Raw genomic sequence first — 72,089 nt, forward strand, 5'->3', positions numbered from 1 at the left:
GAGCAAAATACAGACTGTAAAAGTGCGCTGTGTGTGTGATGTACAAGTAATGAAAAGCAGAAATGTAAATCAAGGGGACAGAAAGTACCTCCCAGGCTCTCCAATGGCCGCCAAGCAAATCGCCCCGCCCGCGGGAGGTTGCGCTCATATAAAAGTAAAGGGTAGCCAGGCCGGCGCCACCCCAATCGTATCGATGGACCTGTGATAAGTCGACCAGAGCGCTCAGCAAATATAGCCCAACTGTGTTCCCTCTGTCGGCGAACAGGGTAGTCCCGAAGAGGAACATCAAGAAACCACGGGCATACTGCTCCGTCTCCTCGGGAGTCTCGGGCACCATCTCCGCCCGCCGAAAATGGGAAGAGAACCAAGTGTATCGGACTCTCCCAGAGACCCTGTCAACAGGTGGGTGAGCCCCCAATAGATATGTCCAGGCGGCCTCCCACTCGCCCATATCCTCATCGTAGGGGATGGACCAACCTCCAACGTCAAGGCCGATCAATACAGCGAAGTCAAAAGGGGTCATGGTCATATCCCCGGTAGCAGAGAAATGAAAGGAATTGGTGGTGTCCCACCATCTCTCTACCAAAGCTGCCATCAATGTCCTCCTGGCAGGACAACGTGACAACCCGACGTAGAAGGCCCCGAACCCTGCCAAGTCGACTAAGTCTCGAACACCCTCCGGGAGCTCGGCATACCAATCCCGCGCACTGGTGGAACCATACCCCCGCACACTGCGGGAGCAAACCTGCATTCAAAATGAATACATGTATCAACAATGAAATGGAATGGGCTGTGTGCCAATGAAATGGAATGGGCTGTGTGCCAATGAAATGAAATGGGCTGTGTGCCAATGAAATAAAATGGGCCGTGTGCCAATGAGATGAAATGGGCTGTGTGCCGATAAAGTGAAATAAACTACATGCAAATCTATTTGGGCTGCGTGTTCAGAAAATTTGAAGTTTGGGCTGCGTGTTCAACTTTCAGTTAAAATTGTGGGCTGCGTGTTCACTATCTATCTGGGCTGCGTGTTCAGAAAATTTGAAGTTTGGGCTGCGTGTTCAACTTTCAGTTAAAATTATGGGCTGCGTGTTCACTATCTATCTGGGCTGCGTGTTTAGAAAATTTGAAGTTTGGGCTGCGTGTTCAACTTTCAGTTAAAATTGTGGGCTGCGTGTTCACTATCTATCTGGGCTGCGTGTTCAGAAAATTTGAAGTTTGGGCTGCGTGTTCAACTTTCAGTTAAAATTGTGGGCTGCGTGTTCACTATCTATCTGGGCTGCGTGTTCAGAAAGTTTGAAGTTTGGGCTGCGTGTTCAACTTTCAGTTAAAATTGTGGGCTGCGTGTTCACTATCTATCTGGGCTGCGTGTTCAGAAAATTTGAAGTTTGGGCTGCGTGTTCAACTTTCAGTTAAAATTGTGGGCTGTGTGTTCACTATTTATCTGGGCTGCGTGTTCAGAAAATTTGAAGTTTGGGCTACGTGTTCAACTTTCAGTTAAAATTGTGGGCTGCGTGTTCACTATCTATCTGGGCTGCGTGTTCAGAAAATTTGAAGTTTGGGCTGCGTGTTCAACTTTCAGTTAAAATTGTGGGCTGCGTGTTCACTATCTATCTGGGCTGCGTGTTCAGAAAATTTGAAGTTTGGGCTGCGTGTTCAACTTTCAGTTAAAATTGTGGGCTGCGTGTTCACTATCTATCTGGGCTGCGTGTTCAGAAAATTTGAAGTTTGGGCTGCGTGTTCAACTTTCAGTTAAAATTGTGGGCTGCGTGTTCACTATCCATCTGGGCTGCGTGTTCAGAAAATTTGAAATTTGGGCTGCGTGTTCAACTTTCAGTTAACTTGTGGGCTGCGTGTTCACTATCTATCTGGGCTGCGTGTTCAGAAAATTTAAAGTGTGGGCTGTGTGTTCACTTTCGAATTCGGGCTGTGTGTTCGACAAATCAGTGTTTGAGCCGTGTGTTCTAATGTGGGCTGTGTGTTCGCAATTAATTAATGAGCCGAGTGTTCAGAAATTCAAGTGTTGAAACTACATGTTCAAGATGCAAGCAAAGTACTATGTCATAAGCTAAACTGCGTGTTCAAGCATGGCAAAGGTGCGAAATCTATGTAAAATACAGAAGATGAGATAAATACCTCTCGGGCCTCGTGAGAGAGATGCTGCTCCGGTTCTCTGAGAAGCAGATCCCCGGGTGCGTGCTCGCTCGTCAAAACTGGTAAAGTGACGGAAGACGGCGCGCGAAAGGACGTGTGCTGGCGGACGGTACCTCCCGGGAATGAAAGGTCGGGTCCTCGGGGGTAGAGTCATGGGATCGAAATCATCGCCGGCACCTGGAAAACCTCCGCCGTGGGAAGAATCACCCGCCATTGCCAAAGAATCTGCAAAAGGAAGCGAAAATGAGCAAAATGAGCCAAAATTGGAAAAAGTCAACAAAAGTCAACTCTCGGGAAACGAAAAGTCAACAAAAGTCAACTCCCGAGCTATCTGCTTTATTGGAAACCGGTTGGCCACCCCCCCTTGGGAAGATAAATGGCCGGCCATGTTCCCCACATGCCAACCTAGCTCTCTGCAAATTTTGAGGAAGATCGGAGTTCTCAAGACCTGAAAAAATTCAAGAAAAGTACACTTTCGGTCGCGAAATAGCTCCGTCGGGACTTCAGCTTCAAGTTCTGACATATGTCTCATCATCATTCATCAAAATCAAAGTGTATCCTTTTTGAATGAGTTGTAACCTTTCAGGGAAGTGAATCGAAGGCCGCGATTGAGTTACCTTCGCCGAAACACGTGTTTCCGTACTCGTTGTTTCATGACAAGTGAACACCCTGATTCATGCTCGTTTCGCGCTATCATGCACATAACTTGCATTCTCATGAGCATACTCACGTTGTCATGTACATTTCTTGATATTGGCATACCTCTGTGATTTGAGCATGCGCTGTCACGCATTTTCCATTCTTGCATTGCGATGCATTCACTCACCGACACTGCGTGTGTCGAACTTTCGGAATCACATTAAATATATGTTGTTAGCATATTGTGCTTGTTGCAATTTCTCTCTTTTGCAGGCACGATATTGTATGTACGGTTCAATTGAGACTGGTGCGACCAGACGAATCGCGCAGGTATTGTATCTTCTCCGTGTGAGACGTGGCGGGGATTGAATGATCCTCCGCATTCTTAACTGCATGAAATGTAGTTGTTGCTTTGCATTCTTGCTTAAAACTGTTGCATCTATTTGCGAATACTTGCTTCATTACAGCTCGCTGCATTCACATGATCATGAGTGATACCCGGCTTCGCGTAGCGTATAAGTCCAACTTTCAAAACCGGCTTCGCGTAGCGTATAAGTCCAACTTTCAAAACCGGCTTCGCGTAGCGTATAAGTCCAACTTTCAAAACCGGCTTCGAGTAGCGTATAAGTCCAACTTTCAAAACCGGCTTCGCGCAACGTATAAGTCCAATCTTCAAAGGCTTCTTGCATATCATTTGCATTTCGCCCCCTGCCTGCGGGCATGCCTACGGGCACATCTCTGTTTATCCTGTATGCTTGTCTAAGTCTTCGGCCTTGTCAAAAATGGGTCGTCTCTGGGCTTTGACATTCACTCCCGTCACTTGTGACTTCCGAGTTCTGTCAAAGAGGGGCAACTGTAGACACCCCATTTTTGACCGACCTTAAGACTCAGACGTCACCGATTGAGCGCTTGGTGATGTTGCATATCGTGCTCGTTCAGAAGTCTCAGAGTCGCGGCCGTGAGCCCTGCCTCCAGACTTCCGAACCCTCTTCTGTGCCTTGTCTCGATTTGCGAACCAGACTCGGTATTCTCTGTTTCTTTTCCTAAGGGAAGGGAGAGGTCCCGTAGACCGTCTCTCAATGTCCGTAGGCTACATTTGGTGGCCGTAGGCCATTTTGCCCATTTCGGAGTCCGGTTCCCGGTTTTCGGGACCGTTGGCCGTGTGCCTCGGTTCGGGACCGCTTAACCATCTCCTATTGCTCTGATTTTTGGCATACTTCCTATTTCCTCCCTGTTGAGGGACACTGGGGGCTGAGAAACCCACTTCGTGGTCGAACGCCATTTTCGGTGCTTAACAGCCCATTTTCGGGACCCCGAACTGCGTGTTTTGGTCCCCGAGCATTCGTTTTGCAACGGTTTTCGTTCATTTTTGGCAGGTACCTCTGTTTTATCACTGGAGAGGTCACTGAAGCGTGGGAGGCCAGCAATTGTTGCAGCAGCCAGTTATACATCCTCCGGAGCCTCCCGGCGCCCGTTTTTCCAACTTCCGGGCTAATGTTGAACACCCTAGGGTTAGTGTTGCCAACTTTGAACCACATATCTGTGATCTACACACCTGGGAGGCCCCTAAAAGTTGGTGGTCGGCCATTAAGGTTACCTGACCCTTTTGACCCCTTTCTTCCGGGCTAATGTTGAACCCCTTGGACCCTTTTTCTTGAACTTTGAACCACATATCTGTGATCTACACACCTGAGAGGCCCCTAAAAGTTCATGGCCGGCCAGTAATTCAAATTGACCCTTTTGAACCCCTCTTTCCGAGCTAATGTTGAACCCCTTAGACCCACTTTCTTGGAATTTTAACCACATGGTTGTGTTGTACACACATGGGAGTACCTCCCCAGTAGCTGGCCGGCCAGAAAATCTCATTGAACCTTTTGACCCCTAGCGGGTGTGGCCGGCCGGCCACCTCCAACAAAAGTGAGAGGCCGGCCGTGTTCCTTGCACTGTGCACTTTACAGCTGTGGGGCAATATCCCCCAGACAAGATATTTATCCGGGGGATATTTTGTGGGGGAATTTTGCTCTCCTTTTCCCCCACCTTTACACCCCCTTTTGAACCCTTATAACCAGCTGGTGGCCTCCTTTGTTGGGGTTGGAAAAACTCTTCTTCAAGCTCCCATATAGAACTCCATCTCCATAGCTCTCATTTCTTCAAAAAACCCTAAGTCCCTAACCATCATTCCTTCTACACCACCAAGCTCTACCACCACTACCTCATTTCCAGCAACAAGGAAGGTTTTTCAAAGGTCAAAGAAGCTGCAAATTCATCCAAGAAGCAACAAAAGTTTGAGTCTTCAAGGGTAAGTAACACTTTTACCCTTTTGACCCTTTTTCTTGATCTATTTCTAAGCCCCACTTGCTTTTTGTTTCAAGCTCCGGCCCTAACTGAAAAGGGCCCTCTTTTGAGCTCATCTTCACTTTTCATTAAGGGCTCAACCCTATTTGAGCCCTCCATAATACACTTGCTTCATTGATCCTCTTGTATGTCATATTTTTGCATGCTATTTTTGGCCCATGATCAATCTGTTTTTGAGCATGTTGTAAACTGATATAAGGCTTATTTTGAGCCCCTCTTCAACATTGGAGAAGGGCTCAACATTGTTTGGTACCTCCATGTGTCACTTGTAGTTATATCCCTTATTTGGCCCCATTTTTGCATAAATTGGCAGCCCCCTTTGCTTCTGTTTTTGGACCTTGGTCCGAACTGAAAGTGGCCTTATTTTGGCCTATACTTCATGTTTCATTAACATTTTTTTTTCTGTTTGGTGATTATTTTGTATACTTCATGTTATAGCACCTTTTGAGCCTTGTTTTGCATCACATTTTTAGCATATTTGTATACTGATTTTGAGGCTGCCATATACTGTAAATGTTCATATTTTGGTCCATCTTCAGTGTTGTAGAAGGGAGTTTTTCAGTTTGAGTTTTTCTTATATCACTTGCTTCATTACCCCTCTTTTGACCCCTATTCTTGCATGCTATTTTTGCCATACCTATACTTGCTTTTTGGCCATGTTTATAACTGTGAAAGTGCATCTTTTGGGACTGTCTAGCTTCTGTCTTTGCATTTCATGTCCATATTGTGCATGTTTAGCATAGCTATAGGCCATTTCGGGTGCCTAAATTCGCATTTCGGGACATTTCCTTGCATTTCATGTCATTTCGCTTCATTTCGGGATTGTTTTCCCCCATATTTTAGTGCTGAAATTCCATTGGCATACTTGCATATCTTTTTTTGCCATGTTACATCGCATTTTGCATTGCCTCGGTTTGCGTGCCCGTGTGCACGCATTTCGAGGCACTTCTTTTTTATCCGCCGGCATCCTATGTGAGTGTGGCTGAGGCTCACTCATGTTGGTATAAGCTCGTTTGTCATTTCCATGTCATTACATCGCATTTTGCATTGCCTCGGTTTGCGTGCCCGTGTGCACGCATTTCGAGGCACTTCTTTTTTATCCGCCGGCATCCTATGTGAGTGTGGCTGAGGCTCACTCATGTTGGTATAAGCCCATTTGTCATTTCCATGTCATTACATCGCATTTTACATTGCCTCGGTTTGCGTGCCCGTGTGCACGCATTTCGAGGCACTTCTTTTTTTATCCGCCGGCATCCTATGTGAGTGTGGCTGAGGCTTATTCATGTTGGTATAAGCCCATTTGTCATTTCCATGTTATTTCATCACATTCCGCCATCGCCTCGGTTTGCGTGCCCGTGTGCACGCACTTCGAGGCATCTCATTTTCATTACATTTACCATCGCCTCGGTTTGCGTGCCCGCGTGCACGCGTTTCGAGACACATATCATCGCCTCGGTTTGCGTGCCCGTGTGCACACATTTCGAGGCATTTCATTTCCATAGCATTGTACATGTTAGGATTGTATCTTAGTTGCATTTCACGCATATCATGCATATTGCATCATGTCCGGAATAGGAGTTAGCCCGGGCACGGGAAACGAGGTACATTTCGTACTCCGAGTGACGGAATGTGTCTCAATTCCCCAGTCGCCGACACTCCGGATTATCCATGATGGAGTTAGGTTTTAGCTGTAGTTTCATGTGCATTCATCCTATATTGAATTGTGCATTTCGACTCCTCGGCCATCATGCCTCGGTATGCGTGATTGGTGGCACGAGGATCGAGACATGCATACATTTGTGCAAATACATTGCTATGCCCCTTTCCTGCTCTCTGTTGCAGCAAAACGTAGAGTCAGCAACTTTTTGGGACTTGGCACGCATTTCAAGAACAGGTGAAAACAGAGGCTAATTGGGGCATTCCGGTGGATTTCCGCGCAAGACAATCCGGACATGCATCATCCATCAAAAGCAAGGCAGTCCCTGGCTTGCATGCCAGTTTATTTGCTTTCTTAGTTAATTTGTTAATTAATTAGGATTCTGTAATATTTTGGACTGTAACATTCTTTTATTCGAGACTGTAATATTGGGACTGTATTATTTATTCGGACCCTCTACGCGAGGGCACAACTGTAATAAGTGTGCGTGAGTGTGATGTATGTCTTCCAACCCCACGTCTTTCTCCCTTTTATTTATCCGCTTATGATGGTTAGATTAGGGCATATTTCAATTAGCATACAGTATGATAGCATGTTTGCATTCATTCATCTGTTTTGCATGCACCGGGCTCGGCGCATCATACTAACTGCATTGTACTTTCAATTCCAAATTGAATACATGTTAGTTGTAGCATTTCATATGACATGTTTAGAATAGCCGAGCCTGCTATAGTTTGCATTTTTGCATGTGTTGCATTAGGCATTTCTGTATACTTAGGATCATGCATGATTTCTAATGTAATCTCTGTTTTGGCTTGGAGTACTCGGTAAGTTCTATGCTTTAGCATCCTTGCATGCGTGTGAGCGCTGCCATGAATAGCATGCTTACCATGAGGCTATGTGCTTATCTGATATATCTGCCTGAATGCCTGTGGGTGAAGGTTGGGTTATCTGAATTGGAATAAATCATCAAATGTTTCAAGCCTACCTGCGGGTAGCAAACCATTTTCAAAAATAAACATGAAATGTTTCATTCCAATTCAGGTGACCCGGTCTATACTTGTTTGTTGTGAGCATCACATAGTAACCTAGGCTAATAACCGGAATAAGAACATACAATATTTTCAAAAATTGATATCATGGTTAGTAGAGGCCGGTCTATGACCGGGCGAGCGGGGGTGCTCACGAAGTGACCTTCCCCAATCGTACCCAAGTTCCCGAGCCGAGGCAACTTTGGTGATGACAGACACGTGGCCTTTTGGCACCAAGTCAGGGTTTCCTAAATTTCCCAAAATAAAATATTTAGGTGGCGACTCTATATCTGGCAAAGCAGTCCATGTTTGGCGCTACTTTTTCAAAAATCAGTTTCTCAAAATGATTTGCCGGATTTGGACTCTTTGGTTCAGATTAGGAACCGCGACATTTAAGAGTTCGAGCTGTAGTGACCCCAAATGAACAGAACGGGAGCTAACCCTCCCGGGGCGTTCGGGGGACGTCTACAGGCGGGTTTGGGTCGTGACACTTGGTAACGATTAATCATTTCAATAGGATGGTATTGGGTTACTAGCTCCATGGGAGGCGGAACAAAAGGTTGACTAAAAGGGACCAAGGCTTTGGAAGGAGGCCGTGGACGAGACATCTGTGAAATAGAGGAGATAAATTAGTATCCACTGAGGATATCTAATTGATCAGTATGTTCATGCATACAGTTAATATAATGAGAAAGTTTTTGTTTCTGAGCTTTAATCCGATAAAATTGTATGTAATAGGCTCTTTTAGTAGGTAAATGGGTTGATTGATTTGAGAAAGGCAAGGCGACGAGCAGTATGTTTGACTAAGGTTTTATAGTGTTTAATCTGGTGTTTATGGTAAGGAATAGAGGGAATGGGCATGATGTAACTCACTATCCATCCTGTAAAAGTTCTCGGATAAGAAAATCAGGAATAGAATTTTGACAGCCAGGTATATATTCAATTTCAAAATCAAAATCAAAAATACTTAAAACAGATTGCCAACGAGCAAAAATTTGTTTACTAGCAAGATTTTGAACATCTTTTTTCTAAAACATATTTAGCAGATTTGCAATCAATACGAAGTAAAATTTTTTGATTTAAAATATCATCTTGAAATTTACTAATACATAAAACAGTAGATAAAATTTCTTATTTAATAGTACTATAATTCTTTTGTACTTTATTCCAGACACCAGAATGATAACGAACAATTTGTTCAGATGACTGAGGAGTAATTTTCTGGAGAAGGATGCCACCATAACCAATATCAGAGGCATCAGTTTGAATAATTTAGAATGAATTTTCAATAGGAATACCAAGACAAGGAAGAAACTTGACATATTGTTTAACCTGTTTAACAATAGCAGTATGAGTAGAAGACCAAGGAGGAGGAATGTCTTTTAATCAATCAAACAGAGGTTGACAAGTTTTCGTAAGGTCTTTGTAAAATTCAGCAATATAATTCAGTGATCCTAAAAAACATTGTAGTTGAGTTTTATGTAAGATTTCATCAGAAAATTTAGATACAAATTTAATGGAACGACTAATAGGTAAAATAGTATTCTGGTGAATATCATAACCTAAAAATCTGACTTTAGTTTGAAACAATTTAATCTTAGGAGTAGAAATGACTAGACCATGACTCTTAATGGTATAAAAGAATGCAATAAGATGTTTCCAGTGTTCACTAATTGATTTTCAAAAAATAAGAATATCATCTGTATAAACTATGGAAAAATGACTAAATAGATTGAAAATATCATTCATTATATTTTGAAATTTACTATGAGCATTTTTTAACCCAAATGGCATGACATTCCATTCATAGTGACCAAAATGTGTAGTAAAAGCAGTTTTATATCTATCTTTAGGATGAATTTGTATTTGCCAAAAATCACTTTTTAAATCAAATTTACTAAAAATAACAGCCTGACTAAGTCTTTTAATCAAATCTTTTTTATTAGGAATAGGATATCGAATCCATTCTAAAACTTTATTTAATGGTTTATAATTGATGACTAAGCGAGGGACACGTCGTTCTAATTCAGCATTTTTATTCACATAAAAAGCAGGACATGACCAAGGTGATTTATTTTGACTAATTATTCGATTTTTTAATAGTTCATTGATTTCTTTTTTACAAATTTCAAATAATTCATGATTCATTTGAATAAGTCTAGATTTAGTAGGAATTTGGATTTTATGAAAATTCTTAATATATGGTAATGTGACTACATGTTTTTTCCTATGCCAAAATACAGTAGGTAAAGTAGAACAAACAGTAGTTTCTAATTTTAATTTACATTGATTAATTTGAGAAATAATAACTGGATTAGTTAATTGTTGATCAATTCTTTTGTAATTAATTTCTTCTTTAAGATATCTTAAATGACGAGTTAATCGATTAATCGTTTGAGAAATAGAACAATCTTTTAATTGATTTAATTCTAATGTTTCAGGAGGAGATAAGAATTTAAAAGTAACAGGTTGACCTAAAACATGAGTAGTTATTCCTTCACTAGAGGTGGTAAATGGGTATAGTAAAAATATAAATGGTGTTCCTAAAATAACTTTATCAGTCATATTTTTAATCAAAACAAAGGAAATTTTAAAGCAAACATTATTTTGACATATATGAACTTTAGATATTTTATATTTAATATGTATTTTACTACCATTAGCAGAAGTTAATTTTTCACGACATTTTTCATAATATTTGGGAGGAAGTAATCCTTATTGAATACAATTAAGATCGGTACCAGTATCAATTAAAGCGATAACATCTGATTCAAAATTATTAATAACTATTTTAATTTTAGAATACCATTTTTGAATATGAATTTTATTAAGGGGATTTAATCTATTATCTTCATGATTATGAGATTGAGATTGATGTGATCGATTATCAAATAAAAGATTATCAGGGTTAGCAGGTTCATCAAATTCATGTTCAGATTCATTAGGAGAAACATTATTGGTTTGGAAATTATCTAAATTTTTATTAAGTTTTAATGTAATAATTTCATCTTCTAAATGTTGATCTTTATTTTGTAAATCTTTAATGGTTTGTTTAATCTGATTAATTTCTTATTGTAAATCTTGTAAGGTAACTTCTTTGTGTTTATTTTTAAATCTTTCCAAAGTTTTAGATAGACTAATAATAGGCTTATCAAACTTAGGTTTATGATTAGTATTGATTAACAAAGATTTTAATTTATCAGTATATTTCTTTTTTAATTCAGAATCTTCAAATCTACTAATTAATTCAATAAGAGCAGTTTCTTCTTGATTTTGTTTAGTAAGAACAGTAATTTATTTAATAGGTTTACAACAAACATCATTACATCTTAATTCTATATTATTATCAGAATCTTCACTAGATGAATTATAATTAGATGAAGTATTAGGATTTTCAGAAGAGGAATTACTAACAGATTGATTTAAGTGAAAGATTTCAAATAATTGATTTTTTGATTCATCATTAATTTGAAGTTGATTAACTTTATCTTTTAATTTTTGTTTTTCTTTACATTTATTAGAATAATGACTTTTTTTACCACAGTTGTAACAAGTAATATCTTTATTATATTTAACTTTTGGATGTGATTTCTTGTAATATTTCTTTTTAGATTTAGTATAGAATTTATCATTTGATTTAGAAGGTGAATAATTCCTTTTATATTTGTTTGAATATTTGTAATGGGATTTACTATGTTTTTATGTGTTTTCCTACGGGAATGTGCGACAAGAGGTAAACCATATTGTTCACAAAAATTTACCTAATTTATATTTAACCTTATGTTTATCTTTAATAACTTTTTGACTGAGTTTAAGATCAATACACATTATTAATCCTTCTTTTTGAATAGTGCTAATGATATCACCATAAGTGAAATTGTCATATTCAATAATACCAGTAGGTTGATTAAGAACATCTCTAATTTTGTGAGCAAACAAACTAAGTAATCCGTCAATAAATTTTTCTTTCTAAAAAGATTTAGTACAATTTTCTCTTAACATAACTCTAGAGGTGAATACATCTTTATACCATCTAAAATCACTTAATTTTGGAAATATTAAGTGAAAATTGACTTAGATGTATTTCTTTCAAAATACATGTTTAAACAAAAGCAAATTGGCTAGTTGACTAGGTGTTGGTCAATACATCTTCTCTTAAGTGAAAATTGTATGTATACCAGTAATGTCCTAGTGTATTATGGGCATACATACATTATATGAAAATATGTGTAAACTATATTGAATAAAAAGAAGAAAATAAATAAATAAATAAATAAATAAATAAAAGAAAAGAGAAAGGAATGTGGGATTATGGGATCATGAGAGATAGAGAAGAAGGGAAATAGAAAATGTATATGTAGAACATTTTTTGAAAAATATATCTCAGTCATTATTTTATAATTTGAACAGATCTAAGCCATAAAAATGTCTCAATAGGACAAAAATATGTGGAAGATCCAAAAACCATCATGCTTTATTAAAATATGTTGAACATTCATATGAGGTCTAAATGTACGAAGTCTATCAGGTATTCAATATATTTAAAAATAATAATTAATTGTTTAAATTCATTTAATTCGTGGACCAAAAAATTCATTAATACAATCTATACTACACACAATAAAATCTAACTCCTAATTCTGGGATCGCAAAATTTTTCATATAATATGAATAAAAATATGTGAACAAAAAGGTGAAAAAAAAATCAAATAGAGAGAAAAATAAAAATGGGAGAAAATAAAAAAAATAAAAAGAAAAGAAAGAGGAAGGTGGGATCACGAGATTATAGAAAGATGGGTGAGAAAAGAAAAAAGTAAGAGAGAGAAGAGAGAAAATAGAAAATGTACATATAGGATATTTTTTGAAAAATATATCTCAGTCACTGTTTTATAATTTGAATAGATTTGAGCTATTCAAATGTCATAGTAGGACAAATGTATATAGAATAAATTTAAAAACAATCATGCTTTATTATATAGATGTTGAAGATTCATATGAGGTCTATATTTGTGAAATCTATCAGGTAATCAATATATTTAAAAATATTAATTAATTGTTCAAATTCATTTAATTTGTGGACTAAAAAATTCATTAATATAATCTCCACTACACAGTAAAATCTGGCTCCTTATTCTGAGATTGCAGGATTTTTCATATAATATGAATAAAAATATGCAAACAAAAAGGAAAAAATAAAAAAAATAAACAAAAAGAAAAAAATAAAAATGAGAGAAAATAAATAAAAATAAAAAAATAAAAAGAGATATGGGATCATAGATTATAAAAGAATAAGTGAGAAAAGAAAAAAAAAATAAGAGAAAGAAACGGAAAAATAAAAAAAATATATATAAAATATTTTTTAAAAAAGTATACCTTAATCATTATTTTATAATTTAAATAAATTTAAACCGTCCAAATTTCTTACTAAAAACAAATATGTGTAAGGAAAATTCAAAAACAACCCTGCTTCATTATATAGATTATTAATGGCTAGACTAGGATCATCAACGCGGGTCTCAAGTCAAAACTAGCAGATAATTGCCCTCCATAAATATCCCACTATCCTCTCTTCCTAAAGCCTTTCGTTCTCTATCTCTCAGCGAAACCTCTCGGGTTGCGAATTGCGAATCGTTAGGTAACATTGCGATATGCTGGTATTAATTTTTTTATTTTATCTTTCCCTTTTTCATCATTATATGTTTAGGGTTCGTAATCTATGTTGTGTCTTTTATTATAATCGATGAAAATCAAGAGTTGTACATGCGATTTCGGACTTGTTCTTCGTTATTTAGGGTTTTTGTCTTGGTACTTGTTATCTTTCGAGTTTCTGTGATGTGTTTTGGTTGTTAGGGTTTTCCTGAATTTGTTATTTGCTGTTCTGAGGTTGTAGGATTCGAGTTTCATGATCATTCTGCTTTTGTTAGGGTATATATTTAAATTAAAATCAGGATTTTAAGCATAGTGGAATTGCGTTTTGAGAAATCTATGTAGTATTTGGTAGCGAGGTCTTGAACCTTTTTGTTCATAAAAAAGTAAAGTTTACTTATCGAAAGGTGGATGATTGCTTTAAATTGTTGAAGTATGGTATGCCTCTTTAGTCCTTAAAAGAAAATTGGACCTACTGCGATGGCAAGTGCTCACCACCTCCACCCTTGTAGGCTTGTAGCGCGAGTTTAAGTCACGTGAATCAACCTTTGTACCCTACCCTGATAGCCTGATGTATTGGGTATTACTTATTTATTTATTTATTTTATTATTATTATTATTATTATAAGTGGGATAGTAACTTCTGATGTGTTTGATAACTTTAGAAAGTGATTTCGATGTTAAAATTAATTTGCAATAAGACTATCCAGAGTCATGTAGAGGTGAATGCCCGTTTTTAGGAGTTAGTAGTGCCTTATAAAAATGTATCTGGGTATCTAGCGGTACATATAAGCATATGTACGTGTTAATACTGTTTGAACTCTTAACGTGACTTGGGAAATTTTACTTGTAATTCATGTTTTCATAATAGCATGAGTTTCTGTTTTATGTTTATCCACTATAAATAAAATGTGAATGACTTTATTCCACAATCAGTAAGGAATATTTTGGTGGAAGTCTTTTTAACGTGAATGTGATGTAACTTCTATTCGATTTATGATTCAGCGTTGGATATTGTCACTTGTTAAATGTTCTTTAGAAATGATCTTTTAGAGTGAGAAGCTTGTACAGCGGGAAAGATGCAACTGCTTTTGAAGAGAGATACTTCCTACTGCTTTTAAACAGTGAACTACACAAACCGAAATAAACAACAGAAGTGACCTTGAAAAGGGAAGAAGTCCTCCATTTTTTAATGATATAATTTTCTTGGAATACAAAGAAGTGTGATAAAGATGAACATCAACTACAGATTGGTTGAAAACCATACTGTCGGTTGGTACCTAAAGCAATGACCGGATACCTACTACAAGCCAAGTAGCTAGGAAGAAATGTAAAGAATGAGAGTTGTTGAAACTAGCATATGGGAAGATGAATTGGCCAAAATAAACATGACTCTTGACTGAATCTGTAATCTTCATTAGCAAACTCATTTTTTATGCTTTCACCTCCTTGGATGAACAGCCAAAAGAATCAAATACTGTTTCTCACTATATATTGCTTCATTTATTTAATCATATGGATGGTGGGGTAGGATTTTAAACATTTCCATCATCTGCATAATTTATGATTTAACAGATGAACTGATGAGTTTTTGATCATACTGAAGGAAAAGAGTGAGTTGAAAGATGGGCAAAAGGAAATCAAGGGCTAAGCCACCCCCAAAGAAAAGAATGGATAAGCTTGACACTGTTTTCAGCTGCCCCTTTTGTAATCATGGAAGCAGCGTGGAATGCCGTATGTAAGTGTTTATTAAAGAATTTGCCTTGTGATCACTGTTGTGCATGGTTTGGAGTGTGTTATGTTTACTTGGCAATGAGTGAGGATTATTGTACCTCAAATTTTTATGATGTCTCAATCGTCTCTTATTTGCGTTTTGGGATTTAATATAGTAGTAAAATGAGTTGATGCAGCTTAAGATTATCAAAGTTCACTTCTTTTTTATATTTTTTATGTGCAATATTTATGCTATTGTTTTTTGTACTGAAACATGAGAATTTATGTGTTTACAGTGATATGAAGAACTTGATTGGTGAGGCTACATGCGGGATTTGCCAAGAGAGCTTTAGCATGACTGTGACAGGTATACATTACTTCAAGGACTGAGTTTTGAGTTGTTGGAAATGACTTGGACCATAAAAGAAAAAAGAATGCTTTGAAAGTGCTGTAGTATGTACTCTGGGATATGGTGGGGTCAGGATTTCCATCCAATTTTTAGTGGTGGAATTCTAACTTAGAGAATAAGATTTCAAATTTCAGACATGATTTAGGGAGAAGAAATGGTTGAAGTATTATTTTTTTTGGGGACAAAAATGATGGATTTGACTGTTTCCAATTTTAATAAGTCATCAATTTCGCACTAGTCTGCTAGTGGTTGTGGCTAGCTTTGACAACTTAGGAACTAAGGATTAAAATGGGAGGTCGTTAAATCACGAGTTTTGAGGTTGTGGAGTTCGGTATGGTTTGAGGGTGATGAATTTTTCCTTAGACAAAAGAGGTACATGAAATAAATTTATGTGACATTTATTGAAAAGTATAGGTTAACAATATGTGATTTGTATCTGATAAATCTATTCAAATGATGTCATGTTCTAGGAATTTCTGTTACCATCTTCATCAGGTCTCTCAGGAACAAAAACTACATATAGATATTTAAAAAAAAAAATCAAATCTTTTATGCTTTAAGCGGCTGCACTGGTTAATATTCAGGGGCACACTTATCAATCAGTCATACTAAGTAGACTTATTTATTTACCTACAGGTCCTATTGATAAATTAGTTGCATGTCCAAGTCCAGATGTTAGGGCAAATTAGTTTTTGCAGTCACCTTCAGCACATGGATTGAGTATCAAAAGTTATGATTTGATGGGTGCTGGCTAATATATGGCATGGGTATTTGATTAAACAACATATAACTTGCTTTTATAGAAAAAGAGGATCAAAAATAGAACTTTAGGAATTTAGAGAATCTATTGTCTGATCCAAATCTAGTTGTTTAATGCAGCTGATTATTGTCGAAGTTCTATTTTGTTGTTCCCTGGACTAATTTAAATTTTTTTGGTTTTTTTTTTTTTTTCTGTTTCCTGGGCATTTTTTATACCCCTGGGACACACTGATGCTGTATTTTGATCGCTCTCTACACACACACACACACACACACACACACACACACACACACACGTATGCGTATGTTTTTTCTGTGTGGTTTGAGATGTCAATATCATGCAACTTTTGCATGCTTTTGTTTGTATGATTCTGTCGTGCTTTTTGGTGTGAACTGACCTTACTTATTTTTTGTTTGCAGCTTTGACTGAACCTATAGACATGTAAGTTAATCTTTATTTGTTACATTTTTACCCTTTTTGGTAGTTGTTTATCTGACATAACTTGCAGTGTTACATTTCCCCCCTTTTTGGTAGTTGTTTAACCATCATTACTTGCATGGTTTACAGATATAGTGAATGGATCGATGAATGTGAACGGGTCAACGCTGTTGAAGAAGATGATGGCGCTTAGGAGGGTAGTGCAGATGTGCAGAAGTTCTGGTTTCACCCTTGGGTGAAAAAGAGCAGAAGTCAATGTTTTCCTTCGAGGCCAACATGGGAGTATATAAATGTTTCGAACTATTTGCCAGACGTGTATCTGTAACGATGTTGGCATTTTAAGGACATGGTATCTGGTGAAATCGACCTAATATTGCTTTTATGTGGTCGTGTGTTGTATTTTAAGTTGGCAATACATCAATCCGTGTTTGAGTACTAGTTGTATTGATCATATTTCTGAAACTCAGTTTTTATAAATTAATATGTTGTTTATGGGAACGGTTTGAGACGATTGAGTGCTGAACTTACTTCTTTTTCAGAGTTTTCATTTTACTTGTTTATTTTTAGATATTGTTTAGAGATGCTGGTGTTTCAAATCCATGGTGGGGAGTGGTCGGTAAACAAATACCAATGTTCCGAGCTGTGATTCGGCTTTCTACACTACTCAATACATTTAAAGAGATTCATGTATTTGTCATAAATTTTATGAGAGGTCTGTGTAATTAGAAATTTTATGGGAGGCCTGTGTAATTAGCACTTAAAAGCCAAAACTAAAGGGACGTAAGAAAACTGTGCTTCCAAACCGTTACTAAAATAATTTATGTAATTTTATATTAAAGAAATTGTGATATTTAATTTTTAAAAAATTGAGAATTTTAAAATTATGAGAGGACAAAGTCTTGCCATGAATTTGAATTTTTTCCCCACTTTATACATTTTCGATATTTTTCTAATAAAATTTATTTTATATTTCTTCTTAATTTTTTCTTTACATTATTTTATTTATAAATTTTAAGATTCAAAAATAACTTACATGTGTGAATATCATTGTTATTTTTAAATTACACTATAATATATTTTCTGATGAATACCTATTGTGTGCTAGTGATTTTCAGCTAGTCACCTGAAAAGATACAAACACTCCGGTCGGGGGTGTCGGAATTAGCATTCCGACGGACAAGTCAGTTCAGACACTTAGGATAGCTTGTTTACTAAGTTAAGTGAAGTGATTCTTACATACCTTTCTCAATCCATTGTTCTTGTATTTATACCTGTTCCTTTTGATCCTTGGGGTCAGGGTTTACTTTTTAATCATTGTCCTTTCTCTTATTCGGCTCTAAGGATTTACACCTATTCGGCACATATATTATGTTCGGCTTCCCATTCTCGTAGGATACAGCCGATTAATATCAGTCTTCTAAGGTACGCACCTTCTGATTTTGCCATTATTCGGCTCCCACACCTATAATGACAAATTATTATTGTCTTCTGATACCTTTGTGATAAATTTATTATGTATAATAATTTTAAGAATCATGCCTTGTGAGGTTGAATTCTAAACGCATAGATCATCCATATAAAAAATAAATTTCATCATATATTTATAAACATAAGAAAAAAAAAATCACATTTTATTTATAAAACGAATGACAAATGTAATTATAAATTTAAACTATTTATTTTTTAAAATAAAATACTATTTATTCATATATTTATAATTATTCAATGAAATTAATTTTTTATACGAATAATATTTATTGTGATAATTTATAAAATAAACGATTCAAATCATCCGTCCTAGTTTAGAATTAACGTCATATAAAAAGAGTATGAAAAAATATGAAGAAATAAAATACGATAAGGAGTCTATCTCATAGTGAAAAAAAAAAAGCACGACAAAAGGTAATTTATAAATCAATATTGAAAGAATTACTAAACTTTATTATTAAATATAAGAAAATTATCTTAAAATAGTTTGGAACAGAAAATCGAAAGTACCAAACGCCCCTTAAAACTTTGAAGCTTCCGATTCCACAAGGTTTGAGCCGAAGCCCAACCCCTCTCTCTCTCTCTCTCTCTCTCTCTTCCCCAAACTCCACAGTTTTCAGCTCTCTCTCTCTCACAGAGTTGGAATTGATCGAGGCTTCAGGAAGAGGAATCGATGGGGAGACCACCGAGTAACGGTGGCCCAGCCTTCCGCTTCAACCCAAATGAGGTTTTTAACTTCTCTCTATCTCTGCTTTCTTCTCTTTGTTTCTGCATAAATGTGAAAATTCATCCAAATGTTCGCTCAATTTTGTTCTTAATTTCCATAATCGTGTATTTGTTGTTGATATTCGTTGGAAAGATTGAGATTTGCTTTTCTTCAAAAGTTGAAACCAAAATCTTCGAATTTTCGCGCCCAGGACCATGTTGTTATGTGATTAACGTTAATCGTAGTTATTTTGTTTTTTTATGTTTATTTATTTTGTTTTATTTTATTGGAGAGTTTTGTGTTTCTTCAACATCTTTGAACCCCGGAGATGCACACCGGAGATCTATATGTGATTCTATATGTTTTAGTCATTCACTAACAATTGATCCACCCCCATGAAGCGTTTTGACTCATTTAGGCCACTTGCCCGGCTTGTGCTCGGTAATTATCCGGTATGTGGGGGATGGGTGATTGTATGTACTGGGGAGTGGGGACTAGTTGGGCAAAGCCCTGATACCCACGTTACCAAAAAAAAAAATAAAAAATGAAAAGTTGACTGTCACATGAAATTTTCCGTTTTTAATTCAACAAATTTAAAATATGCGACTTTATAAATAATTTAATTCAAATTTGTGTAAGCTTCACAAAGGGCAGATATTGAATCTCCTTATATAAGATTAGGTAATTTTTTGTGTTTAGGAAGGATTACTACATTTTTAGTTTAATAGACAAAGTTAGCTTGTTTTGTTTTTAAAGGCAAACGCTGATAATTATCCAATTTGTATATGAACTAATTTTTAAAATTTTCAAATTAATTCAGATTTCTAGGACAACCAGAAGGCTGTAATAGTTTTGCCTCTACATTTTTTCTTTTGGGATTATGATCTTGTCTAGATTATGAAATTTTCAAGCTGACAGAAGCTTCTGGTGGTTAGTTTGGATCTGTTACGTTTTTGGGCTTTATTCTTTTGCTAGTCCACAGAATTTTATATGGATATGAGTAAAATGATTTTCAACAACCCACAAACTCTAATGTGTTATGTGAACAGTTGTGTGCCACTGCATCTTCTTTCAAAAATATGGGAGAAGTTGTTCATACATAATTTGGAATGCATTCCAATACAACCTCTCTATTTGGAATATGGGTATTTGTTTAGTGCATGTGTTAATTGCTTTCTATGATTTAAGTCATTATTGTCTCTTTCTTAAGGTTGTGGAGATGGAAGCTATTCTGCAAGAACATAAGACTCAGATGCCAGCACGTGAAGTCCTTGTAGCTCTTGCAGATAAGTTCAGGTATGTAGTTAATGTGGATTAATTTAATAATTCAAACAATTGGAAACTTATTGCTTGCCTTGTTAGTGTCATAAGTCAGGTCATGATGTGGTTTTCTTTGGTTACAGCGCTTCAGAGGAACGGTCAGGAAAGATTGTAGTTCAAATGAAGCAAGTAAAATATTTCTCCTTTACTGCATGTTGATGACTTACCAAGAATCTTTAGCTAATCTAGATTTTTGTGTAGGTGTGGAATTGGTTCCAGAATAGGCGGTATGCTATCAGGGCGAAAGCAGCTAAGACTCCTGGGAAGTTAAGTGTGTTGCCTATGCCTCGGGATGAGTCAACTGTCGTGAGAAATGTCTCTCAAGCCCCTCAATCTGTAACTGTTCCTTCAGGTATGCTTAAAACTATTCCAGCTTCTTGAGTTTTGGCACATTTATCTTCTTAAAACTATTCAATGTGTAACTGTTCCTTCACCTATATTTACTGCAGTAATTCTGCTTCTAGTTTGTATCCGGGATTGATGTTGCTACATAATGAACCGTACTTTGGATACTCAATTACCTTTGTGATTTCGTATTTATTTAAATGTTGTGATCACACCTTTGATGGTTGTGTTGCCAATATGCCCACTACGTAGTTATCCAAAAATAAATAAAAACGTGGCTACTACATTGTTACTTCGCAGTCTTTATTTGTGCAAGGCATTTCATATATATTCTCTTTTATAGCTACAATATTTTTTCTAGTTTGAACAGTTAACTTGGAGACAATATTGTAGTATCCCAAGGGATGGCTTAGTAGTGTAGGTTTGTGTCATGACCCAAACCCGCCCCCGTAGGTTAAGGACATGACCGGCCAGTAATCATGAGATTACCTACGGCCTCAAACCAAAACAAATGTATTTTTAACAGAGATATTGGGGGCCGAACGGAAGCAGTTCAAAACTTTGTCCATAGAGCTGTGCTTACATGGCACATCCATACAACCAAACACATACATTAATAACTCACAACAGAAATGCAGTAGCATAAGTTCTGTACAAACAGGATCATCTAAAAACTAAGTCTACCCATGACAACTATATACAGACATATGTAAAGTCCTCGCCAACATGACAAAAATAAAATAACATAGCAGAAAGGCGAAGACAGGTCTCGTGCATGAGACACTAGGGCTGACTCTCCAAAACTTGGTTGTTCCACACAAACTTCACTGGGGCTAGGTCTAGACCTCTCTTGGCTCACCTACAAACACATGAATGAGCGTGAGCGATAGCCCAGTGAATAATATCAAATATGAAGATACAAACAATATGTATAACAACATACTCCGAACGGCCTTGGACCTAATTCACATTTTTATTTAACATTTATATACGCAATTTAAGTCAAGTGACTGTGGTTTCAAATGTACTGGCCTTTGGCCAATTTATCTTTCATTCCTGTCAAATGGCCTCTGGCCCACTCATTTGTGTCAAAACGGCCTTTGACCCATCCATTCATGTCAAGACGGCCTTTGGCCCATCCATTCATGTCAAAACGGCCTTCGGCCCATCCATTCACGTCAAAACGGCCTTTGGCCCATCTATTCATGTCAAAACGGCCTTCGCCCCATCCATTCATGTCAAAACGGCCTTTGGCCCATTTATTTATGTCAAAACGGCTTTCGGCCCAATCATTTATGTCAATCGGTTGTCCATAATTCAAACTAGCAAACTGGTAGAGAAATAAGCAATTGGACAATTGACAAACTTCAAAATATCGATGTTACTCACAGTGATCGGTTGATTGGTTTGCCCTGGAGTTCGACCCTACACAGTCCATGAATACAAAATGGTTACCAACAATTCAATCTGTTCTTAAATTCACATTTTTCTCTTTAGGCTTTATTCTTATCTCTTTAATTTAATTACAATGCTCAATGCATGCCTAAGAGTACTTAGAAGTGAAAGAGAACAGAAAACGGAACTCAGAATGCATAAATAAAATTTCAGAAAACAGGGTCTCCGCTCGAACGTGAACTTTCCTGCTCGAGCGGACCCTTGAGGCCTGCAAAAGTATTGGGAGCGTCAAAATTATGCTCGAGCTTGAAGTCTAGCGCTCGAGCGGAATGCCTCTCTTCGTGGCTCCCCGCTTGAGCGTGAAATTACCCCGCTCGAGCGGATGCCATGTCTGCAAAAAGTGCTGGATGCATCATTTTTACGCTCGAGCGTGAACTCGGACGCTTGAGCTGAAGGTCTGTCTACATAGCTCCCCGCTCGAGCGTGGACTTTTCCCCCTCGAGCGGAAATCCATGTCTGCAAAAATACTAGGAGCACGAAATTCATGCTCGAGCGGCGAGCGGACTTCAAATTTCTGGAAAATCCAGAATATGTTCTTGAGCTTCAACTTCAAATTCAAAGGCTCCAAATGTATGATTTTGACTCAAACTTCATGTATATGTGTACTAACATGGTACAAACACTAGATTACAATATTTTTAAGCTCAATTTCATAAATCAAACCCATGCATGGCTCATTCTCCACCAAATTCATTATTAACATAGCAACTTCATGCATTCAAAGCTTCTACTCCCATAGATTGTACATGCATGTGACATATAACTCTCATTCTCATCCCATATGATGAAAAGATGGTCAACACATGGATTTCAACTAATATTCAACATGAGTCATGTAATTCAAGTCCAAATATACAAATTCAAGACAACTACACACATGCATACATACATTGACCTTTAATTCAACAAAACTAACCCAATTTCATGTCAAACTTACTATTGATTACCCAATTAGCTTGAACACACAAAATTACAATCTAGAACCCATGAGATACTTACCTAGGAGCTTAATTCTCCCAATATATAGCAAAATCTTGGGTTTAATCTTCCAATTCTCCACAAACTTGAGCCAAACACAACTTTTCTCCTCTTACCCTCTCTAGCCGACCCTCTCTTTACTCTTAGAGTCAAAAATCAGCCAAGATGCAACAAAATAGGAGAATTGAGGTGTGGTGCCCCTTTTACAACAATTCCCACTAACTTAATTTAATAATAATAAATAATTAGGCACTAATTCAATAATTTAATCAACTTAATTTGGTCCGAATCAGTTTTCAATTAAATTTCACCGTAGGCTCTAAAAATCACACTAATCACAATGACGTAATCAATTCCGGGTTCTGTGGCCGATAAGGCCTTCAATTTAATTTTCAAAGCAGACAATCAAATAGATATTCTTACGGTGAACAGATAGAAATTCAAAATCACATATTTTCATATAATGGCACACAAAATCATATTAAACACATAATCATACTTAGGTTAAGGACCAATTAACATATTACGGGACAGGGGTATCACAGTTTGGGACTTAGGAGATTGCTCCTCTGTAGGTCTCAAGTTCGAAACCTCATAGGTGCTATCAATCTTTGTGTTGGGCCGGTCCATGCGGAGCTTTGCTCTAACTTTAATTGAGGCCCCCGTTAGTGGACGGTGGGATTGGTCCCCAGGAATTGGTCGAGATGCGCGTAAGTTGGTCTGGACACCTTGAGATATCCCAAAAAAAAAAAATTATATTGTAGTACACAAATCTAGCCTAAGAGAATCCACTCACAGCATGAATGGCTTGGGCCACTAGGCATAGAAAAAAGCTTAAGACATGCCCAAATGCAACACCCATGCAGGAGGGGAGAAAACACTCTTAACCTTAAAATAAAACTCCCACAGCTAGAGAGGCTAGGGAAAAAAAAAACAAAACAAAAATGATTGAGAACTCTAATTTTGGAGCTCCCACCATGTGATGTGATGTTATGCTTGCTTGTTTGTGTGTGTGTGTGTGTGTGTTTTTTTTTTTTTTTCCCCCTATGCCACATCACTAGAGCTCAAATTAGAGCTCTAGTTTTAGAGCTCTTAATCACTAAAAAAAAAAATCCTCAAACAATCTCTCAGAACTAGAGAGAATAGAGACTCAACTTAAAACATATAACTAAAGAAGTTTGTGAACCCGTCCTTGCCCTTGCTTCAATGAAGTTGGTTGTTTGCTAGGGGTGAACATGGTTCGGTTTAGTTGGAAGTCAAGGACCAAACTGCTACTTACAGTTTCATAAAATTTGGAACTAAACCAAATCATGAAAATCATGGAACCATGACTTATAGCAACCTGCCATCATTTTGTGAGTTAACAGCTTGCTCTTAACTCCAGGGATTGGTTAATCTTTAGGAATTGATGAGACAAATTTGATAAATGAAACTCAAAGTGGGTAAGTTTTACATAGCCAGCTTCTCTGGTTCCAGCATTTTTCTGTGCCACTGCAGTGAGGAATATAAAATAACTCTTAACAACAGTTAAATGTATGGGTCCACTTACTCCTTGGTGCAAAGCAGTCTGCCTAAAATATAATCGACTTCTTGGTGCAAGACATTCTGCCTGTCCTCTTGCTCTTTACTGATTTATGAGTCTTAGTTTCTATTTCAGAAGACATCCTTTTTATGTTTTTCTTCGTATCTTGCTTTATTTGTGTTAAAATCCACCTACTCTCCACCTACTTCACCCACTTAAACCTACTCCACTAAACCTAACCCACTACACCACTACCACCTCACCTACTCCACTAAACCTAACCCACTACACCACTACCACCTCCACTTCACCTACTCCTTACCTACTACACACTCACCCTCTTCTATATATAGGAATTATGAATCATTGTAATTGATATAACATTACATCAATCAATAATAATACATACAATTTATTCTCTCTCTTTCTCTATACATTATTTCTTACATGGTATCAGAGCGATAAGATTTAAGCCTGTATTTCTTTCTCACCGGCGGGCAGCCGGCCGACACCTTTGCCTTTGCTGCCCGCTGGAATTTTCTACACATACCTTCCACTCTCCACAGCCGTAACTCTGCAAGAAGAGAAACTTCGCTCCATCATTTTCTTCCACGAATCTTCTTCGTGGCTTTCGAGCTCGTCTCTCACTATCTCGTGCAATCGATCTTTGCACTTCATCGCCACATGTGAGCAACCGTGGCCGTCGTAAACGCTGAAAAAGTGCAAATCCGCCGGATTCTGACTACTCCGGCGGCAAAGCAAGGGGTGAATGGCCACAGCGTCTTCCATATCTCTCCTCCTTCCACGCACAGAAGTCATGCCTAACTTAGGGCATTTCTGAGCCACCTCAGGCTCGTTTGTCACATTTGAAGTCGGAGATGCACTCTGTTTCGCAGACGTTGTCTCTGATTCACCGTTCTCCACCAAACGACCTTCACTAATCACGCAATTCTCAACTGCTTTTCCGCACTCAGACAGCTTCGAATCTGCCACCAAAACATCCAATTTCTGACGTTTTCTACCGTGCTCTTCCAGATTCTTCTCAGCTTGGTGATAGATTTTTCATAATGGTTGCTACCGCCGCTACTTCTGCATTTTTTCCAGTTGCATCTCCTCCACCCGATTCTGGTGCCAAGACATCCAGCAAGCTTGGAGGACCTCCAGCAAATGTGGATGCACGAGGGATTAAATCAAAATCTGCTGCCACTGGGGGTTTGCAGGTTAAGGCCAATGCACAAGCCCCTTCCAAGGTAAACGGTACCAAAGTTGGTGTAATGGAGGGGCTCAAGAGTGAGGATGATTCGCCATCACTTCACCAAAGGACTTTTATCAACCAACTGTTCACCCACGTTGGGCAGTGTTACAGCTGCAAATTTGTCTTCTTATCACGTGAGGTGATGATGAGATTTGTGAATTATTTGAAGTGGTTTGAGCTGGAATGCATATCTTCAGAAAAGGAATGTGCCGGTAAACCTAAGATAAACTATGTTAATCTGTTACAATGTGTCTCTCTCTCACTTTACTTTTTCCACCACCCACAACACATTATCATCGCCATTCCCTAACCCACATGGACTTGTTCCCATCGTTTCATACAACTCATCATTCATCCCACTAGAATATATAGAATATATATATATATATATTTAAAAAAAAAAAAAAAAACAATACAAATTTGCACACCAAACCTTCCCTTATTTTATTCATGTTGGGGCTCACCCCGATCACCATTTTACACCAAAAAAAAAAAAAAAAAAAAAAAAAAAAAACAACCACAAGATTTGTTTTCTTTTCTGCAGACGGCCACCCACCGATCTCACTTTTTCGCCTATTCCGCCGGTCTTTTCTTCTTGCCTCCGTCCTGGGCGGCCCTTGACGGTGTTGCCTCCGTGTTTCCCACTCCACTGGGCACGATCACTCCACCCTGCTCCTCCACTACAGCATATGGCGGACCTCCAAATCGGAACATAACGGTGGCCTTCCGCTTCAGCTCCTTATTTTCCGCCTTTAGCACACTTATCTCTGCTCGCGCATCCTTATACATGCGTTGGAGCAGAGCCAGCTGGGAGTTTAACTGCTGCACCTCATTTGCCCTACTCTGCAGCCGGTTCGACAAGTTTGTCACCGCAGTCATAGTTTCAACACAGGACTTCAATGTATACTGATTAGCTTCAATATCCGTTTGCACTGCCATTTTTTGCTCCACTGACCGCATCGGAAAGTTCAACGGAGCAAAACCAGAGGTGTTTGGTTGAGGTTCACAGGCCACCGCACCAGTTATCTCTCTTGTTGACTCGTTGAGGTCGGGAAAGAGAGTGAGCAGACCACGGGAAGAAGAGGCTATGTTCTGGGTAGCTGAACGGGAAGAAGAAGCCATATTTTTGGGTTGCTGAGTGTTTCAGAGAAGGGTTAGTTACAGAATGTTACAGAGAACGAAGAGGTTTCAACTGGTTTGTTATGCTTCCAAGCCTCAGACTTCGCTTTGGTTTATAAAGACAGAGACGACGAGGCCGACACGCGCTCTGTCAATCACGTGCATCGTCGCGTGTCAGGCGCCCCTTTTGATGGCTCGACGCTTCCTGTCGGGCACGTCTTTTGATGAAGTGGGCGCGCCTTTTGATGGCACATCTTTTTATGAATTGGGCACGCTTTTTGATGGCACGCCTTTTTATGGATTGGGCACACCTTTTGAGGGTGCGACTTTTTAAGGGTCCGGCAAGACTCTGTAAACTGTCCCGACATTGATTCCGGTTAGCTCCTTCATGGGTCCGACAAGACTCTGTAAACTGTCCTGACATTGATTCCGGTTAGCTCCTTTATGGGTCCGACAAGACTCTGTAAACTGTCCCGACATTGATTCCGGTTAGCTCCTTTATGGGTCCGACAAGACTCTGTAAACTGTCCCGACATTGATTCCGGTTAGTTTCTACAAGGGTCCAGCAAGACTCCGTAAACTGTCACAACAACTGTCACAGCATTATCTGCTACAACGGTCCGACATGACCCCATAAACTGTCTTCTACATCGGTCTGACACCGCCATCCAGTGTCCTCTACACCGTTATGACACCACCATACAGTGTCCTCTACAACGTTATGACACCCCCATACAGTGTCCTCTACAACGTTATGACACCACCATCCAGTGTCTTCACCAATGGTCTGACACGACCATACAGTGTCACCTATCCTCTTTTATTTTTTATGTATTTTCTTATTTTGTTACTCTCTCCAAACTCAAGTTGGTTAGTTCCTATCCCCCTTGAGTTTGCGGGGGGCTGTTAAAATCCACCTACTCTCCACCTACTTCACCCACTTAAACCTACTCTACTAAACCTAACCCACTACACCACTACCACCTCACCTACTCCACTAAACCTAACCCACTACACCACTACCACCTCCACTTCACCTACTCCTTACCTACTACACACTCACCCTCTTCTATATATAGGAATCATGAATCATTGTAATTGATATAACATTACATCAATCAATAATAATACATACAATTTATTCTCTCTCTTTCTCTATACATTATTTCTTACAATTTGTTTTTCCTTATTGTCTTGTTCTGCAGTTCAAAGTGCAGGAAGGACTGTTTCAGATAATTCTCAGTTGGAGTTTGAAGCTAAATCTGCCAGGGATGGTGCATGGTTAGTATTCTGGCTTTTAACTTTTAGAACTTCTGGCTTCAGGGTGCTGATTAGTTGATGGCTGCTGACATCCTTTCTGATAACATTAGTCTTTGTTTGATATAATTAATTTTGTGTTCCCTTCCTCAGGTATGATGTTGCAACGTTTCTATCTCATAGATCTCTTGAGACGGGTGATCCGGTAATTCTTGAAAATGATTTCCCCTTTACATATTAATATAAATTGTTACAACTTACATAAATTGTTACAACTAACACGGAAGAGTTGAATCCTACTAATTCATTTTATTTCTTAGTTGTCCGGATTGTTGTCGTCAATTATTTTGTGCAACTGTTACGTTACGTCACATTATTTTATTCTTAAGGATGCACAATAAATTCTGTGCAAGTATTGTAAAGAGCCACACCAAACTGACACTTCATGGCCACTTCATCCAGTGGCATACTTGTTAGACCCTTCATGAACTATCAGATTCCACCTGATGTGTATGCTCTATGTAGTATAATGAATGGAGCAAAGTGTTTGTTACTGAATTGTCCTCAAATGGTGTACTGTTGATAGGCAAAATCTGATACCTACCCTTAAACAACAGTAGTCTTTTTCCTTGAATGTTTGTTACATACTCTGGTTCATTTATGACTTGCTCTTGTTTCTTTGCTAGCCTTTTTTTCTAACATTATGGCTCAAATTCTGCTGGCCATTCAGGATGTTCTAGTTCGGTTTGCTGGTTTTGGACCAGAGGAAGATGAATGGGTTAATGTTCGCAGGCATGTCAGACAACGGTCTCTTCCATGCGAAGCATCAGAATGTGTTGCAGTTCTTCCAGGAGACCTCATACTCTGTTTTCAGGTGTGAATGTTTTTATAATAATACCATGGAATAGTCATGTATCTCAACTTAAGAAGTTAAATCAGGTCGTCATAATCCTCTTCTGAAGGTTTTTTATAATTTTTTCAGGAAGGCAAAGAGCAAGCTCTTTACTTTGATGCTCATGTTCTTGATGCACAGAGACGGAGACATGATGTAAGAGGTTGCCGTTGTAGGTTCTTGGTGCGCTATGATCACGATCAGTCTGAGGTATACAATTGAATGTGCTCATGCTCTTTACTTAATGTTGTTTACTATACGAGTATAATCTGGGGTTGATTCAGCTAATTGGCTGGTAACATCTTTTGCTTTTCTTATTGTTTGTCAAAGTGGGAGCGGCTGTTGTAAGATAACATGTCTGTTTTCTTCTTACAAACTTTTTAAGATACTTTAGCATTTTAGAGTTCATTTATTGTAGTGGATCAAGATATCTTTTTCTTTCTCATTGTGATTTTTGGGTTACTATTTCTCAGAGAAAAGGTTCAGTTGGGATAAATGATTTCAAACAGTAACTGCTGCGGTGAGTGAGTATGGTGCCATGGGCAAATGTCATGGAAACAACTTCCAGTTGACATTGTCTCTTGAAAACTTTGTTAAGTAGTTAATTATCAAAAAAAAAATTTTTTTTGTTTTTTTGTTAAGTAGTTTCTTCTAGATGAATGTGGCACCTGACTAGTTGTCTGTATAGACTTTAAAGTAGCTTTCTTCAATCAGTTGGATGACAGAAACATGGGTTTTCATTGAGCAACTTAAATTACTACAAGCAAAATCAGCAGAAGTGGGGGATGGCCAGGGTGCATAGTTTTTCATGCCTTAATGAAGTGATGTTTTGTTGTTCTCGATTATAATTGAAATGGGTTTTCTTCCGCATTATTTTTTGCAACAGCACTTTGCACATTCTCATTCATTCGCAAGCTTTTACCTGGAACAATTCCTTTTTTTAAACCCTTCATTGAAAAAGGAAAAGAAGGCGTCTTTCATTTGTGTTCTACTTCAACATTACACAGCTTTTTCAGGCATGATTTTTTATGTGCTTTCAATTTTGCATCAGATGCAACATACACGCATTAAAAGACATTCTAGCTTACTGTTTAGACCTATTTAATTTACTGCATGTAATGGTGCTTATATTTAGGTGATTCACGTTGGCTAACATTTATTTGGTTCTTAATTTTTCCTTCAGGAAATTGTGCCTCTGAGAAAGGTTTGCCGTAGACCAGAAACTGATTACAGGTTGCAGCAACTTCATGCCATAAACGAATCAGGGTCCGTGAACCAGCAGAAGGGCGGTGATCCTCATACGGGCAACACTTTGAGGGTTTATCCTCCAATTGAAACACCACCACAAAAGCAGCAAAAAGTAGAGGTACATGCAGAGGGTGCAGCAATGGTTCCCCCTGCTTCTCATGGTAATGTGGAAACTAAAGTTCCCCCTGTACCTACGGAAACTAAAATTCCCCCTCCTGTACCCACGGAAACTAGAGTTCTGCAACCAAAAAATTCTGAGGTTAGCACTGCTGGTAATGTGGGAACTTCAGTTGTCCAACCATCTAATGTTACTTTGACAAGTGATGTTGCCACAAACACCATCACCGGTGGCTCTGGTCAAAATATGTCGCTAGGATAGGCGTGGGTAGTTTGACGTCGTTTGTAACTTTCTTGTGGATTGTTATTTGAACTTTAGATTAAATTTCTAGTTCAAAGTTAGTTTAAATTTAGTTCAAATTTCTTCTCTCTAGATGGTGGGTAAATTTTCCAGTTTTGGTGCTGTCCTTTCAACAGCAAAATAGTGTTTTTCAACCCAGCTCACTACAACTGAGTAAGGGTTCTCCCTTAGGGTCTGCTGGATTACAAGTTATAGGAAAGAGTCAAGAGAAAAGGTTTGGGCCAAGAATCTTGTGTTTCCAATTATTTTGTTGTTCCTTTGTCTCAAAACCCTTACAGTATATCGAATCATGTGAGAATTTTGAGCGAGATTTTTACATAATCCACTGGTTGTAAGTGTTTTGAGACAAGAAGTCTTGAGGGATTTGAGACAGGACAACTTGTGCCGAAAGATTGCAATCCTGTATTGAGAACTCAGTGGCATCTTCTGAAACCCTTTTAAGAGATCCATATGGTTGAGTTACCACTAGGACATGGGATTGGGAAGAAAATGACCAGAAAACAAAAGAAGATTTTTAGCTTTGTTCTTTTATTTTATTTTATTTGCTTTCACTGCAAGAGGCAATGGATCTATGCCTTTGCTTGGCTGCTGGGAAAATCAGGAAGGCAGGGGAACACAAGGAAACTGATCTTGCAGTAGCAGAGCCAACTTCTAAATGAAATGAGAAATTGTTAATGATGTTCGACAGGATTTTAGTGTGTGTGTGTGTGTGTTTTTTTTTTAATTAATTAATTATTTATTTTTTTATGGGTGCGAGATGGCTAATGGTCATGAGAAAGCTCTGATGACAACCTTAGGACACTCTTGACTCCTTTGCACTCTACGGTTTTCCGAATTACAAATGAAAAGTTGTTTCCAAGGCAAAGTGTGCAAACAATTTCCACAAAAGAAGAGTCAACCTGGAAAACATTTGCAAAATTTCCAGTGGATTGTTTTTTAATGAGAAAATTTGCAATATAAAATGAACCCATTTTGTGGGCTTCCTGTCTGAATAATTCGATAAAGCAAGCCATTCACTTAATTGCTAAATAAATTGTTTTATTGTCTAATAGTGGTATGTACTCCCGTTATTTCGGATATTACAACCATATGGACTTACTTTTGATTCGAGATGTTATAATTTATAAATATTTAGGATTTCTAATACCAGATACACAGTATAATAGTTATAATAGTTTATTATAAGTTAAATGTTAATAATTGAAAAGTAAAAGTGAAAGATATTTCTCTCACATTTTGTAATAAGTAGTTTTTAGATTAATTATAAGCAACACTCTTGCATTTTTATTATAATTTTATTTTTTTAATTATTTTATTTTTAATTATAATAATCAAATTATTTACTTTAAAATTAAGTTATACAATAATGACTTGGATCCTTTTTTTTTCTCACCTCCTTGACCCTCTCTTCACTTGATTGGCTATTTTTTCTTTTTTTTTTTTTTTTTTTTTATTCCTTCTCCTCCAATCACCGTCCGTCATGTGTCTGTGGGGTGGTAGGAATAATGATTGGAGAGAGTCTCAATCATCACCCGTAAGAGAAAAAATTATTAATTAGTTCAGTGCGTCACGTGATAATATTTTTCATTAATTATAAATTATCATATTTTTAACATTTAATACAACATTATGAGCACAACCTCGTGCCCAGATCAACCAACACGGACGGCTATAAAAACTGAAGACACAAAATGCGTCCACGCGACTCCCCTCTACGCCCAACTCTCCTCTGTGGTTACAATTACATACGCGTCCCCTCGTCTCTCTCTCTCTCTCTCTCTCTCTCCAACAACTGAATTAGACTACGAAACCCTAACACTCACCACTTGGCCTAGTTCTCGGCATGCTTTCAAGTTTCTGATTCGGAACCTCAGGACTTGTATTTCTGCTCGTTGACGATGCGGTTGTTATTGAGATTCAATGGGTTGAGAAATGCAGCAATTGGAGGTGCCGATTCCGGGCGGTGGCTTTGTTCGCCGTCGTCTTCGAAGAAGCTAGGGTTTAGGTGTATTGTTACTAGCTGCAGAGCCGTGCTTTTGCCGCGGTTCGGTGGGCCTGAAGTCCTTGAGCTCCGTGATGATGCCAACGTTCCTGATCTCAAGCCCAATGAGGTGCTTGTTCGCGCTCGTGCCGTCTCCGTTAATCCTCTCGATACAAGTGTAAGTTCCTAATGCGTTTTTGTTTAAATTGATCACTTTTTATTCACTTTCATGTCTGGTTTGGTTGCTGATGCATTAAATATTGATGAGAGATCGAACAGTGTGTTGGGAATGGGAGGGATTAGACTGAATTTGATGGAATTGGCATTTGAAAATGGAACTTGATATGTTCGGAATTAATGGAATTTTAATTGAATTCTGCTGAATTTGTCCAGCTCAGCTAAGTAGTGCGAGGTTTATTGTCCCATTACTTGGAAAATTATGGAATTTGATAGGTTTGGTGTTTTCATTTTTAGAAGTGAAGGCCTTAGTTATAAATTATATATTAGTTACTTAGAGCATCTCCAATCTTTCACCAATTTTTTCATCAAATTTGAATCCAAATTTGAGTTAAAAGCTTGATTTGATATGAACTACTCCAATCCTTTTATTAAATTTTCATCAAAATATTTTTTAAAAATTCCCCTCTTATCCCAAATTTTTCTTTTCATCAAATTGATGAAAAAAAAATCATCTCTAATGCTTCATCTTTTTAAATTTTCAACAAATTCAAATTTGATGAGTTTTCAATTTGAAGAAAAAAAATGACTTTTCTTTGATTTGATGAACATTTGATGAAAGGATTGGAGATGGTTTTTTACTACTTTTTTTTTATCAAATTTAAATTTGATGAAGGAAAATATGAAGGATTGGAGATGCTCTTAGTATTTAATGTTTAGATTTTTCGTTTCTGTCCTTTTTATGCTCATCCAAATGGAGTGTCAAGCAGATATATATTTTCTTTAGTGGATCATTATAAATATAATGCAGCAGCAAAGAGTAAGATAAGATGAGATTGAATTAAATATCAATTTGACCTTTTGCATGAAATTAGATTAAGCGACACACACCAACTTGGAGATGTAACAGAATATATATGATGATGGAAGTAAAGTGTTTCTCTCTTGATGGAATGTTGTTGGTGGTTAAATTTATGAGAATGTATTTTAACAAGTACCACTTGCTTTGAAAGTGCTATGTGAAAAAAAATAGTGGAGTTAACTCTGGGTTGGATTGGTTAATTTATCTTGTTTTTGGAAGTCGGAAGATACTATCGGAATCAAACTCGCTTTTTATTTATTCAATTTTAGGTGAGAATACTGGCGTTGCTCATGCTGATGTATGAATGTCTTATGGAAAGAATCATGTTTGAAATTTGATCAGTGACCTAAGCATGATGCGACTTATTTTAATGCAATTGGATGGATCCAATAGCAGAAGAATATTGCTTGAAGCATCTGAACTCCATATTAATCATTTGTTTGATAAGATTCTATGTAAGAAAAACCTAGTTTTCTAGCATGGTGATGTTCTCTAGAATTTTGCTCGTGCTTAATCCTTGGGTACTGTGCTTTATCTTTGGGAATGTAAATCTGTTACATTTTGTTTTGTTGTATGAATCACGTATCGGAGTTTGTATTTATCCAATATTACAAATTTTAATATTTCCAGATGCGATCAGGCTATGGTCGTTCCTTATTTGAACCACTTTTGCCACTCATTTTGGGTCGTGATGTTAGCGGTGAAGTTGCAGCTATTGGAGCTTCTGTCCGATCTCTGAGTGTTGGGCAGGAAGTGTTTGGTGCACTGCATCCAACTGCTGTACGGGGTACTTATACAGACTATGCAATTCTTTCAGAAGATGAACTTACTGCAAAACCAGTATCAATCTCACATGTGGTATGTCTTTAGAGTACTTACCTTTCCTGGCCTTTTCACCTACTTGTATGATCTGGTTTTCTCATTATTATATCATTTATTTAGTTTACCATTTTACCTGTCAAGTGTTATTCAGATGCATTTGATTATAAATTGCAATTTCATGGACCTTTTATCAATTATTGTGACCATGCAGGAAGCAAGTGCCATTCCGTTTGCTGCTCTGACTGCATGGAGGGCTTTGAAAAGTACTGCTAGGATAACCCAAGGGTCTGCTTGTAATTCTGAAGTAACATTTTGTTTTGGAGTGTAAATTTTGGTGAAATATATAGGTGTTCATAATATTTACTGAGTATGTTTATATCAATAATATCACAAGTATTTTATAGGTATTTAGAAGTTCCACTTCTAGATGCTTTCCCTCTGCATTTGGGAAGACAAGCCATGACCTATCTGGTATTCCTTGGAGTCATCTTAGTTTATATCATTATGGAGTTACGAAAGAGTATTCACCCAAAAAAATAGAGCTATGAAAGAGAAACGTTTTGTGAGATCCCTCATCATCTCATTCTAATAACGAGAGATATTTTAATTTTCTTTGAAAGCCATAGTGTAGTCATATTATCTTCATTTATTTGGAGCCAAATGAATGACTATTTTGATTAGATGTTCATTTGTTGCTTGTTAAGTTGTTATAAAACTAAAATATTGTTCTGAAATTTTATTAATGATGACACATTGATCTTAGTTAACAGTTTGTCAACAATAAAAATAGAGAATTAGAAGACACTGAGTCAATTACAATATGGTTCTCCAGATTGTCATACCAATGAATATGCTTTTGATTGCTATAATCCTTCCCCTGCCCCCTGCCCCCTGCCCCCTCCCAGTTTGGTGATAAAGCATGTTGTCATTCCAAAATGTTTCATGGCGTTGTTGTGTTCAGTGTTCGATAATATCTGTGTGGATTGTGCAAGATTTTTTGGGTATTTTCTCATGATTGCATTTTCAATCCCGTCTCTACAGACAAAGGGTGTTGGTGGTTGGTGGAGGAGGAGCTGTCGGTTTTGCAGCAATTCAGCTTGCAGTAGCTGCAGAGTGCCATGTTTCAACTACATGTGGAAGTGAAAGTATAGATCGGGCTATGGCAGCTGGAGCTGAGCAGGCTGTGGACTATACTACTCAGGTGATGATCAATAAAGAGCGCATCTCATTTGTTCCATTGCCAGTTGTTGGAGATTTTGATGATTGTATAGCGTGCCTGTTTTCCATTCTAATCTTTGGGTTGGGTATAATATTTAAATTTCCCCCCATAGAGTTAACCATTTTCTTTTTTAATTTTTTATTTATAGGACATTGAATCAGCACTAAAAGGGCAATTTGATGCTGTTTTGGACACAATTGGTGTACTGGAGACAGAAAGGACAGGCATCAATCTTTTGAGGAGAGGTGGACACTATATGACGTTGCAAGTGAGAGATGGAAACTTTAACTACTTTACTTGCTTTTTTCACTAATATGGAATCTTCAGATGCACATTGACATTTCAATAATTTTGGCTGTCTTTTCCTGTAGGGGGAGGCGGCATCACTGACTGACAGATATGGGCTGGCTGTAGGGCTCCCTATTGCTTCTGCTATTTTGCTGAAGAAACAGATTCAATACCGATATTCTCACGGAATAGGTACAGGAAAACCTCTTTATAGCTTCGTAATTTGATCAGGTTATTTGGTGGAAATTGGATGTTAGTGACCGTTGTTCTAAATTGTGAGGTTGTGACCCTAAGATTCATTGGAAGGAGAAACTTGAAGCTGAAAACCTGAAACTTGAGATGGTGGATGTTTGTTTTGAGTAAAATTTTCACAGTTTGCTGTTAGTGCCAGAAGCCAGCGACTTTTTTTACTTTCATGCGAATTTCTGCTAGCAGGTTGTCTGAGAATACCCTTTTTGTGTCTTAAAGTTCCTGCAATTTGGATTACCTCCAAAAGGAGAAAAAAGCTGTTGTATGAGTAACATGTCAAATTTTTTTTCCTATGAGTAAGCTCTTACAATTACGACTCTTGTCAAAATTTGGTGTTTCATGGCACTCCATTCTCCAAACCTAACAAGATCAATTCACAATGTGATTTGACCCAACCTGGATGACTCTGTTTTATGATGCAGCTTCTTGTTCTCCTGTATCACTTGGCTATGAAACTTTGTTGTCTGTATAGGATTGTTTTTGTTTGTTTTTCTCTGTTTTGAGTTCCAGAAAGTGAAACAAATGTTCCTGATCGTCTCCTGTAATTTGTTCCATTTTAGTTATTTTCCTGCTGTGTATGCGTGGAAATGCTTTTACAATTCCTTTAGCTGTCCAAGACTTCCTCTCTATAGGCAACGATATTTCCTCTAGTTGTCAATTGGACCAATATATTTCTTTTACTTAATGGTGCAGAATATTGGTGGACTTATATGAGGGCTGATGCTGAAGGTTTGGCTCAGATTCGTCGGCTCTCTGAGGTCGGGAAGTTGAAAATTCCTGTGGAGAAGACATTTCCCATTACACAGGTGAGGGAGGCTCATGAAGCCAAAGATAAAAGGCGCATTCCTGGTAAAGTTGTTCTGGAACTTGATTGAATATAGACAAATCCATGAGCCCAAACTGATATAGTTCACAGGTAGAATCATGAAACAAACTTTAACCCGCCTTTTTTTCATTTTTGTTATTTGGATTGGAGACTGGAGGCTCCATTTGCCAATCCTCCCCGTACAATAAGTATGATCATCTTGTATAGGAAACTGAGTGGGATTTTTGTGAAATGAACTTTTAAAATTTTAATTGGCAATCTGTAAATTCTCAGTCTCTTCTTTTGTTGTTTCATGAAGCAGTTAACTATCGTGCCTGTGAAATTTTACTGCTCCATAATCCTTGCCCTATATTAACTGAACACGGTGAGTGGTGAGTGATAGATGACTATTAGGTCCTTTCTGCCAGTCAAAAATTCTTTTGATTTGGGTTGGGATTGGGAAGGAATCAAAATCATCAATCTACAAGTTCCAAAACTAAAAGGTTCACTAATTTCTTTGTGGGCATAGAAAAACCAAATTAGGAGTGGGGTCTTTGTTAGTGTTGCTGGGTTTGGGTGGGAAATCCGAAACTTCTAAGCATGTCGAGGAAACTTCTTCCCTTGGCAAGGCGCTCCACTTCTTCCAGATTGAGCTTCAAACATCCCACCTCTTTCGTTAAATCCTCATTTCTTTTCTTCAGGGCCTATACACAGCCAGCCAAAAACCCCAACAAACTTTTATAAAAAATTAAAAAATTAAAAGAAGGGTAATAATTATTATTAATAATTGAAAGTGTAACTAAATTTCATGTAAGTGGTTACCTCGAGTTCTTGCCTCTGGAGTTCCTCCTTCCTAGCTTCAGCTCTGGAGTTTCTTTGCACCTCATATCAAAGCCAGTCCTGCAACTTACGTGTCAACTTAATAGCTGGTTTTGGTCAGTGCAAATCTTAAAGTTTATATATATATAATTTTTAGGTTTGGTGATGGAACAAATTAATAGAAGGAATTATTGTGTGGGAAATAATATGGGGTTATGTATGGTGCTGTTGGGTGAGAGAGACTGACCGAGAACACAAGCAATTCCCCAAGAATATTGGAGGCAGCTTCAACGGCTCTTCCTTCATTCAGAGGTCGGATCTCAAGCCCGGTTGAATATCCATAAATGTGCCTTTGTACCATGGTTGAGAAACGATGGTTTGCCTGCAATGCAAAACATCTCAACCACCTTCTTGTAAATGTTTTTATACTATTATTGCTTTTTAACAAGCATGCATGCATTTTTAAAAAAATCAAAATTAAGAACAATAATATTATAAATTCAGAAAAAATATTCCGAAAATAAAATGTGTAACAAATTTATTTTGATTGTGATTCACATCACGCAAGTTTAAATCTGTATCTTCGACTTCATTTTCAAATACTACTTAAAATAGTTACACAGCTTTTTCTAATCAAGAATGAGTTCTTGAGTTATTCTGATTTCGTCGTCCTCTTTTTCTGTCCATTTATTTCCATTGGACCCGATATAGGCTACTATTCTATTGCTCTTACATATTTAACTTTTTTTAAAAAAAAAAAAACAAACACAGAGAAGCTTTTATTTCCATACACCTATTAATCGAACTAGTTACATTGATTTCCAAATATAATCAGTCTAAAAAAATAAAACCAAGTTCCATGTACGCAAAACCAACCAAAAACAATCGATCCCAAGAACCAAAATCCCAATCCAAACATATATATATATATATATATAGAGAGAGAGAGAGAGAGAGAGAGAGAGAGAGAGAGAGAGAGAAGACCTGGGCGAGGTTGATGATAAATTGACGAAACTTGGGTGCAAACCAGCATCTGTTTTGAGCCTAGCAGCGATGGGTTTGGAGATAGTTCTAATGGCTAGTGTTCCTAGCTTCATAACCCGTAATACTGCCATACTCTTTTTCTTTGTTACATCTAATTCTACCATTACTCTCTCTCTCTCTCTCTATATATATATATAGATTATATAACATAATTAATCTTCGCTTCCTCAAATCTAATCTAATCTAATCTAATCTAATAAAAACCAAACTTGAATAAGGAATTTGGCTTCCTGATGAAGAAGAATACCACGTGACCATCACTTTTGGCTCATTCCAAATGAGAGGGTAATTTTTATAAAAATTGGGCCGAGCTGGGCCGTTATGGGTCTCAGTACGAAGGGCTAAGTAAAAAGGGCATAAAGTTACTCCGGTCTTGAAGAGGTTTAAAGTTACTCCGGTCCCAAGGAGGTTAGCTCGGTCACCATACTAAAACTTATACCGGATTATGGCGCAGCATGGTTAGCTCGGTCTAAACCTTGCTAAAAGTTAGCTCGGTTTAGACTTACCGCGGTTTGTACAGGAGGAACTGAGGTAAAGGCAGTAAAAGGACGAACCGAACTAAGGATAATTTGGTCTGTTCTACGGCTAAGCATAGCCAAGCGTACCTCGGCCACATTGGAGTCCGACCATGGTAAAACTATCTCACTTGGTTTAAACAGTGAGGGGGGTGTTGAAGGATAGACATTATCTTTCAGGAGTATGAATCCTAAGAGGACTCTACATGGAGGCGTAAGAGTCCTACTTGGATTGTGCCACACAGAACCTATAAAAGCTCACAAATATCACCTATGGAGAGGTAACACAACTTTGATTCCTGAATACACAGAGCTTTTGTCTACTTGTCTATTTTGCTGACTTAGGCATCGGAGGGGTTTCCGGCGTACACCTGCCGGCTAGCTCACGTTTGTGTTTTCAGGGAGTAAAGCGACGACGTTTGGAGGAACGCGGACTTGATCAACAGGATTATACGAGAATGTTTATTTCTTTCCCGTACAATTGGTGCCGTCTGTGGGAATTCAGACAAGAACAAAACCTCTTGATCAAGCTTTTCCTCTTTAGAAGCAATGGCGCACAACGAAGATTTGCCGCAGTCCGCCATCGACGGACAAACACCAGAGGAGGGTGCAAGACACGAAGGCCTACCTTCTATCTCTCCCATGGCGGACTTGGAGCCACAACGACAAAATCCCAGGAGGGATGCAAGGGGGAGGAGGCGGATTAACAGCCCCCATCACTCTCATTCACAAAGTCCTAACAAACAAAGGCGAATGATTGATCCTTAAGTTTTGGAGGACCGTGTAAAGGAGTAAGATGAATTAATAAGGAAGATGGTGGCGGACATGGAGGCCATGAAGCACTAGATGAAGGGAAAATGAGTGGCGACAGGAGAGGGGCCCAAAAGCAAGACGCCCCCTCGCCGCTCAGAAGACCGTGGAAGGCATTCCACACCATCACAAGCAGAGAGTAGAAGCCTCAGGACAGGCGATACTCAATCCAGAACCTCCAGAACTCGTTTCTCCAGGTCTGAGAGAACGAGATCATTGTGGTCTTACACGGAGGGAAGTACCTATCGACCATCGCGCTCGCACCAGACATCATCCAGGCAGACAAAGTTACCAAGATCATCCGATTTGCAGAACATGTTGGAAGAAAAGGCACGATGGAAGGAGGATACTAGGGCGTGCAACCCTCACAGGGTATCTGGCCTTCAACGGTTGGCTCCTCGAACGCATGGAAGCGTCGAGGTCGGAATGTCGTTGCCACGCCCTGCCTACGAACCAACGGACAAAGCATTAGCAAGGCTGCAGACCTCGCCGTTCGTTCCGGCAATTGAAAACGTGCCCCTTTCTTCAGGTTTCCTTCAACCCAAATTCACCACGTACGAGGGGAAGACGGACCCCTACATACACCTAAGCCACTTCCGCCAGGTTATGGCGGTATATCAGCGAAACGAGGCTTTGATGTGCATCCTCTTCCCATCAAGCCTTGGTGACCTAGGCTTGACTTGGTTAGAAAAACTTTCAGAAGGCAGCATAGCCTCCTGGGCACAATTGGTGGAGGCGTTCGTCACGAGGTTCAGAACGAACACCAAAACCCCGGTGGAGATTGACCAGTTACTCTCCATCGACATGGGCGAAAAGGAGACACTAAGATCCTACAATAGTCGTTACTGGGAGACATTCAACCAGATTGGGGACTGCCCCACCAATCTCGCCATTGCACAGTACAAAAAAGGACTTCCAGTCAGAAACAGACTAAGGGACTCAATTACCATGACACCGCCCCTCACCATGGAGACCTTGATGGAAAGAGTGCATCAGCATATCAAGGTGGAAGAGGATGGCGCCCGTGCCAAAACAAAATCTGGCACGACCGCAGTACCAGATAAAAAGACCACAACAAAGATCAATACGGTAGAACGTCCGAACAAAAACGGACGAGGCAGGCGAGACAACAGAGAGGACCAGGATAAAAAATGGTTGAGAGTCCGCACTGCCATAACCACGGTATTCAAGAAACCGATCTACCGGATTCTTAATGAAATACGCGATGAACCTTTCGTCAGATGGCCAGCTAAGCTAGGAGAAGCACAGAAAGACTACGACGAAAGATCACGATGCACCTTCCACAAAGAAAAGGGGCACCGTACTGAAAATTACATGTCATTGAGACAGCACTTGGAGGAGTTGGTGGCAGCTGGTCACCTGGATAAATACATTGAAGGAGGAACGCAACCAGCCCCCTAGGACCACAATAACCCCAATGGAATGCCAATTGACGCCCCACCTCAAGGAGTAATCAATGTGATACATAGAGTATTCGAACCTGAGCATGTATGCGAGCTCAGAGGGTCGATCAAGAAGGCTGAGCACTTAAGGGAGATACTAAGTGCCCAACCTACCAGCAAAAAGGGGAGAACAGAGGCCAAGAACGTCATGTCTTTTTCAGACAAAGACTTGGAAAGAATATATTGCCCTTACAACGATGCACTGGTCGTCACCCTCCGCATCAAGGATTATGACGTCAAGCGAATTCTGATAGACCAAGGTAGCTTGTGTGAGATAATGTACTACGAAACCTTCAAACAACTGAAATTAGGACAAAGACCTGGCACCAGCTGTATCCCCCCTGATCGGATTCAATTCAATGCCAGAATGGCCAGTCGGCAAAATTATACTGCCAGTCAGAGCAGGAAGCGTGACAAAACAAGTAAAATTTTGGGTGTTGAAAGTCCCTTCCACTTACAACATAATCTTGGGAAGAACATGGCTCCATGCCATGAAATCAGTAGCATCATCCTACCATCAAGTAATGTGGTTCCCCAATGAAGCCGAAGTAATTGAAGAGGTCTTTGGAGATCAAATTATGTCCAAACAATGCTTTGTCACAGTTAATGGCAGCCGCGCTGCCAAGGGATATGTTCATTCGGTGGAAGAACCTGAGAGCAACGAACTATTCGCAGATATCGGCAAAGCAGCTGATCAAAAAGCGGTGGAAGACTTGGTAGAGGTGAGAATAGATGAAAAGAACCCGGATAAGTTCTTTTTGCTCGGTTCGTCGCTGTCCAGCACTGAGAGATTAAAGGTCTTGGAATTCTTGACCTCTAACATCGAAGTGTTCGCCTGGACACCCTACAACATGCCAGGCATTGATCAAAACTTCATCTGTCACCAACTCAATGTCCATCCATCCGCTAGACCAATCATTCAGCGCACTCGTAGATCGGCACTCCACCACGCCGAGATAGTGACGGAAGAAGTGGGAAATCTGCTAGAGGCAGGAGCTATCAGAGAGGTGCACTACCCCAGATGGATTTCTAACACAGTCGTGGTGCCAAAAAAGAATGGCAAATGGCGTGTCTGCGTCGACTATAAGACAGTCAACAAAGCATGCCCAAAGGACAGCTTCCCCCTACCACGGATAGATCAATTGGTAGACTTAATGGCGGGGCATAACCGACTTAGCTTTCTGGATGCGTACAGAGGCTATCATCAGATTGCCATGTACGAACCAGACCAGGAGGTCACGTCCTTTACCACTTCAAGAGGACTGTATTGCTATAAGGTCATGCCCTTTGGCCTAAAGAACGCGGGGGCAACATTCCAAAGAATGGTCACTAAGATGTTTGAACCGTTGTTAGGCAAAACAATGGAGGCTTACATCGACGACATGGTTGTCAAGAGCAAGGATGAGAACGACCATCTAAAGGACTTAGGTGAGATGTTCCAGATTCTGAAGAGGCACAAGTTGCGCCTTAATGCATCTAAGTGCGCGTTCGGTGTAGGATCTGGCAAATTCCTGGGCTTTCTGGTGACCAACCGGGGTATAGAGGCAGACCGTTCCCAGATCAAAGCTATTCAGGATCTAGAGAGGCCTAACTTAGTAAAGGAAGTACAGCATCTCACCGGCATGGCAGCTGCACTCAACCGATTTATTAGCCGGTCGTCAGACAGACTACGACCATTTTTTCAAGCATTAAAAACCAAGTTCGAGTGGGACGAAGAATGCGACCACGCACTGGAAAACTTGAAAGAATATATGTCTTCTCCACCACTGTTGGTCACCCCAATACCTGGAGAAGAACTCTTCCTGTACATGGCGGTCTCTCAGCACGCAATTAGCGCAGTGTTGGTCCGTGCAGAAGGAATCCAACATCTGTCCATCTATTATGTCAGCAAGACATTGCTGGGTGTCGAAACAAGGTATTTGCTACTAGAAAAGCTGGCCTTAGCCTTAATGATGGCGTCAAGGAAATTGTCACACTACTTTCACGCCCACACCATAGTTGTCCTTACAGCTTTCCCATTAAAAGCTCTGTTTGAACGAGCGAACTTTTCTAGGAGAATCTTGAAGTGAGCAGTAGAGTTGGGACAATTCGACATTAAGTTCCAACCCAGAACCGCGATAAAGGCCCAAGCTTTGGCAGACTTTGTCGTAGAATTTATCCCGGGAAGTCATCATATCTGCCCAATTGACTTGGCTAACACAATCAAACTAGGGGTGGAAGTTGACACCGGAATAGCGCAACCCCTGGTGCAGGATACTTAGTCGGACCCCAATGCAGACCAGAATAATGAGAGCAAGGAAGAAGCGAACCATGCTACACCAAGCCAAGGCTCACCAACAAATAAAGACTTAGTTCAATCAGATAGCGAGGGACAGACAACCAGTATGGACCTTGAAGAGAACAGCAGCAACATTCTTGACCCCACGACATCATCTGACTCCTCCACTTGCTGGAAGTTGTTCGTTGGAGAGATGTGGAAGCTCTTCGTGGACGGAGCATCTAACCGACATGGTGCAGGACTTCGCATAGTCCTCATCTCACCAGACGGCCTGGTTGTGGAGCAAGCAATCAACCTTGTCTTCCCAGCATCAAACAACGAAGCGGAGTATGAAGCACTTCTTGCAGAACTCAAATTAGCATTCTACATGAAGGCCACCGAATTAATGATCTACAGCGACTCACAGCTGGTGGTAAACCAAATTTTTGGCGACTATGAAGCAAAGGATGACAGGATGGCCAAATACCAAGAATTGGTCAAAACAGAGATCAAGAAATTTGAAGTAGTAAGGATAGAACAGATTGGCAGGGAGGAAAACAGCAGAGCAGACGAACTAGCAGGCTTTGCATCAATGGCAGATACATCCATCCCTCACCCGCTACTAATTGACTACCTACCGAGACCAAGCATTGAGGACCCTGATATAGAAGAGGTGTGTTGCACCGAATTAGGCCCCTCATGGATGGATCCCATCATACTGTTCTTAAAAGACGGCGTCCTACCAGAAGACAAGAAAGAAGCCAACAAAATTAGAGCAAAGTCGCAGCGATTTTGGCTCTCCCCATCTATGGTATTGTATAAAAAGTCATTCTCAGGACCTTATCTAAAGTGTGTCCACCCCAGCAAAGTCGAAGCATTCTTGTTTGAAATACATGAAGGGGTGTGCGGAAGCTACCAAGGAGGAAGATCGTTAGCTTACAGAGTCATTTCACAAAGATACTGGTGGCCATACATGCAGGCAGACTCGGAGAAGTATGTGAAGAAGTGCGAGAAATGTCAGAAGTTCGCACACCAAATACATCAGCCGGCGAGAGAATTCCTACCATTGTCCAGCCCATGGCCCTTTGCAATGTGGGGCTTGGACATAGTAGGACCACTTCCAACAGCGCCCGGAAACAGGAAGTTCTTTCTCGCAGCAACAAACTACTTCACAAAGTGGGTGGAAGCAGAAACATTGGCATCAATCAAGGAAAAAGATGTGAAGAAGTTCGTCTGGCAGAATATCATTACTCGATTCGGTATACCTAAAGCCCTAATATCAGACAACGGCACCCAGTTTGATGGCAGAATCTTTAGAGGCTTTTGTGAAGAATACAGAGTTTTACAATTCTACACCGGCATATCCTCAAGCAAATGGCCAAGCAGAAGCATCAAACAAGGTTGTCTTGGATGGACTGAAGAAAATGTTAGAGAAGGCAAAAGGCAAGTGGGCGGAGGAACTTCCTCATGTTTTATGGGCTTATCGCACCACACCTCGACGATCAACAGGAGAAACACCATTCTCCTTAGCCTACAACATGGAAGCAGTAATCCCACTGGAAGTTGGCCTCCTCACAATTAGAGGCGAAGATTTTGATCCAGACTTGAATGGAGAAGCCATAGCATTAGAGCTCGACCTCGCCGAAGAAAGAAGAGAAAGAGCACTGGTTCACATTACCTCATACCAACAAGAGTTATCCAGGAAATACAACAAAACAGTGCATCCAAGGCAATTTAAGATCGGAGATTGGGTGCTGCGCAAAGTGATGGGAAACACCTTGGCACCAGGAGATGGCAAGTTAGGGCCTAATTGGGAAGGACCTTATAAAGTGGTTGGATTAGCTGGCAAATGGGCATACCACCTGGAAGATGAGGACGACAAAGCTATTCCTAGGCCATGAAATACTGCCAATCTTAAACTATTTTATTTTTAGTTTTTTTTTTTACGAGTTTGTAATTTTCCTTTTTCTCAATAAAACAAAGTCGATTCTTTTCAGCATAGTTGTTTTTTGTAAGAGATTGTATTAGTGAGTTAGGGACATCAAAAGCAAGGTTGGCCGGAATAACCAACACCCCTCCTAAGCCTAGGATAAGAATCCAGGCTGCAGGATGTTTGGTCAGAACAACCAAACACTTTACTCTAGGATTGGTAGGAAAAACTAATCTAGAGGTTGGTTGGAAAAACCAACACCCCTCCTAAGCCCAGGATAAGGATCCAAGCTACAGGACGTTTGGTCAGAACAACCAAACACTTTACTCTAGGTTGGCTGGAAAAACCAACACCCCTCCTAAGCCTAGGATAAGGATCTAGGTTGCAGGACGTTTGGTCAGAATAACCAAACATTTTATTCTAACTTGGCAGGAATAACCAATTTAGAGGTTGGCTGGATTAAACCAACTCTTGTACTCTTTAGCCGAAGTAAAGGACATCGGCTAAAGAGTGGTTTGCTGGACTAAACCAACTCCTAGTACTCTTTAGCCGAAGTAAAGGACATCGGCTAAAGAGTGGTTGGCTAGACTAAACCAACTCCTAGTACTCTTTAGCCGAAGTAAGGACATCGGCTAAAGAGTGGTTGGCTGGATTAAACCAACTCTTAGTACTCTTTAGCCGAAGTAAGGACATCGACTAAAGAGTGGTTGGCTGGACTAAACCAACTCTTAGTACTCTTTAGCTGAAGTAAGGACATCGGCTAAAGAGTGGTTGACTGAATTAAACCAACTCTTAGTACTCTTTAGCGGAAGTAAGGATATCGGCTAAAGAGTGGTTGACTGGATTAAACCAACTCTTGGTACTCTTCAGTCGAAGTAAGTATATCGGCTAAAGAGTGGTTGGCTAGTAAGCTCAGTCAGATTGCTCAGCTAAGACCGGAATAAAGTATCTCGGCCGAAAAATATTGTGTTTCATTCAAGTTGCAGTTAGAAAGCAAGCACAAACAGGAAAGTAAACCGAGATAACAGTTGGAGCAAAAGAATTCATTAAAAAACTCATTACAAGTGCAAACATACAGATCAAACCGGAATAAGTGTTGAATACAAAAGATGATTTTCATTGATTAAATTCAAAGCAAATACAACGAAGGGGCCTCAGCCCGGTTACAAGACCAAAAAGGAAGAAGAAAATACTGAAAACAAGCAACAAGAAAAGAAAGTACAGAATCAGTTGAACAGATCACCAAGATCAGCATCAATGTCAACACGAAGACCGGTTTCAGACGGTAGATCAGTCGCGGTTGGGAGCTCGGCGTCTATTAGAAGCACAGTTTCAGTCGTCAGGTCTTCATCCGTTGGCTCCAACCGAGCTGATTGATCGTTGGCTTGATCATTGAGGACCGGGGTATTATTGGTCTCGGTGTCTTCATCATCATCTGAACCTTGTAGAAACTGTTGTTGAACGGATGCAACGTACTCCGCCAGTGAGCTCGGTATGAAGTACTGAGGAGGATTGTAGACCTCGATCTCAGGTTCACAACTGAGCTGCACCACGGCTGCCCTCCAACCGCATTTGAAGAACAAATCCTTAGCTGCCTCACATTGTTGCATGTAAAGGGCCTTCCACTCCTTGAAACCTGCAACATTTTCATCATTCACCTTCTTAGTTAGCTCAGCAATCTTTGCATTTTTCTTTCCTTCGAGCTTGACTAGCTCGCGAAGGTACTTATCCTTCATCACTGTCAGTGCCTTCTGTTTGTCAGCATTAGGCGAGGTAACTAGTCCGGTCAGACGAGCTACCTCGGCCTCTAGCTCGGCTGTCCTCTGTTGGGAGTTTTTTAGCTCGGTGGTTTTTGCTTCAACTTCGGCCATGGCTTGCCTTGTTGTTTTACGAAACTCCAACACACGCTTGTGCGCAATTTGACTCTTTTGCATGGCCTGAAAAAGAATACAAAGAAACTAATGACAAAACCGAACAGGGAGTTAGAAAAATTAAAGAGACAAGAAGAGCTACTGACTAGGATCATTGATTTTGTTGCCGACCGAATGGCCTTGAGCTCAGTCAACTGCTTGTGATGCTCCATGTCAGGGGGCAGACATACGCTCTTAGCCAGGTTGAAGGCCAGCATATGGTCTTTGTCAGCCACCACAGAGTCAGTATCACAAATAGCACGGTTTTGGAAAGTCATTCTTGGAGACCATTTTGAGGAGCTAGCTCAGTCGGCACACTCCGGTTGCGGACTTGGTGGAGGGCTTAGTGGAAGACTAACTTTATCTTCATCAGCAAGGCGTTACTCGGTTTGGGTAGTCCGGGCGCGCTTGCTTGGGCGTGATGAAGAGGGTTGTTGAGATGGGAGGGCCACTACGGTTTCTTGAATTTGGTTCGGTGGTGGTACCTCGGCTCGGTTTGTTTCGGTAAGAAGGGCCCTTACTCTGTTCCTTTTGGCCATTTCTTGTTCGGCAGTCAAACGGACAAGATTGATCTGGGGCAAAGTAGGGTCCGGTTCAGGGGCATCCTCTAGCAAAAAGTCTGTTACTCTGGCTTTGCGTCGGCTACTATATCGGTATGTCGGCTCAAAATCCAGAAGCTTAGCCCAACTTCTTTCAGGGTATCGAAGTGCGGCGCGAAGTGTGTCTAAGTTGGGGTAACTGTATAATGACTTAAGGTGGGCTGAATCTGCATAAAGAAGACAACTGTTAGTTCGGTTTAGAAATAGGAAACCGAAATAAAAGAAAAGCAATCAAAGAAACCGAAGTAATTATACCGGGGGTTCCTTTCTTCCAATTTATACTACGGCCAGGGATCTGGGCTTGGTGATCTTCAAAATTCCCAGATACCCAGAAGAAGTCATCATCGTTCAAGTCTTTATCCGGTGTGTCCTTTATTATTTTCTCTTGGTGGCGACGTATTCTAAGATAATAAACCCAGCCATCTTCTTTCGAGCCTATGGAGTATTGATGGAAGATCTCGGCTAGACCGAGGTTAATACCAGCACGACGGTTTAGTTCGGTTATACCATTTATTATACGGTATGAGTTTGTGGAAAGCTGGGTTGGGCAAATTCTGGTTTGCCTAAGGAATTCACAAAGCAAGGGTTGAACAGGAAATCTTAGTTCGGTTTCTACTATGGACAGAAGGGTGAAGGGTACAAAACCTTGGTTCCCCCATGGAGTAATATCTTGCTTGGCTAAGGTAAGGTGGACATCGTCAGGGATGTTGTACTCTCTTCGGAATTCGGCCAAACTACCAGGTGTCTCTACTAAAAATCTATACTTCCCCATTTATGTCTTAAGTTATAAATAAATTAAAGCCGAGTGTTAGATCGGTTGAAGATTTGTGCTGAGTAGCTCGGTTGAGCGCTCAAAGGAGTGCATGGGCAACCTAAGTCTGCAAAAGTGAAAAAAAGAGAACAAAGGTGTTAAGCACAGACCGTTGGACCGTGCTAAAAAGAAATAAAGGCAAGATACATCAAGTCCTAGCCTGGCTATGTGAAACGCTACGTATCTTAGCTCGGTTTGTGCAAAGTGCTTTGTTATCCCGGTTTAGGCAAGGTACTCAATAGTTCGGTATGTTCAAAGGCATTTGTTATCTCGGTTTGCGCAAGGATTTGTTAGCCCGGTTGAGCTTCTAGGGGCAGCTTTCTTAGTTCGGTCTAAAAATTAAGAATGCTGGTTTAGCCCCGAGACATAGCTCGGTCGGAATTAAGGTTTCCCAGTACACTATTGTACAGCCCTAGTCCGGTTCATTAGCTCGGTTAAGGAGAGTATTGTACTTTGGCTTGTTGAGACTAATGGGGTAGTATAAAGTATTAGTTCGGTTGGATAGTCTGTCTAATTCAGCTTTAACTACAAACAACTTTCTAGTCCGGTTGCATCATGATTTTGGATCGAAAACCAGTGTTCTACAGGATATTACATGTATTCGAGTGTTCTATTGCTAAGTTTTTCCAGAAATATACAAATCAAGTAGAAAGAAAGTGTTTCGCAAAAACACAAACCTAAAGCTGTGGATTAAATAAATGCGAAAAACAAGGAAAGCAAGGCAGGTTTGAGTAGCTTACCAGGACAAGAGAAGATGAGAGAAACGGCAGCAAAACCACGAAGCTTCTTCGAATACAGATCAAAGAACTCAGCAAGCTCAGAAGCTCAGGAACGAGAGGGAGAGAAGAGGAAGTGAATAGTGCAGTGCTTGATCCAAATGAAGAGTTTTTGTTTTGATACAAAGGGAAAAAAGCGAGAACTGTTCAAATTACGCGAGGTACGAGGGTGGCGTGACAGCTGCCTTTAGCCAATCAGAGCGTGCCACATGTCATTGAAATGAGAATCAATTCAGTTGCTGTGATTGAAGGGACATTTTGACCGGACAAGCTGAGCCCGGTATGGAATTTAGTTCGGCAGAAGAGCTTAAGAGTTTTAGCTCGGCTGGAAAGACTAAAGGAGTTTAGTTCGGTTGAAAAGGCTGAAACTTTTTTTAGCTCGGCTGGGGACAGGTAATCCCTATCATGCTGCGCAGATGGAATTAAGAGGCAATTGAGAGGGTAATTTTTATAAAAATTGGACCGAGCTGGGCCGTTATGGGCCTCAGTGTGAAGGGTTGAGTAAAAAGGGCATAAAGTTACTCCGGTCTTAAAGAGGTTTGAAGTTACTCCGGTCCCAAGGAGGTTAGCTCGGTCACCATACTAAAACTTATACGGGATTATGGCGCAGTATGGTTAGCTCGGTCTAAACCTTGCTAAAAGTTAGCTGGGTTTAGACTTACCACGGTTTGTACAGGAGGAACTGAGGTAAAGGCAGTAAAAGGACGAACCGAACTAAGGATAGTTCGGTCTGTTCTACGGCTAAGCATAGCCAAGCGTACCTCGGCCACATTGGAGTCCGACCATGGTAAAACCATCTCACTTGGTTTAAACAGTGAGGGGAGTGTTAAAGGATATGCATTATCTTTCAGGAGTATGAATCCTAGGAGGACTCTACATGGAGGAGTAAGAGTCCTACTTGGATTTTGCCACACGGAACCTATAAAAGCTCACAAACATCACCTATGGAGAGGTAACACAACTTTGATTCTTGAATACACAGAGCTTTTGTCTACTTGTCTATTTTGCTGACTTAGGCATCGGAGGGGTTTCCGGCGTACACTTGCCGGCTAGCTCACGTTTGTGTTTTCAGGGAGTAAAGCGACGACGTTTAGAGGAACGCGGATTTGATCAACAGGATTATACGAGAAGGTTTATTTTTTTCCCGTACACCAAATCTTCTTCCAACCAACCCTCGCTATACAAACCCGGGTCAGCTCTAACGGGCGGGCGCTCCATGAATGGATCCAAAAAATCCTGCCCAGAATTCAGTTCTTGATATTTAAAAAAACAATAAAATTAAAACAAATTGTTTTGTAACAACTATATATTGCTTAAATAATTAAAAAGTAAATTTTTAAAAGTTTTTTTAGTCTTAACCAAAAAGAGCCCCAATGTTACAAACTAACAAAATTTTTAAGTTTTTTTATTCATTACTCTGACATTGATCAATGTTAGGATGATTATATCATTTTATTATATTTTATTTATCACCTGATGTGGTACACTCACACTTAGAGCATTTTTAACCTACTAGTCATATAAGTTTGTTAGTCAAAATACTTAGTATAACTTACTTTTTTCAACTCCAATATAATAGGCATATGATTAGTCATTTTGACTCAATTCACATTCACTTGTTACATGTAGCTAACTTTTAAAAGGGCAGGCAAAATGTACTTAATCCTTATAACAATTTTCCTCCATCTTTGTTGATTAAGTGACATTTTATAACATTAATACTATCTAGATAAATATTTAAAATAAAGAACATACTTGGAGTAGAAACATAAAAAAATTGATAAGCAAAATAAAATGTATGTTTTATGATAATGTTTAGATAGGTAAAATGTCTATTAGCACCGGAGATACTATAATTCTATGTTAATAATATTTATGTGAGATCTATTTTATTCATTGTGTCATGTAATAGAAATGGATCCTATTTCAAGAATCAAAATTTTATTATTACATAACAATTAGTAAGCAAAATGTATTAATTTGTAATTTTCCTCAACTTTGCAAAAGCCAAACCCAGCCCATTAGGAAAATTGGCGTGGAGGACCATATAGTGTAACGGAGGCGATAGGGGGGTGCGGGTTGGTTGTGACCACAGAATTCTTAATCCGTCATTCATCCGTCGGATTAGCGGATTAGAGAAAATCAATCTGCATCCGTCCGTCAATCCAGCGGATGTGGATTGAGTGGATTGGCAGATGGATACGAATCGATTTTGGCGGTTTAAAATTTTATAAATTTTCAACATAATTTAGCTTGTGCATTTCCTCAAAAAAAAAAAAAAAAAAAAAACACACAGAAGAAAGTATTACAGTCAATGACTTAAAAAAATATTACAATCACTGCATGCCTCATCTGAAGTAAGAAAGTTTGAAACTTTAGAATATCACAATCGCTGCATGCTTCATCCACATACTACAATCACAGCATGCCTCATTCACATAAAATATTACAATCTGTGGTTCTTAAAATATAAAAATAATTCAAACCACCAAAACTATTAACAGAGCAGTAGTAGAGATTGTATGTCTCTGTATTGTTACATCTATATTTGTTTTGAAAACAAAAACCAACAAGCATATATCATATTTTCTATTTATTATTTTTAGAGATAGATTTAAAAATCAAAAAATATAGATAAATAATACGTTTATTTTTTTCAATTCAAAAAAGATATTCAAGTTGAAAACTTTTTTTCAACAGAATATTTAAAATATTTTTTAATTGAAAACACAAATAGAATATTTAAACAAACTGAAAACATAAAGTCTTATAAATTATTAGGGGTGCTCGCGGTTTGGCGGTTCAGTTGCAGCCAAAGAAATCTCAAATCCGTCATCCGTCCGCCAAATTGGCAGATTGGAGAAAATCAATCCACAACCGTCCGCTCATCATCATATATCCGTCCAAAATGCGGCAGATCGGATCGACTTGGTCGATTTTGAAGAACCGATATATCCGCTGCTCACCCATTGGAGGCCGAGACAGTTAATATTTTCAGCCCAATATTTTCTGAACTGACCCAATGTAAGGAGCCCAATCTTGGTTAACCACACAAAGTTTGTTTATTGCATGGACCACCTGGTGTGGAGGACCAAATAGTGTAACGGCGGGAAATTCTATTTATACCCAAAAAAAAATCATTAGGTATCCTAAATTTCTTAGTATATTCTATTTAATTATTTAAAATTTTATGTTACTTTCAATATATCTTATAATTTTTTTCAAATTATCCGTCAAGGTACATCCAAATAAGAAATAAATAAAAAATCTTTTCAAAAATTCTTCAACACACGCCCAAATAAAAAAACAAATCAAAAATCCTAAATTATACTATTTTCGAAAATCTTTTCAAAAATCTTTAGTTGTATTTGGTTGAGAAATTTAGGGAGAGATTTGGAAAAGAAAATAAAAAACATCAGTAAAATTAAGTGAAATATAAATATATTTTATTCACATTGCACTTATATTTTTCATTTCTCTTTTTAAATTCTTTCTCAAATCTTACAATCAAATACAATATTATGTTTTAAAACAAATTTCTCTTGTTGAAGTTGCATGAGATTTTCACGTACGGTAACCCACTTGGCAATGAAGAAAATCGGAAAAAGAAGAGCGGCGAGGTAGAAGTTAGAGGCGAAGCTGATCATCAGAGTGAGAAAGTACAAAGGGACAGATTGAAAAGGCTTTGGAATGACTTTCATTATTTGATTCTGCAATTTTTCGAGGAGCCACAAAAATGCCTGCTTACAAATTGACAAAAAGGCGTATTTCGTTAATATATTAATATATATCCGGTTGTTACTTCCTAAAAAAAAATAATAATAATAACAACAATATGAGATTTTGTAAATCAACCATTTTTTATTCAAAATTTTGATTTTACTTTTTCCCGTTTTCTTTGTTGGAGAAGGTGGAGAAAATTGAATATAAATAATATGTACAAATAATTTTGGCGTATTATTAAAAAAATAATATTTTATTTTAAAATTTAATATGTGTTGTCCTTATTAATAAATTTATATTAAGATATAATTAAAATTTTAATTAAATGTACTAAGGCCCTGTTTGGGATGAGTATTTGGGCTAAAATAGTCTTATAAGACAAAATAGACTATTTTAGCCAAATAGGATAAAATGTCACATCTAATTAGAGCTGGGCATAGGGTTGTCCGAACCACTCAACCCGCCATACCCGAACCGATCAGCATATAAATGGACGATTTCGTAGACACAATACGGGCAGATGCGATTTGAAATATGGCATGATTGCGAAACCCGCAATAACCCGCCTGCACTTGGACATTATTTATTTATTTATTTGCTTTTTTAATCTGGATTGTTGTTATTTTATTATTGTATATTGGATGAATGTAAAAGTTAATTAAAAATTACTTTAGGTAAATTTAAGATTGTGTTTGGTAGAGTTTTGTAAATATTATTTGAAAGCATGAGTTGTATTTTGAGCTTGTGAGTTGTGGAATTATGATTTGAGTATAGAAACTGTTGGAAATGGTTATAAAATTCTGGATAAAACCAGAATTTTTTCCTAAGTTCGATCTATTTTTTAGGTGGGCCCCGAGTGTTGATTTACTCGGGTCAAAGTGGTAACACGTTCTATGCCGCGTTGTGATTCACGTGGTATATTTGGTTGCTCAAAACCATTACCGAGTGAATGAGAAATTGAAGCCAAAGTGTGCTCCATGGAAATGGAGTTTTGGTGGAAATTCCTTAAGGTTGTAAATTGACTTGTCCCACATTGATTTGGTGGGAAGTTTTGAAAGGGTTTATAAGGCTTAGGGTGAGATACTTGGGGTGTGCCCCAAGGGGTACCTAAGTGTTTTAGAGGGAGAGGTTATGGGCAAAATGGGCTAGACCCATTGGACCCAAAAATCACCACACGCGCACCGCCGTCCGGTCGGACGGGCTGGGCTTGGGCGCGGGTGCGTGGTGTGTGGTTGGGTTGGGCTTCTAATCTTTTTTGGGCCAAAAACATTTGAATTTAATTTTATTTTTATTAAAATAAAATCCAAAATTCAAATTAAATTGGTTTGGATTTTTTGTTCATCCAAACAGGGCCCTTCCCGGTTTCGAACAGAAATAAACTGTTTTGGAATTAGTGCACACCCAAACAGGGCCCTTCCCGTAATTGCTATCTGTTTGAATTGTTGAATCTGTTTGAAATTCAAAACCCAACAGGTATCATACCTGTTCAATTCAAAACCAAGAGCCACATACCTGTTCAATTCAAAACCAAGAGTCACCTTCACATCTATAAATAGGACCACCCTCATTTGATGTTTTCCATTCAGAAATTTCATATTTCACTTCTGCTATTTATATTCTTCATCTTGCTGCATTTTATTTCCGAAAGAAAGAGTGTAAACACTTAGTGTGTTCGTAAGGCAAACAATTAGTAGTGCTGCTATTGTTTGTGGTAGATCATTTCATCCTGGGAGATAGACGTCCGAATTCTGAAAGCACCGTGGAGAGGACGAATCTGTCTTAAGGACACAGTGTTAAACACTGGACTTGATCAGAAAATAATTCGAAGAAATTAAATCAAGTAAGTTATTTAATTTATTTTCAGTGTTGTTTTATTTATTTTAATCAGATTTTATTTTTGTTTTTGTAACAAAATAAAATCTGTTTTTATTTATTTATTTTTATTTCGAGTTTGATTTTTGTAATCAAACAAATTCTCTCCTTTTGTTTATTTCTTTAAATTCTATTTGTTGTTGTGTACACAATAGAATTAAATCTTTTAAATACAGTGAAGATTGTCCAACAGAAACTTTGTTTGGTTATGATTTTGAATAGAGTGTTGAATTGAGTTTTGAATTGAGTGTGAAATTGAGTTTTGAAAGTTTGATTTGACATGTGAAGGTAGAAAATTTGTTTGGTTATGAGTTTTGTAAAGAGTTTTCAAAACTTAATTCAAATTGTTATAACTTATAACAAAACACACTATTTTCACACTATTAAAAATTCTGATCAACACTCATAACCTAACTCTTTTTAAAATTCAATTAAAAAAATTTATTATTAACAGAAAATAACATTAATCAATTTTTTAATTGAAAATATTACAAAGGAAATAATTTTTTTTTCAAAATAAATATTCAAAAAATTTAAATCATAAATATTTAAATGATTTAAATAATCTAAAAATTTAATAAGTACAAAATTAAAATAAATATTCAAAAAATTTAAATAATTTAAAATGTTAATATTTTAAATTTAAAAACAACTCTACACTCAAATCGTAACCAAACACATAAAACAAAACTCAATTAAGAAATTATTTTTAAAACTCATAATCAAACACATAATTCGAAACTTCATACTACTTTCACAACTCTACACTCAAATTATAACCAAATACATAACAACAAAATTAAAATATTTAAAAATATTTTTATAAAATATTTTAAATTTTAAAAAATTAAAATCGTAATATTTTGAAATTAAAATATTTAAAAAAATTTTAAAAATTAAAAAAAGCGTAACATATTTAAATATTAAAATATTTAAAATCTTAACAAAATTAAAACATTTAAATATTTAAAAAATTAAAATATTAATTTGAATTAAGTTTTGAAAAGAGGTTTGAGTTATGTGTTTGATTATGAGTTTTGAAAAATAATGATTATTTTTTAAATTGAGTTTTGAGAAATGAGTGTAGAATTATGATTTGAAAGCTTAAAACAAACAACATACTCAAATCAATGGGTAGAATTATAATTCGAAACTCTTACCAAACGGAGCCAAAGATTTTGAATGATTTTACTTTAATTGTATTGTTGGGTAGTAGATAGTGAATAAGATTGATGATCTAGTTTAGGATTTTGAAAAATGTGTTTGTGTTAGTTTATGATTTGATTTAAAAGTTTAGGATCTTGAATGATTTGTTTCTGTTAGGAATTGATTTTATTATATTTTTAATTTTATAAGTTTTAATTCATTAATTATTAATGTTTGAGTATTTTAGAAAATGAGAAAAAAAAAAGGCCGAAAATAAATATTTACAAAATACGGTAAAAAAAAAAAGGCTCCAAAATAAATTTTTAAAGAAAAAAGTCTAATATGCAAATCACCCGCACATCCGCAAATCCTATTCGTACAAATCCCAACTTACACTGCGGGTAGTTGCAGGTTAAATTTTTTCCAAACCGCATACATACAGGCGGGTCCAAACCGATCCGTAAACTGTTTAAAACCGAATCGTGACCACCCTTACATCCAATCTATAATCATTTTATTTTTTTTCTTCACAAAAATTAAAAAAAATTAAAAAATCTATTCCAAACGAGACTTTTTAATCCCATACTAAAATAACTAAAAAGTTAAAAAATTAAAAAATTAACTCACATTACAAACGAATGCTAAATTACTATTTGGATATAAATAGAATCATCCCCCTTGGGCAGGTGAGCAGGAGCTGACTCCCCACCTAACATATATCACCTTTATTCAAGGACTATGATATTATAGCTCTAATAAACATGAGAGCAGTAAGTGTGTCTATTTACAAAAGTATACTTGTTATTCATTTGTTTAATATTAAATTATATGATTATAGTTATTAAATCAATTATTTTAAAAATAATAATAATTTGCATAGATAACTGTAGAAAATAAATGGATTGAATGATAAAATTATAACTTATTTTGAGAAGTAAGTTAAAAATTAATTTTTTGACTTTTTAATTTTTAATTTTTTTTTATAAAAAAAACTTGTAAATAAGTAAAGAAATGACGTGATCTAAACGAATCAAAAGCCCCGTTTATTTTCAGAAGTAAAACGGAGGGATTAATAGCGAGTGGATTGATAATGAGGAGATGAGTAAAATTGTGTTTGTTTGAGTAATAGTTGTTAGTGTGGAGATTGTTAAATTATTTTTATATAAAATAATAAAACAAATAAAGTTATGATTTTTGCTTAACAAAAAATAGAAAATCATTAAACATTAATATTCACAACAAAATGTCCAACATGTAAAAAAAAATATAAATAAAAATATAAAATTTGCAATTGACCGATAGACTCACTAAGCCGATGAACTATTTTTGTAATACCACCTCTTCGCCTAGACTAACAATCCACTCGCCCAAGACCCATCCTAGTCCTAATGGACTACCAATCTAGAGGCCACAAACAAAATAAATATGAGCTACGATTACTGTTTATCAATCACAGCCCACTTCAGACTGATGGCGGAAAACAAACAAGGCTAAAAAGTCAAAAAAATTGACTTTTAACTAAATTTTCAAAATAGGTCATGTGTGATGAACAAAATAGTTGTGAACTTCAGAGAAATCATTTTTCCCTTATGCTAACCACTTGGTTGCATCTCATATTGGCCCCGTTTGGTGTAATTGTTAAAACAGATTATACATTATAGCTTAACAGATTATAGATTATGACTTTAATCAGAAACTGTTAATCTGTTTGGTGTTACTGTTGGATTATAGATTTAAGTTGCTGAGTAGTGTTTGTTTAATAAGCTGTAAAGTAACTTTTTCAATTAACTTTCATTTTTTGTTATTCATTATTTGTCTACATTTCTCATTAAAAATAATAATAGTAATCTATAGTTCATTTGGGAATTTTTCTATTTTAAAAAAAATAAAAAATAAAAAAATCTAAAGATATAACCGTAAATTAATATGTCCACAGCAAAAATTGATAATCAAAAGCAATGGGTGAGCAGCTTCTCAGAATCAGTTTTTTGAGTTAAAATAAGTTGTTAGAATCAGAAACTGTTTGAAATAAGTTTAACCAAACAGTTCAAAAGAGTTTTTTCAAAACTAAAAGTTATAAGTTGGCTCAAAAAGGTCCAAACAAACACCCCCATTGTAAGTAACTTTTTTTTAGGTACTATGGGAAATGCTATGAACAACCCTATGGACTGTTATTATTATTGAGAAATGTTTAAAGAATGAATAAAAATATGTAAAATATATAATGGGACTATAGGCCTATTTGGTGCAGTTTAAAAGCTGCTTATTTCAGCTTTTAACTTAATTTAAGTTATAATTGGTGTGTTTGGTATAACTTAAAATCACTTTTTGTAGCTTAAATTCAGCAAAGAAAGTGATTTTTGGTTGAGTGGCTTACAGGGTGCTTATTCATTCAACTTAAGCGGGAAGTTAAAACTTGAAAGGCAAAATTACTTAAATGCCCTTTATTCATTTGAAATATTATCAAATTGCCATTATATAAAGTACAAAAATAATCACTGTTCATTTCTCAAAGAGAGAGAAGGGGGGCAATTTTGCAGTGAGTTTTGGTTCATTCTCTCTCTCTCTCTGACGAACCAGAGCTCTCTTCTCTTCCTCTCTCTCTTTGCTCTCTGTTCACTACCACCATTGCGTTGACAATCGAAACCCTAGCTTCGCGATTGAAACCCTAACCGTCGACTGCGTGATGATCGCGATCAAAAACCCTAGGGTCACGATCGACTGCGTGACGATCGACAGTCCGTCGTTGTCCCCATCCCCCATCGCCACTGTGCCTTCGACGGTGACTATCAACGACCAACTCACTCTCACTCTCTCTCTCTCTCTCTCTCTCTCTCTCTCTCCGACGTTGGTTCGTTGATGTTCTCTCTCTGGCTATGAATTTCATTTTTTTTTTTAGGTTTTCTGTGTTTTTTTTTAAAAAAAATTATAATAATAATTAAGCATTTTATAGTTTAGCCATCAATAATAATTTAGCCATTTTAGCCATCAAATAATAATTTAGCCATTTTAGCCATTAATTAAGCATTGATACTAATTAATAATTTTAGTATTAATCGATGCTACTTAAGCAATTAATTGACACTAATTAATTTATAATGAAAAAATGAAATAATTTTACTAAAAATGAAAAAATGAAATATCACTAAAAAAATGATGTAAATTGAAAAAAAATAAAAGGATTTGTCAAATGAAAAAATGAATTACTAAAAATGACAAAATCAAATATCACTAAAAATAATTAAAATGAATAATAATAATATGAAAAATAATAATAATAATAATTGATGGACAAATTGATACTAATTTTAATAATTGATGAGCAAATTGATAATTTTTATGCTAAAATCACAATTAATAATAATAAAGAAAAGAAATACATATATAAATAATTAAAATGAATATATAAAAAATAATATGTAATGAAATCACAACATTAATATAAATTAGAACATGAATTAATTTTAATGAATTAATAAATTAAACAAAATTAACAGAGAAAGAAGAGAAGAAAAAAAAATTAAAAAAAGAAAAAGAAAAGAAAATAAGGTGAAAAGAAAAAGAAAAAGAAAAAGAAAAAGAAAAAGAAAAAAATGTATTATAAATGAAATCACAAATTTTATATTTTATAAGGGTAAAAATGACAATTATATAGCAAAAAGCTATTTTACAGCTTATTTACCAAATACTACTCTGTTGTTTAAATCCATAATCCCACAGCTGCACCGAACAGGTTACCAGCTTATGTTCACAGCTGTAAATTATAATCTGTTAAGTTATCTATAATTACTTTCTGACAGCTCTACCAAACGGGGCCTATAAATATTTTGACAATATATAATTATTATTGACAACTTAAGACCATTATTAGCAAGTCCCATTTGTCAAAAGGTCTCAAAAGTCCAACATCAATGCTACAATTATCAAATTTGATAAATTATAAATAAAAAAAATTATACATAATTTTGTATTAAAATAATATAACAATGGTTTAAAAAAAAAATCATATTGATAGAAATTTGTTTCTAAAATGATAAAATTCAAGACAATTACATCATTGTAAATATAATTTTATTTTTATAGCAATTTAACATCACTACATTTTAACAAATATCTCTACAATTTTTTGTACCAAAAAACTAAAAATAAAAAACAGAAAATTTCCAATCTCAGCTTTCACCACAGTTGTTGAGTTGGCTTTTGAGCCATCAGCTGAACAGTGAGCTGCCCTCTGAAAGCCAAAATATGCTTTAGCCAATTAGAATGAAAAGTGCTTTTAATGATTTTTAACTTTTTGCCTTTTTTAATTGGTTTGTTTTTGTCTATTGTGGTGTTAATGTTTTGGTCAAAGTCCTGCTCTTGAAGGAACCCTTCTCTCCCTTGACCACACTACTTGATAGTTGGTTTCCTTATCATCATCAAGCCCATTAAACTACATCAGAGGACTATTGAGTTGTGTGCCAACAACCCACAATAACAACCCTGTACTCCACCATTAATGACCTTCCACATCAGCCAAAAGCACATGGTTCAACCTATTTGTAGACTTGTCAGTGAAATAGATTGGATAAGTAAGGGAGTTATAGTGGGATTAAACGCAGGGAATCTGAGCTCCAAAACACTTTTCCATCACTCACGCGCTCACACTGCGCAGCTTTCTATGCGAGGGTGCGTGGGTAGCATAGTACGCAGCACATATCTCCGCTGCCAGCGTGGCTTTTGGTTTTACTTTACTTTTCACACCCATTCTCACCACTCGCGCGTACACTTTTGTTTTTAATAGTTATAATAAAAAATTATTGAACTCGTTAAAAAATTATTTACAATTAATTGGTTGTATCTAGAGCTGTAAACAAGTCAATGCGAGCCGAAACTTTAGTATATTTAGACTTATTTATTAAGATTTTAATGAGTTCGAACTCAATAAAAATTTAACAAACCGAGCTCGAGCCGAGTTGGCTTAGACTCGACTCGAGCTCGAGCCTGTTTAAGAGCCTTAACGAGCCAAAAAATTTATAAATTTATACTTGCATGTGAGACTAAAGTTACAATTAAAACTTTGATTATACAATTATATGTACAATATATATAAACATACTTAAAAAAAGTCCATATTTTACTAAAATAATAATATCTACTACCACTATTATTTAAATATACTATTTATAATTAACTATTGTTTACATTTATATTTTTTAAATATATAAATAGCATACTTCTCTTGTTTTTTATACATATTTTTATATTATTTAATATATAAATAATAAATATTAAACGAGCCAGATAACGAGCCGAGCTTTAGAATGTTTAGACTTATTTATTAAAAATTTAACAAGCTCAAGCTCGAGTTTGAATGCAAAAAAAAAATTAACAAATCGAGTTCGAACGAGCTCTTACCAAGCCGAGCTCGAGCCTGTTCACGAATGGCCTGTTCATTTGAAGCCCTAGTTGTATCAACAAATCAAAATTTAGCAACACTACCTACACATATGACCAAATACAGAATCAAATATAGAAAGTGTTTTACCAGATGATCGATCGGATGATCAGAAAACACCATGACAGTCGCAGTCGACAAACTTTAATCAAGATGACAGTTGCGATCGACACTATGACAACCGTGGTTGACAAGTTTTAGCCAGTCATCCAGACTGGCCAGATAACTGGATGCACAGTTTCTATGTTCGGGTCTATATTCAGTCCTCTATGCACCTATACTTTTTTATCAAAATTTCATATATTTTGAAATTAGTAAATTTATTGAACTTAAATTCGGATTCATGAATTTATATATATAGGTTGTCTAATTCAGATCGATTAAAATTCATTTAAGATTAAATAAAAAAAAAAGTTAGCTTGTTTGGTTCTAGTTTTCAAAAAATTCTACTTTTTTATTTTTCGTATTTTAATATTTTCAATGAATTTTTAAAAATATTTTAAGCAATTTTTTTTAAAAAAATTTAGACACACCTAACATAAATATACTTAAAAAGTATAATATTTGTAAAAAAAATTAAAAAAATACACCAAATACCAAAAAAAATAAAAAAAATAAAAGAAAATTCAATATGTTTTTTTTTTGTATTTTTGTGTATTTATTAATTTTTTAAAATATTTTTTTCACAAAAATTTTATTATTTAGATAAATGTAAGTAATGTGCATCTAAAAAAGTTAAAAAAAAATTACTTAAAATTTTAAAAATATTCACTAAAAATAAAAATAAAAAAAAAACGAAAAAAAAATACTCAATTTTCAAAAAAACTAAAACCAAGCACAATAAATAATAAATTAATTATACTTTTTACGATAATGAATTTACGGTCCTCTTAAACTCAACTCACATGTAAAATTTTGGTGTTCTTTCATAACAACAAAGCTTTTCCATAAGAATAATAAACACACTTTACTATAATTAACTTTCAAATAAGGGGTTGATACATTTTATGATAAAATTTCTTCAATTATTTCTCTTATAATTAATAATACATGTAAGGTTACAAACGAGTCGAGCCGAGTTAAATTTTGCTGAGTTCGAGCTCGACTTGTTTTGCTTATCAAGTTTGAACTCAGCTCGATAAGGATTTTTTAAATATTATTTAATATATAAAAATATATTTATTATATAATTTAAATAAAGATAAACAAATCAAGTTTTTTTGAGCTTGAGTTCAGCTCATTTAGGGTTGGTTTGGCATAAACTAATAATACAAAAAGTTAAAAAGTCACTATCCTATGTAAGTTACATCATCTTATTTAAATCACATCACTTTTCTAATACATCATATCAAACTCAACCCAAACCCAACCCATATAAGCCAATAAGTCAACAAGTGTACTTTTTTAGAACATTCCAAACCAACCTTTACTAAATGAACCAAGTCAAGCTTGATCATGAATAGTTCGATTCATTCGCAGCCTTATAAATGTAACACATGCCACATCTCTAAAAGGTAGATTTTTTTTAATGAGTTTGATCATTTTTTATTTATTTTTTATTTTTGGTGGGAAACATACCGAACATGTAACATGAGCATATTAATGATAAATTTTCCATAATATTTTAATTTTCTTAATAACACTAGGTTGTCTAAAATCAAATAATAAATATATCTTTTATGGGTATAAAGATATGCAAAACTAAAACCAATTAAACTAATACATTAATAACACAATAATAGATTATAATTAAATTTTGATTTTCAAATTTGATCACTCTAGTATTATTGTATTTTTCATAACCTTTACTATTATACAATTGGGTCATGCTAATCACACTCCAATAACTTGTCAATAATAGGTATCAACAATGATTCATCCCCAATTTTTCCCCCACCCCCCTTTGACCCCCTCTCTCTCTCATTGGTTACTTTTTCTTTTTCTTTTTTTTCCTGCTCCTCCAATCACCACCCGCCACATGACAAAGGGGGTGAGGGGTGACCCCCAAAAGGGGGTCCCAACCATTATTCTAATATATATATATATATATATCTAAATTGTTATTTAGAATTTTAAAATAATTTTACAGATTTTTATATATTTTTAAATTTTAACATTTTTGAGTAAATTACAAATACACTCTCTGAACTTTATTTAAAATACGAATTGCCCCCTGTGGGTTGGAAAATTTCAAATACATTCCTATCAAAATTTTTTATTTAACAGAATTAATTGAAAAAGCAAAATTTCTAACTGTTCATCTATATAATAATAAAATTATCTGAATTATTAATTAAAATAAAAATTTAATATTATTAATAATTATTAATTAATTTAATAATTTATTAATAAAATAATCTATTTGTTATGAAATTAAAAATCTTAAAAAACATAATATAATTTTTAAAATTATAAAAAATAATTTATAATTTAAATAAATTTCAAAATATGTATTTATTAAGTATATTAAAATTGGTCGTGCTGGTAACGGTGGAGGGAGAAGCGTGGGTCGAACATGCTGTTAGTATAATTAGAGTCGCATCATTAAAATTCATGGATTAGGGAATTTTTTTTGTAAAGTTATGGGCCTCAAACTCTAGGTAGTCACGTGCTTCCTTGGATTCTTCTGTCTCACCTCGTCCCTATCGACTCCCCTCCCCAACCCAACCCAACCCAACCCCCCATGTGATCTCCTCTTCTCTGAAACTAACTCCCTTCTTCTTGTTTCTTATTTTCGACAATGCCACTGTTTTGCTGTCGTCTGATTTTGACCTCTGAAAAACGGCTGCCCTTGGATGTGTGGCCAACCAAAGGCTGCTGAAATTATTTGATTGCCCATGGAAAAATAAATAAATAAATAAATAAATACACCTCATTAAATTTATTTAAAATATAAATTATTTCTTATATTTAAAATCCATACATTACATTATTAGAGGTCTAATTTTAAAATTCTTAATCATTATTATAGAGGAATAGTGAGTTTTATTATTTATTTGTGTTTTTTTAAAAAAATAATTAAATATTTATCTAAACATAAATGATACAAAATAATATTCTTGGACAATAAATAAGTTCTGGATCAATGGTTGATTGATTGATACCCCCAAAGAGTGTACGATGAAAATTTATGGTACGTCCACGAACAAATTTGTATGATGTGTCAATTTATATTTTATTAATAATTTATTCATGCAAATTTTTTCCTCCCAACTCCTCTGAATGAGAGTCTATTGAGGGAATTTGGAAAGAAAAATTAGAAAAAAAATTGTGTAATTGCTGTTTGTATTTTGTTAGTTAACATAGTAGTATTTAGAGCTTTTGATTAAAATAATCACAAAAAGATAAAATAAATTTTTTAATCTAATAAAACAAAACATCACATCTAACATATAATAATTTTATTTTTTCTCTCACAAAAGTTAGAAAAATCAAAAAATCTATCTCAAATGAGATTTTTTAACCCTAAACTAAAATAGTCAAAAAGGTAACCCATATTCAAAACGAACCCTTAATATATATAGCTTAGATTCATTCCACATATAAATTTCATAATACATATTTTAAAATTTTGATATTTACTTTTATTAAATTAGTTTTAAAATTTTCAAAAAAAATTATAATTGTTTTCTAAAAGACAAACCAAACATGACCACTTCTAATTTTATTGAAAATTTTTATTCTTACATAAAATTCATATAAAAAATTAACAAGACTGATGTGGTAATACTGTTATTCTAAATAAATTCAACTACAATGGTATTTTGTTTTAAAGTTGCAGGTTTACAATAAATCATATCATTATATATAATTTTTTTATTTGTATAACGTTACTCTTTTTTATTATTAACTCCAAACTTAGGCTCCGTTTGAGAAGTGGGATTTGTAACTAAACAGTTAAAAAAAATTAATATAAGTTATTACATTATTCTCTTTATTTTTTTACATTTTTTTAATAAAAATCTAAAATATTAACAAAAATGATCAGTTTCCAAACGAAATCTTATAATAAATTACACCAAATAATTTCATTATTCATAAAATAAAATAAAAAATTAATAATAAGACTCACTATTTGGTTGAGTTTTTTTAAGATAAAATGAATAATTAAAAAGCAAAGCTAACAACACTTTTTTTCCTTAGTTTTAAAATAATTAACTTTTAACAACTTATTTAAATTATTTATATTTAATAAATTATAAATAAAATTTGCATCAAGTAGCCTAACATAAACTTATAAATTAAAATAAATTATAATAACTCATTCAAAATTATAACAAACAATCCATAGTAAGAAAAAGTCTATAGTATACCCTATACACTTTATAATTAAAAAAAATAATATTATTTCACACCTTTTAAGGTTTGTTTTGTCAACTCGCTTAAAAATCACTTTTTTTGATTTTTTTTAATCTTTTTGAATCATATTATTTTTTTATTTTTTACATATTTTTTTAAAAACTATTAAAAAATTAACTTTTAATCTATTTCATAAAATAAGCCTAAGTCATAAATTAAAAAAAAAATTATAATTAAATATTATATGAAACATAACTAAATAACTTAAAAACTAGGGTTTGGTTATGGTGTGCAACTTACACCTTACACCTTATACCTTACACTTACACCTTACATTTACACCTTTTGTAAAAAATTAAACCTTACACTTACACCTTTTTTGAGGTTGCACACCATGTGCAACCCACTTACACCTTACACTTACACCTTATACTTATACTTACACCTTACACTTACACTTTTTGTGTAAGTGGCACATGGTGTGCACTTGCACACTTAAGAAAACTCCTAAAAACTATTATAACTTTAAAAAAAAAAAATTAGAGTAAAGTCAGTAGTTTTGGTGGTAGATTAGATTGGTAGTCAGTAGCCAATACTACCTTTTTTTTCTCCCTCATCCGATGTTGATTGGAGGGTTTTATAGCTGAGATAGAAATATGTGTAGTGATTAAGGATGTGTTTGATTTGATTTTAGGAGGTAAATTTAAAGAAAAAATAATTTGAGAAGAGAGGTTAGAATTTTTTTTAATTTATTTGGTTATATATTTTAAAAATAATTTTTTTAATTTAAATTCTATTAATGTGACATAAAAAAATATAAACAAACAAACATAAAGATCACATTATATAAGGATCTTACCATAAAAACTCCTAAAATTTTAAAATTAGAACTCTCATTTAGTTTTGTTTGAATATTATGCTTTGTTCTTCCATGATGTTTTTTAATGTACAAAAAAAAGCTTATATAATTCACTGGCTTAGAGAGTTTCAAATCAATCAAGCTATATTGATAAAATTGAATCACAAAATTCAACATAATTTGTTTGATGTGTAATGGGTCTCCGTAAATGTGTAACACTCATCTCATGATATAAGATTGTGGGGACATATTTTTTGAATACCAACACGTGGCATGGTGACGCCGACGTGTCAGCCGAGGTGCCACGTGCCCTGGTAGTTAAGCCGAGGTAATCTCGGAGAAGCCGAGGTCATCTCCGAAGATGTCGGAGTCCGAAGATAAGGGACAAGAGTCCTAAGGCAAAGAGGGGACTTAGTTAAGATAAGGATAAAAGCTCTTAGGGAGTTTATCTCTATCTCTTAAAGAGTCCAGAGTAAGCACTAAGATTGGAGTTCATAGAAGTCGTACTTCTAGTTGGACTTGGATTGAGTATATTATAAAAGAGAGGCACCCCCGTGGGTCTAAGGTATGCAATTTATACTTTGAGTATTCAGTTTAATACTTGATTATCCTTGAGAATCATACTGACTTGATCGTCGGAGTGCCCCCGGGTGGAAGAACCACCGCCGGAGCTTTTCTTTTCTGTTACAGGTTGCTGGAGCCATCTATTCTGCCGGTGCTTAGCTGCTGATCACTAAACGGGCAGTGTGGTCAGATTTTTACCCACACAATTTGGCGCCGTCTGTGGGAACGAAGGAAGAATAGATGGCCAGTAACGGACAACAAGGAAACGCTGGGGACGATGCTCCTTCTGGAAGCAGCAGACCGATTAACCTTGACGCCGAAGGAGACAATCACAATACAGAAGCCCGTGACCAGGGTCACAGGGAGAACAACGATATCCAGGAAGGTGACACAACAAAAAGATCAAACCAAGGAAAATACTACAATGAAGACAACCTCCAGGTATGGAGGGACAGGTGCCTACGCAGAGACGAGGAAGTAAAGGAATTAGCAAACAAGTTGGCGGACCTCCAGTCGGTCGTCAACTTCATGATGCAGAACAATGTTATGCAACCACCATACCCGCTGCAAGATACGCCGATGCCAGCAACCAACACCCAGAAAGGTGGAGGAAAAACAATCCCCGAGGTCCCTCAACATACCAGGAGCGGCAGGCATTCTCACCGGTCTTCCAGGGAAGTCGGACGAGAAAGGCCAAGGCAAGAGGAGTCCCGAAGGACGCAACACATGAAGAATCCAGACCCCAAAGAACATCGACATGTTCAAGGGCAAGTACTCCACTTTGACACAACCCATGAAGAGAGACCCAAACGGACCCACCTCGAGGCCGAGAGCAGTATACCAAAAAGACTAAAATCAAAAGACAGCTGAGCTCCAGGGAGGAGCAAAGAAGACTTAAGGGACTACCTCAAGAGGAGGCAGCAAAATGCAGAGGCCGAGGTAAACTCCCCAGTAAAACCGAAGACAGCCTTCTCGGTAGAACTGGACAAATTCGAACCACCCAAGAGGTTCAGTATGCCGAGGTTCCAAATCTATGATGGTAAGTCAGATCCAAACTTTCATGTTGGGCTATACCTAAATTCAATGGCACTATATAGCGGGAACGAACCATTGCTCTGCAAGGTATTTCCCTCATCCTTTGGGGAAATTGCATCTGATTGGTTCCACAAGTTACCGAAAGGAAGTATAAAGACATGGGAAGGCCTGGCCGAGATGTTTGTGGCCAGGTTCGTGACCAACAAGCTGCAACCCCTGAGGGTTGATGCTTTGATGGCTCTAAGAATAACCAAGGAAGAAGGCCTTAGGGCCTATGCGAAGAGATACTACGAGGTGTTCAACCGAATACCTGAATGCAACCAGGAAGTAGCAGTCGTGTCTTTCAAGAACGGCCTGAAAGATGACTGCCCACTACGGAAGTCTTTGGCAAAAACACTGCCAAAGAGCATGGAAGAACTCATGGCACGAATTGAGAAATACGCCAGGGCCGAGGAAGATACGTCGGGAAACAACGAGGTGAAGCAAGAAAAGGGAAACGGCTCACCGAAGCGAGGCCGAGTCAACAACGGACTCACCAGGCAAGAAATAGAATTAAGAAATAAACAGGCGGTAACCACGGTATTCCGGATCCCCATCCATAAAATCTTGGATCGGATTCGGAATCAACCATATTTCAGGGCTCCAGAAAGAGCACCAGGGGAATTCATGGGAAAAAACGTCGGCAGACGTTGTGCCTACCACAATGAAGGAGGGCATCCAACTCAAGGTTGCAGGGCCTTAAAAGCACACTTGGAGGACCTAGTAAGGCAAGGCCTTCTGAGGGACCTGGTCGATGAGGCCAGAACAAGGGAAGAACAGGCAAGGTTGCCTCAAGCACCAGCAGCACCCCCTCCCCCAGCACAGCGACCACAGGCAGGAGAACCAAGGGTGGTCAATGTGATCCACTCAAGGGTCAACGAAAACGAGGTCAGAGGAGAAACCCAGAGGGTAAGACATTTACAGCATATCCACCAAGTTGGGGACAAGAGACATCGGCCAGAAGAATGCCAAGGGCCAATGATAGCCTTTACCGAAGCCGACCTAGAACTGGTCCAACATCCGCATAATGATGCCTTGGTAGTATCCCTCCAGGTTGGGGAATGCCAAGTAAAACGCATCCTAATAGACCAAGGCAGCTCCTGTGACATCATGTACGTCAGATGTTACAGAGAGCTAGGCCTTCACCCCGATGACCTAGAGCAATCCAGCGGCCCGATGGTCGGCTTTAATGGAACGCCAACATGGCCACTGGGTGCAACAAGCTTAGAGGTACAAGCCGGCACTAAGAAGATCAGGACAGAATTCCTGGTCATTGACACACCCTCACCATACAACATCATCCTTGGAAGACCGTGGTTGCATACAATGGGGGCAGTTCCCTCGACGTTGCATCAACTACTCCGGTTCCCAACGGAGCATGGGATTGAAGAAGTCAGAGGGGATCAACTACAAGCCAAAAATTGCTCCATGGCAGCAATAAAGTCCACCTGTAGTATACAGGAGCCAAAGAAAGCAGAAGTTGAAGATGGAGACATGGAAGTCCTGGAAGACGTCGGGAAAGAACCGACCGAGAAAAGCGAAGAAGCACTAAAGAAAATCTTCGTCCAGGAGGGCGACGAAGAACGATTTTTTCTTCTCGGCTCCGGCCTAGCCAAAGAAGAAGAAAAAGAACTAGAAGATTTTTTAAGGGCAAACATAGAGGCATTTGCCTGGACACCCTATGAAATGCCTGGCATTGACCCCGAGGTCACTTGCCACAGTTTGAATGTCGACAGATCGGCAAAACCAGTGATTCAACGAGCCAGAAGGCCGACGTTATTACACGTCGAAGCAGTGGAGGAAGAGGTAGACAAACTCCTTGAAGCCAGGGCAATCCGAGAAGTCCAGTACCCAACGTGGCTGTCCAACACAGTAGTAGTAAAAAAGAAAAATGGCAAGTGGAGGGTTTGTGTGGATTTTACCAGCCTCAACAAAGCTTGCCCCAAGGACAGTTTCCCTCTGCCCAAAATCGACCAACTGGTTGACGCCACTTCGGGACACGAAAGGATGAGTTTTTTAGACGCATACAGAGGGTACCACCAGATTGCTATGTACCCTCCAGATGAGGAGAAGACCGCGTTCATCACCCCGAAAGGCCTGTACTGTTATAAGGTAATGCCTTTTGGGCTGAAAAACGCAGGAGCAACCTATCAGAGGTTAGTAACAAAGATGTTTAAACATCTGATCGGCAAAACAGTAGAAGTTTACATTGATGACATGGTCGTAAAGACCAAGGAGTCAAAAGGTCATCTTGCCGACCTAAAAGAGGTCTTTGACATACTCAAAAGATATCGGCTCCGACTCAACGCCGCAAAGTGTGCCTTCGGAGTTGGGTCAGGTAAATTCCTAGGCTATCTGGTAACAAGAAAGGGCATAGAGGCCAGCCCAGACCAAATCAAAGCCATCCTAGAGCTACAGAGCCCAACATCGGCAAAGCAAGTCCAAATGCTCACTGGAAGGGCCGCAGCCCTGAACCGATTCATCAGCAGAAGCTCGGACAAGTGCAGACCCTTCTTTAACCTGGTAAAAAAAGCCACAGACTTCCTGTGGACCGAAGAATGTGAAGCAGCCTTAGCCGATCTGAAAAAGTACCTGACCACAACCCCGGTCCTTTCTAACCCTGTTCCAGGAGAAGAATTATTTTTGTACTTAGCAGTCTCTGAACACGCAGTCAGTGCAGTGCTAATCCGCGAGGAAAAAGGGGAGCAGAAAGCTGTCTATTATGTAAGCAAGACTTTGGCTAACGCAGAAACAAGGTACCTACCACTGGAAAAATTAATGCTAGCCTTGGTAATGGCCTCAAAGAAACTAAGCCATTACTTCCAGGCACACAAGATTGTGGTTCTAACAGAGCACCCATTGAAGTCCTTATTACATCAAGGAGACTTAACAGGAAGGATAGCAAAATGGGCAGTAACACTGGGACAGTTTGACCTAGAATTCAGGCCAAGAACAGCAATAAAGGGCCAAGTTTTG

At 37.3% G+C, this 72,089-nt stretch overlaps 3 protein-coding genes across 4 annotated transcripts; all 3 read left to right on the forward strand.

Annotated features, from left to right (window-relative positions):
* The first annotated feature begins 13,209 nt into the window (after nucleotides 1-13,209).
* LOC114279245 (transcription elongation factor 1 homolog) lies at nucleotides 13,210-17,291 on the forward strand. Of its 2 annotated transcripts, none has more exons than XM_028221469.2 (5): nucleotides 13,210-13,468; nucleotides 15,086-15,217; nucleotides 15,489-15,559; nucleotides 16,781-16,802; nucleotides 16,929-17,291. In XM_028221469.2, the coding sequence occupies exons 2-5, from the start codon at nucleotides 15,105-15,107 to the stop codon at nucleotides 16,990-16,992; spliced, it is 270 nt and encodes an 89-aa protein (XP_028077270.1). In that variant the 5' UTR covers nucleotides 13,210-13,468; nucleotides 15,086-15,104; the 3' UTR covers nucleotides 16,993-17,291. The 2 variants fall into 2 exon arrangements, with proteins under 2 accessions (XP_028077270.1, XP_028077271.1); XM_028221470.2 differs by having other exon boundaries at nucleotides 13,267-13,487.
* Nucleotides 17,292-18,752: 1,461 nt separating this feature from the next.
* Nucleotides 18,753-30,861, forward strand: LOC114279243 (protein SAWADEE HOMEODOMAIN HOMOLOG 2). The gene is made up of 9 exons (XM_028221467.2): nucleotides 18,753-19,014; nucleotides 20,204-20,289; nucleotides 20,397-20,442; nucleotides 20,515-20,665; nucleotides 28,193-28,268; nucleotides 28,398-28,449; nucleotides 28,975-29,118; nucleotides 29,227-29,346; nucleotides 30,320-30,861. The coding sequence occupies exons 1-9, from the start codon at nucleotides 18,961-18,963 to the stop codon at nucleotides 30,761-30,763; spliced, it is 1,173 nt and encodes a 390-aa protein (XP_028077268.1). The 5' UTR covers nucleotides 18,753-18,960; the 3' UTR covers nucleotides 30,764-30,861.
* On the forward strand, nucleotides 30,320-37,501 carry LOC114279242 (GroES-like zinc-binding alcohol dehydrogenase family protein). The gene is made up of 7 exons (XM_028221466.2): nucleotides 30,320-32,961; nucleotides 34,453-34,680; nucleotides 34,856-34,929; nucleotides 35,686-35,845; nucleotides 36,012-36,131; nucleotides 36,235-36,343; nucleotides 37,094-37,501. The coding sequence occupies exons 1-7, from the start codon at nucleotides 32,701-32,703 to the stop codon at nucleotides 37,273-37,275; spliced, it is 1,134 nt and encodes a 377-aa protein (XP_028077267.2). The 5' UTR covers nucleotides 30,320-32,700; the 3' UTR covers nucleotides 37,276-37,501.
* Nucleotides 37,502-72,089: the final 34,588 nt, after the last annotated feature.

Source organism: Camellia sinensis, chromosome 8, assembly GCF_055761805.1.
Source record: "Camellia sinensis isolate YWXY chromosome 8, ASM5576180v1, whole genome shotgun sequence".
Classification (NCBI taxonomy): Eukaryota; Viridiplantae; Streptophyta; class Magnoliopsida; order Ericales; family Theaceae; genus Camellia; species Camellia sinensis.

Excerpts from the sequence above, each read along its gene's own strand:
- LOC114279242 (XM_028221466.2), top strand. The coding sequence starts at position 32,701 with ATGCGGTTGTTATTGAGATTCAATGGGTTGAGAAATGCAGCAATTGGA. Across the intron at positions 36,132-36,234 it reads GACACTATATGACGTTGCAA|GGGGAGGCGGCATCACTGAC; the intron begins GTGAGAGATGGA and ends CTTTTCCTGTAG. Across the intron at positions 36,344-37,093 it reads CCGATATTCTCACGGAATAG|AATATTGGTGGACTTATATG; the intron begins GTACAGGAAAAC and ends TTAATGGTGCAG.
- LOC114279243 (XM_028221467.2), top strand. The coding sequence starts at position 18,961 with ATGGGGAGACCACCGAGTAACGGTGGCCCAGCCTTCCGCTTCAACCCA. Across the intron at positions 28,450-28,974 it reads CTCTTGAGACGGGTGATCCG|GATGTTCTAGTTCGGTTTGC; the intron begins GTAATTCTTGAA and ends CTGGCCATTCAG. Across the intron at positions 29,119-29,226 it reads ACCTCATACTCTGTTTTCAG|GAAGGCAAAGAGCAAGCTCT; the intron begins GTGTGAATGTTT and ends TAATTTTTTCAG.
- LOC114279245 (XM_028221469.2), top strand. The coding sequence starts at position 15,105 with ATGGGCAAAAGGAAATCAAGGGCTAAGCCACCCCCAAAGAAAAGAATG. Across the intron at positions 15,218-15,488 it reads AGCAGCGTGGAATGCCGTAT|TGATATGAAGAACTTGATTG; the intron begins GTAAGTGTTTAT and ends ATGTGTTTACAG. Across the intron at positions 15,560-16,780 it reads CTTTAGCATGACTGTGACAG|CTTTGACTGAACCTATAGAC; the intron begins GTATACATTACT and ends TTTTGTTTGCAG.